This window comes from Sander lucioperca, chromosome 11, assembly GCF_008315115.2.
Source record: "Sander lucioperca isolate FBNREF2018 chromosome 11, SLUC_FBN_1.2, whole genome shotgun sequence".
Lineage (NCBI taxonomy): Eukaryota > Metazoa > Chordata > Actinopteri > Perciformes > Percidae > Sander > Sander lucioperca.
In genome coordinates, this window is record NC_050183.1 from 22,026,881 (window position 1) to 22,089,906 (window position 63,026).

Below are 63,026 nucleotides of genomic sequence, written 5' to 3' on the forward strand. Positions count from 1 at the left end.
TGTCACATTAACATCATTGGCTTTTCCTCCGTTGATTATTCCTAAAATCGAAACACATATTATAGAAGAATAAATAAATTCAAATACAGAAATTGTAGGCTCTAATGGGTTCTTGATAATTTCTGCCCTTATATTTTTCTCATAATGTATATACTAAGGAGGTATTAAATATTCACCTACTCACTCTTAGAGACAGTTTAAAGAGGTTATGAAAGAGACGTCCAGGCACTACCAGAGGTCACTTTCAGGGTGCAGTCAGTCAATGTAATTTAGATTAAAGGTGTATATGTGAAAAGGCAACATGGGAGTTTGTCAAATGCAGCTCTATGCGTCGTAGTTGTTGATTTATTTCCGTCATAGCTCGTGTGTGGTTACAGATGCAAGTTCAGCCTCCACAAAGCAGAGTCCCTAAGCCAAACTCTTATGCTCACATGCATACGAGTGCCTGCAGTAAAACTGCAGAGTGGGATCTGTCTCCGTGTGTGTGCATGGTGTTGCACGGGTGAAGCTGTAAACTCACAACACCTCGGAAGAGATTCAAGCCGCTAGGGGGCGTTAACTGACACCTCGGGCTCTTCATTAGGGATATCAAATATCAAAGAAAAATGTAGGAAGACACAACAACCTAAAAAGATAGAGGATAACCCTTCCCACGCAATCAATTCGTCTTTTGGCATTTCCAGTAATTTAGGTGAGGCAGTAGGCTATACATCTTTAGAATCAGAATTTACTTTAAGGAGGGGGAACTGAAATAGCCTAAATTAATATCTGGTCATTTTCATTGGGAATAGCCTAGTTTTTTTTGTTTTGTTTTTTAACGATGAGCGACATTAATATGGTAAATATTTTGATCCACATGCCTCAGTAATCGAAATAAATCCACTGCTTCACAGTAAATGGGGTATGGGGTCAGATAGGACTATTATTTAGGCTCTATCTTTGAGTAGGGACACTGAAGTTGTTGACGTAGTCAGGTTGTCATTTAAGGTTTAAGATGATGGGAAGACACAACGTTGAAATGAATCAGATTCCACGTGACCTCAATTAGACAAAAACCTTATCCTTAAACTGAAAGTGCTGAACATTTTACACAATCCAGGTGATATTGGTATTTTAACAGATGGAAGATAGCTACATTTAAGTGTTTGATAGACAAAAACATTTCTATTAATAATTTCCTCTTCCAGTTTACATCACTGCAATTTGTTTAAATCCATTTAGGCAGCCTGCTCTTTAATGGTTTTAATCCGTTATCGATTGTTGTACAGAAAAAACCCCGCAGTTTTTGGTGTTTCGCGTCATTTTGACGCCAACAATTTCTGATTGGACAATGTGCTCATTTAAAGAGCAGTCGAGACTAGCGCGCGCCCGCAAGCACGCAGCAACTCGATAATGACCTATGCAACTGCACGTGCGTGTGCACAGGTGTGGAGAAGTCTGGACTGGGGTTCCCACAGCTCTACCAGCCAGTCTATATTAGTCCCAAGCCACAGTCTTTCCTAAATAAAGTCCACATTGTGTGTTTAGTTGTTGACTTATTTTACCATCAAGTGAACTCAGATAGCAGGAAGAACTATAATAGATTATAATAAATTAGCCAACATTGAATGAATTGAATTAAGTTGATTCCAGTTAGTTTAGACTTTAAATAATTTTTTTTTAACATTTGGAATGATGATTTTACAAGATATAACAAAAGTTTAAGGTTTTTGTGGGAGCCTTTTGGGTGTTTTACACACCTGTGTGCAAGTTGGAGAGAGGTAACATTAATCTTGTTACTTACATTCATAGAAACTCACTAAAGGCTGCAGAATCAATGTTTCCAGGGGCACTTTGTGGGTATTTGGTACATTATCAAGTTATGATTCTTAATGCTCATCCTATCATTCCGATTAGCTTGCATTTAAAGGGCTACAGTTCATATACCTGTCTTCAAATATATCTGGACTTTGGGTAAAATGGAACAGGTTCTTGCAAAAAAAACATACTCAGTTTTTACGTGCAAAACTGTACATCCAATTAGGGAGAAAAAAATGTATAGACTGCTTAAAAGGAAAACATTTCTGTCAGAATGGTAGCCACAGTAAATATTTTGTGTTCGTTAATCATTTATTCATTGTGATGGGACAGTGTTTTACCTGACCCAACTGAAAAAAAGAGGCTGTTTGTATAGATTACAATAGATGTGGTTATATACAGCCTTAATTTGTCAATATGATTAATTTACTCAGAAATATAATGATCTCACACAAACACTTGGACTAAATTACAGCAAACCACTGGGGCTCATTTCGATTAAAACTTCAAAGTGTTTCAGCTGAAGGCCCTAATTGGATTATGTGTTCAACCCATAGACTGTTAAAACTGGTTCAACCTTAAACAATATCAAAGCATTAGTGATTTACATGCTTGAGTGTTTATGCATATCTGTGTAGTGCATATGATAAGTAGCTGCCTGAACACTGAAGTAGACAGTACAAATTGCTAAATCAAACACATGCACCATCTAGGAAGTATATTTTTGTCCATACAATAAATCATGACACTTGACTATATGTAATGCTACTGAGTTAGCCACCCGCAGTGTGGCTTGTCAGAGTGACTCCAGTGCAGCTGACTATACTGTCAAGTCTTGTAATACTGCCGGTGCATTTCGTTGACCAAAATCAACCTCACAAAGGACCACTCATTACTCAACGTCATTACATACTCATCGTTATCATATGAGTATTTTGTTTATGTAGTAGGGAATTAATTGCTTGATTTTGCAGCACATGTCAAAACTCTACATTTCAAGGGACACCATGTGAAGATAGAATAAAATAGAATACACTTTATTGTCCCCAAGGGGAAATTTGTCTTGGACATAGTGCTACAATCTGTTGCTTCACAACATAACCAACAAAAAAAAAAAAAACATTTTCAGATTAACATAGAATAAAACACAAATACAATACAAAAGGATAAAATCAACATGAAAGTGAGATCAGCATAACATCCTGAGACACAAGAGACACAAAAGAAGGACACACATGACAGCACGAACGACACAACGTCCTAAGAGTGAACTGTACGCTCTGCTGGGCTAAGATTTACTATTGGAGTTCAGCAGCTTGATGGAAGTTGGAATAAACGATAACTTTAGTCTGTTTGTTTTAAATCTTGGCACACGGAATCTCCTCCCTGATGGCAGAAGTTCATATTCAGGGAAGAGAGGGTGTTGAGAGTCTGCAGTGATTCTTTCAGCTTGTTTTCTAACAGCTTGCTCGTACAGGCTCTGTATGGGCTTGTACTCTTTCCTCCCTATTATCCTCATAGCTATCTTGTGTGTGCTGACCAGCCTGCTTCTTAGCTGCACTGTTAAGTTGCCAAACCATGCTGTGATTCCATATCTAATGATGCTCTCCAGAATCGCCTGGTAGAACATGAGCATGATCTGACTGCTTACTCCATACAGTCTCAGTCGCCTTAAAAAGTAATCTCTGCTGCAGTTTATTGCACAGATGGTCAATGTGTGTTTTCCAGCAGAGCAGATTATCTATATGGACACCTAAGTATTTGTAAGACGTTACCTGGATGATTTTCTGATTTTTTATGACGACTGGCTCATGGTCAATCACTTGCCTTGGGTCCAGGATCATCTCCTGTGTTTGTGTGACATTTAAGATAAGATGCTTATTATCACACCACTTGATAAAGGTGTCTATCTCATCATGGTACACAGAAGGATTTATATCTTTCTGGAGAAGGCTCAAAATTGCTGTATCATCTGCAAATTTTATAATATAGTTAGATGTTAGATGTCCCAGCTTTTATGCTGCAGAGGATTCCCAATTCACTTGTCCCATGCTGGATTGTAAACATCTGGGTGATAACATGAAGGAGTTAATGTGTTACATTTGACCTTTGATTTAGAGAGGTTAAGGTTAAGCGTCACTAAAAAAGACTTTTGACACCAAACGTTAACTGGAATAGGCAGTAATTTCCCATTTTTGGGATCAATAAATATCTATCTATCTATCTATCTATCTATCTATCTAATTTGGGATTTCAAACCCTCAGACAGAGCTGAAATAAAAAAATAAAAATGAAATAAATGCATATTATAAATACTGCATGATATTCCAAACAATTCACTTGTCATACAATTCACATTTAGAATTTGCATTTATATGTTAACATGTCACAAAAAAAAGCAGAAAAGCTGAAGTTTGACTTACTTTAGCAGACTTGACTGTTTATATGATGACAACAATGGCATTGGCAAGCAAGGCCCAGGCCTCCATAATAACTAGGCCATCTTCCACCACAAGCTATAGCCTTCTCCTGGGCGGAGATCACAGACAGTAAATGTAGGTACAGCAGTTACTGAATATTTAAAAAGGCATAGAGATGAAGCAATAAATGACAAAGTAAAGCTGGCGTGGCCAGGCATTAATAACTAATGGGTACCAGTGAGTTATTGGCTGCTGCTGTTGTAATGAAAGTGTCATTGCAAATCAGCAGTTGTCCGGGGTTATTATTATTTATGCATAATTGATGCCGGAACCACAAGGAACATGTCTCAGCCAACAAATCCCAACACCTTGGGAACAAAGACAATGGTGTCAACAAGTAAAGGTTACAGAGGAGAAAATGCCCCTGGGCTGAGATTTACATTGAGAGGGGAGGCTTGCATTGTACACATCAGTATACAGAAGGTTACAACAAACTATTACACATGAGACAGCTGCTACTCCACTGCTCCATCCATGTAGTGGATGTTGCTAAGTCATGGTAAGCTGCCATAAAGTTTAAAAACGAATGGCATACATGTAGTCAAAACAAGGATTTAAGTGCTCCGGATTTAAATAAACATATATTGAGCACTAGTTAAATTATTGCCTTTTTGAGTACATTACATTTAAGCTACTTTGAGTTATATATTCCATTTGTAGCAGCTTTATTTTCATTAATTGATGTCACTAAATATGTGATGTGCCAGGCAGTATACACCGTAACTGTATTTAGTTGTTCCTAATTTCCAAAAAAAAGAAAACTTTTGGATCTTTTGCTAATAGGGAAAATTCAACATTCTTATTTTAGACACCATCTTTGGGATTTAAAAGATATCTTAGATATTTATTTATATTTATAACTTATATTTTCATTTTAGAGATGTCTCAAAAATATATAGGCCTAGATATAAACGCTGCCCATTGTAGTTATAGTGATTGGTTATTGTTAGGCCTATATTTAAACTGACACACAGAAATGGGCCAGCCTTATGACCCTGATATGATATTTGAGGAATTGACTAGCAGTAATTAGATAAAATGGAAAATTCACTAATCATTTAATAATTTATACATTTTGTTCCACTTTTATTAGCCTACTTTGTTATTATATTATTGGAAATGCTCATTTACTGCTGGATAAAAGACACTTTTTAAAGTTTTACCTCTGAATTCAACATCTTTGTTAGTTATTGAGATATTATTGTACAAATAGACCTTTCATAATGCACGATATCCATCAGTTTGTCATAAATTTCGTCTCAAACCGATGTTGCATTCATAGTAGCTGGGAATTTTGATGTTTTCAAATCAACGTTGTAAGTATTAACAAAAAAAATGATTAAAATCAAAGATGATATAACCAGACCTTTAAAGTTACCAAAGGAAAGGTTATCTATTTGCTATAACTACAGTTAAAACTCGTTTGATACAAATATTCTATCCAAGCTATGCTGAGATGGCTCGATAAAAGGAAATGGTCATCTTCTAGGTGTTCCTGAACGCCTCAAGTCTCTCGGTGCCGACGTCACCGTGCAGTGCCCAATGAGAACACGCAACGAAGTCTTGACGGTGACGTAACAGGAAATGTAAACATATTCCAGAAGCAGACAGATTTTTAGCTTTTATTTCTCCTCTTTAAGCTAATTTTACCGGTCGAAGTCATGCAAACGTGGAGTCTCGTATCAATGTGTGTGTTGCTAGGTATTGTTGTGAGATGGGGCGTTTCGTTAAATTCATATTCAGGTAGGAAGAGTGTGGAGTTCAACGTTAACATGCTACAGTCTTCTTTGCTACATTGCTGCTTGTTTCAGTGTAACGTTAGTTCATTTGATTTTCTCTAAAACTATTAACAGAAAGTTGTTTTACACATATTAGAGTGTTGCTGTTAGCGGCTAGCATCCAGTCACTGGCTCATTATGTCTGTTGTATGTGTGTGTATGTGGTTAAATGCAGTCATTCATTGATGTAGTTTCCCATTCATTAGACTAACAGCTGAATGATTTTCCTCCAGGGGCGGGGAAACCTCCAATGTTTGGCGATTATGAAGCTCAAAGGCACTGGCAAGAAGTAACCTACAACCTCCCTCTCCAGGAATGGTCAGTCTGAAGTTTGTTTACTCAGTGGAGCAAGCCAAGCTCAATCAGGCACCTGAAAAGAGTATGATGAGCTCTTCTGGGCTTTAACAGTGACGGGAAATATTGTAATGATCGACTCAAAACACACTAATGTATATCTTACTGTGAGAGCAGATTATTTGAGTCACATACCCCACAATACCACATGTATGGGATAAAAAGAGTTCCAGAAGATCACCAAAGAAGTGACAAAATTAAAGCTAAAACTGCATGTTGTTGAACAAGTGTGCTTTATGCACCATAAAGCATTGAAGGGATCAATCCAGATTGTCTACTTAACACCAATGGCTGCACCCCACTTTAATGATTATTTGTCTGACGTTTTCACAGTTTCAGAATTAATATACCTGTATCTACATTTGCACTCATCTAGGTACTCTAACACCACTGAGAATGACTTGAACTACTGGGGTCTTGACTACCCTCCTCTCACTGCTTATCACAGCCTGGTCTGTGCTTACGTGTAAGTATTTTTTTATTATTTAGAGAGAGTATATTTTACAGGAAATTTCTGCTTTAGTGTATAAATGTTTATTGAAGACAAGAGTTGGAGTTTCCATGTTATGCCAGTTTTATTATAGTACACATTTCTATTCTAGTTACTTTTGTATTCTATTCTATACGCCATTGTGCATAGGTATTTCAAAAGCAGGTCCCCTTGCCTGTTTTAAGGATTATAAATACTATAATTTCTATACTATAACTATTTATATTCCTGCAGAGCCAAAACGATAAACCCTGAATGGGTGGATCTCCACAAATCCAGAGGTTATGAAAGTCCAGCGCACAAGTTATTCATGAGAGCTACAGGTGCAGTAACCACGAGAAAATAAAGTGAAAAGCTTCCTTGATCCATATATCTACCTCAACCTCAAAATAACAATCATTTACTTACTTACAAATTAGATATGATATAATATGGTTCTTTGTTCTGGTTCAGTCCTGGTGGCAGATTTGTTGATATACATCCCTGCTGTGGTTTTATACTGTTTATACCTGACTGATGGATCCACTAAAAAAAAGGTAAGACACTTGCCCAATATGTCATGACATCTAATAGTTTTTTTCAACTAAAGACCCCAAAAAACTTTTAAATCTGATTACAGCACTGGTCATCCAAATTGGGGAATTATGAAGTCATTATTGCAATATAATATGATACCATTACAATTTCCAGGATGTTACTATTTCAGGGGGTATAAATACATATACAGTACAATCAATTAAGAGGGATCTTTTGTAATATTTTTTGACTGTGTCTTAAATGATCAGTTATTACAAGATCAGTAGCTGCAACAGACACATACCAGCTTTGTCTGGCTATCCTATCATGCATTGCCTTTTGTTTAGTGCACGGTGGGACAGGCTCTTTGCACCTTATGACCCTAAGTATGATAAGCAATTACTGGAAAGCAATGAATGAATAAATAAAACCGTTTACTTTGTTCTTTCTTTGACACAACAATGTCTGCAAATGTTTATCAGGTGTCCACATCTTTTCATACATGACATAACACATAACCTTTGATGCATCATTGTAAACTAATCAACAGTGGACTGTTGTTAGATTTTGAGTTTTGTTTACCTTTTTAAAAACTAATACATGTTTTTTTTATTCTCCAGGTTTGCACTGTGTTCTGCTTCCTTCTATACCCAGGCCTAATTCTTATTGACTATGGTCATTTCCAGTATCCTTTATGAACAGGTGCATTTCTACAATCTATTCACTGTGATAGCATTATTATTTGCTTTGATGACTTCCTGCGAAATACTGACCTTTGCAGCCATTGACTTTAAAATCCCAATCCTTATAGTAGTAGAGTAGTATATTAAGTATTAAATTAAGTATATTTTCTCATAGCCTTTGTAGCTTTTTGAGTTGCATTGATTAAAATACAGTTTTGTGAGGATTTAAAATATTTTATAACAACTGAAAAACTGGAATTTCTAGATTTGCACAACTAAATTAGTATCTTCTGAATGGCAATATAAAGCTAATATTTGGAGATTTTGCCCGATAGCAGCATTATATAAGATTGTTTACAACTTCCAGATATTATATGTGCCACTTTTGCACATCATGCACCTGTGTGTGTGTGTGTGTATATGTGTGTGTGTGTGTGTGTGTGTGTGTGTGTGTATATATATATATATATATATATATATATATATATTTTAACGTAACCCAATTCCCCCCCGGGGATCAAGGAAGGAAAGGAAACAGTAGCTGAAATGGGATACAGTTATTTTATTTCATGTATGCAGTGTCCTTTCATATGATGATATAATGATAACACAATAAAAAAGAAAAGGAGTGGTTGTTATTCAGACACTAACAATGAAAGCGTTGATGTGTAAACTGAACATTTGAACTGAACTGACCCCGGATCAGCTGCTGTTTTCTAAGGTACTTGTCCCATACAGGCAGATTGAGCTGCTTATCTCCATTTGTCTTGACCTTATACATGGAGAAACTTTCAGCACAATATTGACCTTAACCCGAATCAGGTACAATGGAGTGAGTCTGGGCTTTGCCCTGTGGGGGGTTCTGGCTCTGGGTCTGGGCTGGGATGCGTTGGGCTCACTGGCCTTTTGCCTGGCTCTCAACTACAAACAGATGGAGCTGTACCATGCTCTGCCCTTCTTCTGCTACCTGCTGGGGAAGAGTGTCAAACTGGGCCTGATGGGGCGAGGGTGAGTCTGATTGTTTGTGTCTTGTGTTTTCTTTCTCTCTTTTTTTTTTTTTTTTTTTTACATTTTTAAGGAATTTTCATACATACCCACACAGCACAATCAGATGGGCTCAAGTACCCTTAAATCATACCCCTTTGATAGATGGGATGGCTTTATGTAGTTGTTGTAATAGTATTTCACCACAGACAAAACACAGTAGGCGGTGGTAGATCTGTGGCGTATATGAATCCATACAAGACGTAGTGATCCTGGAATGAAAGGAGACAGTCAAACATCCCAAGATACTTTCTTGCAATTAGACCACAACTTATCTCAGTAAAGCAACCACTGGTATAGAGGATTATTAAAAGGGATTATTTTTGTGTATGTGTAGTCATAATTATTCAACTGTGTTTGTTTTGGTTATTGTTTTGTCACTCTGCATAGAAGTGTCAGCTGAGCGCTGAAAGCAGATACGTAATGTCAGTCTATAAGCGAGCAGTGTCCTCAGGAGAGCCACAGAATGATTGAGGTAATCCGATTGGATGCTGTTACTAGTGTGTCCAGTGTCTGTTTATCTAGTAACAATGTACCAAGGGCATTTAGTAGCAAATGGAGAGCTGGATTAGAAGGGCCGGGGGGGAGATATGTCCAGATGACACTCTCGCCATGCCCAAACTCCTCAGCTATGCTGTGTGTGCAACTTAACCAGCAGCTTCACTGTTACAGCTGACAAGATATGACCTACACTGAAGACTTTCAGCTGATGCATGGCTTTCACTGCATTCCTCAACACAAGGCGTCATATGCCAAATTTAGGACTTGCAGACAGTATGTACTAATTGTTTGAGGAATGCCAGTAGACAAAGACAAATTTAACCTACTCGCTAATGTCAACAATTTTTTTTTTTTACGTTTACAAAAAATGTCCAAATTCTGTTAGGAAGTGCCTATTTTTTCATTATTGATGGTATATCTGTACCTCCTGCACTCAGACATGATGCATGTCTCTCTGTGTGACCCTCTTCATGTAGGCTTTTCCTGTTGGTGAGAATTGCTTCAACAGTGTTGGTGACTTTTGCCCTCTGCTGGCTGCCCTTCCTGTCTGACCCCGGTGACGCCATGCAGGTGGTCAGGAGGATCTTTCCCGTGGCTCGCGGCCTGTTTGAGGTACAGTAGAGTTTTTCTTGAATGAAAAGTCAGCCTGAAAAAAAAACACATCTGAAAAGCTCAAACTTGCCTTTTGAGTCTTATATACAAACAAAAAAACATTTGTACTCTTTTTATGCAGGGATCTAACAATAGCTGCTCACAATCCCAATTTGTAATTTAAAGAAACTAATAGAATGAGATAATATCTCCTGATATATCAATACAGCTCAATATATAGGCAAACAAATGATAGACCAGTATAGCCTGGAAATAAGATGATCATACAGGTCACATGCATATCTCCTGTGACAGTTCCCTTTGAAGTCTGACTTTCCCCTGAGGTGGTGCAGATGTTCAACCTCCTCAAGACCCTGGTCTGGTGGTATTCATAAGAATGTGTATCCCAGGGAACTTTCAGAAATGTTATGAATAAATGTGAGTGTAATCATAGTAATTAAATGTCCTGAAATTCCAAGTACCATCAATAGCATAAAATAATTTAATACGCTTAAGGGATTTTTGTATGGTTTCCAATATAGAATATATGTAATGCCATCTTTTGTTATGCTATGAGCCAACAGAGATGCTGTTACTGTATGTGTCTGTTTATCCTAAAGCCTGGTGCTGTGTTGGGTATCAACTATATATGTGCTTGACATTGGTTTGTGGCTGCTCTTAAGGCATAGAAGATATGTGTTAACTAAATGTAATGCTCAGAAGTCATCCTTTATACTCATCCATCAAATGTAGGGTCAAAAAAAGGGGGAGGGTCATGTGTCTTCTTTTTGCTGACTTTTCCTGGACTGCAGATAAGGGTCTTATTTTTTCTTACCACAATTTTGGTATATTTTCCATAAATATTATTTTGAGATATTGGATTTGGATCTTGCAATTTTGTAATCTTTATTTTTCTCAGTTTGTTGTAATTTCTGTTGAAACAGGATGTTGTTTTGAGACAAAACGCAGCGAGGGACCATTCTAAATTGTTATCCAGTTAAAGAGAGAAAGGCTGTTTGATATTACAGGATTATGTGGGGATGGTGATGGCTGAGAAGTTTTCTTTGTACTGTTTCCTAGGAAGAGACATTTCTCTCAGAAGTTAAAGCCCTTATTTCATTATAACAACTTTACAGCACAAGGCTGTGACCAGTGCTTTACAACTCAAATACAACTTGTGTGGCACTCCTCATGTCCTATACACTGTTCCATAGTCTCAGTATGGTGAACACCCCTCCACGCTGCACTGCTTAGCTGGTGGGAAATGGATACCCTGCAGGATCAAAGAAAACAGTGGAATAAAATGGTGAAAGGTCAGGAGATCAGTTTCACTCTATCTCTGGGAGGTGCTGGGGTTCGAGACATACAGTTGGAGGATATAGATAAATCTAACTAATTTATGGCCTGGGTGTTTTCAGCACTTCATAGCAGAGCCATGTTCTAGCCATATGGACTGATGAGTGGAGCAAACGCTACATTGAAAGGCGTATCAGAGCACATACGACAACTGTTGCCTGCTACTGACTCTATCTTCGGAAAGCATACAAGTATGATAGACTGTTTTATAGCACTCACACACACATTTGTAAGTTGTGGTCAGTCATTTGTTGCCTCTGAGAAAAGGAGGCACAGGAATATGATATTAATTAAAAGAGAAAGCGATAGCGAATAGCGAGAAGAAATCCAGTTGGCAGTGTTGAGAGCTGTAATGGAAGGGGCAGAGGTAAAGTAACTGTGTGTGTATGTGCTTGCATGTGTGAGTGACAGCTCAGATGCCAAGGTTTGCAGCTCTCATTTCTGAAACCCACGCATCCCTCTTGTCCCCGTCCCCGAGGTGGCACCCACCACAAGGTGTCACGGATGTGAGAAGTAATTAAAAATTCTACCAGGGGAGCAGATGGCAGCATTCGCTGTGGCAGTATTTGTTCAACAAAATGATGCAAACATAATACACAGGGTGTGAGAGACACTATACTCCCCTGTGATGACAGCATGAGAGGCTGCCCGGTCGAGTCGTCCTGAACTAATTGTGAAATTGTGCACGTAAGCAGAAGCTTTGGACAAGGGGACAGGGGTGAGAAAGGGTGCTGACTGGTGGTCGTGGCAGCTTCTGGGCGGGAGCAGTTGTAAGTTTACCCACTGAGCTGCATTCTGGCGTCTCACATTGCTGCCTGCTCACAAAAATGGCACCAAATGCTTCTCCCTGTGAAATTCCATGCTAGCTTATAGGTGAAGGAGCCGCACTGCTCTCGCCCCCCTTACATTTGCCGATGGGACCCCCCTCTTGTTCATGTGTTGCCTTCAGGAACATTCCCGTAGCGGTTATTTGGAGCGGGGAGGCAAAGAGGAAAGAGAGAGGGAAGGGGCCGAGACAACACTGGACGGCCCAGTGCTGCTGACTAGGCTGCCATTAAGATCCACACAGCTGTGCTGTGAGCAGCTGTAGCACAGAGCAGAGAGAGGAGGCCAGAAATAGTTTTTCTAGACAGGGCCATACACTGAAAGCACGTTGTCTCTGTGACGTCTGATATCATAGTGCACAGTCGGCTTTAATATTATCTGATCCCTGCACAACTGCTTAAGCACTTAAATCAACTGAATCTCACGGCAACGCCCCTCCTCATCTCTTATCAACCACAAGTACTTTTAGGCTGGTATTAAGGCTGTACCATATCTTCCATATTATTCAGATCAGATTTTATTTGCAAAAATAATATAAAAATGACACAGTCCAACATGAGGGGGATTACATGTCCCTGAATGACCTTGTACGACTTCATGTGGCAAATAAAAATGGATTGATTGATTGAGAGAAAAAGTTATAGCGTTTTCTTTAGAGCTGAAATGATTGATGAATGTTGAAAGACAGAAAATGATTCTGCAGCTATTTTGATAATTGATTAATGGTTTGAGTCACTTTAGTCAAAGCAACAATGGCAAATATTCTCTGTATTCAGCTTCATTTTCTGCTTTTTGTCGTTTTACATAGTTGTTTATGTAGGTTTTGGACTGTTGGTCTGACAAAACAAGTAATTTAAAGACGTCACTGTGGGCTCTGGGAAATTGTGATTTTTCACTATTTTCTGACATTTTAAAAGAAAATAATTAAGAAAACAACTGGCAGATTATTTGATTAAAACTATTATTTGATATTGCTTAAAACCTAATAAATGAAATTATACAGAGAATTGTTAAACATATTGACATTACGTAATTTTCAGCAGCCCTCTGTGGTTGGTCTGTATCTGCTGATTATGCAGAAACTACTCGGGTTTGACACTTGACCTTGTGTCCCCAAGTTTACAAATACGTCCCGTGCTTTTTCTGGCAAGGGAGCTAATTTATGACGGAGGTTTAAGTACAAATGTCCCTCTAGAATGCTCCAGGGAATTTCTATTGTACTTTCAGTGGGGAAATTATTACTTTCAGCAATGGCACCTATTTGCTTTCTCTTCAAAATTAAATTCTGAATGTATTCATTTTTGTACACAGGCATCAAGGCATGTGTTGAATTTAAAAATGTTTTTGTGTGTGACAATTTCTCATGTAAGTGTGTGTGTGCGTGTGCGTGTGTGTGTGTGTGTGTGTGTGTGTGTGTGTGTGTGCGCACGCACGCACGCGCGTGCGCAGGATAAGGTGGCCAACGCATGGTGCAGCTTGAACATCCTGATAAAGATCAGATCCATTCTGTCCAGTGACTCCCAGATCTACATCAGGTAATCCCTCTATCCATCTAACAAGGTTTCACTTTTTTTTTTCTTTTTTTTTAAACCTGATTTTCAGAAAATATATGGATTATGTGCTTTATTTCGATGATAAAGTGGATGAGAGACAAATTAATAGCGCTATCAGGGGAGACAATATTGTAAACACTGAGCACTCAGGATATATAACTTGAGTTTCTCTGTCCACTACCACACTGAGCATCCCGGGAAGTATTTGGATAAGTTATTTTGACTAAAAGCTGAGAACCTGTCCGATCACAATGAGAAAACAGTTGTGTCATGGTGGAGCCTGCTTAAATAACCTAGCACGCTAAATTTAGGAGTCGTATGTTCGCAGCATGGACACGTTTCTGCCAGACTGCTAAGTCCGGGGATCAAGTTGGACTTCTTTGACTGTAGTTGACTTTCAAACAAATGAAAAACAATCTTGTCTTTTTGGCACAGGGAGCGGATTGCTAAATGCTCTGGTGTGGGTATACTGTGTACATAGAATGAATCAGCTGTGAAAAGTGATACATGTCATTCCGGGCCGTAAAACCCTGCCCTCCACATAACACACACATAACACACTTGCGGTCATACACACTAAATACCCACTTACTGGTCCTTTACTGCTATCCATCTACCACTGCCAGTATCTCTATCTATCTACTACTAAGATTATCTCTATCTACCATTATGATTATTTCTATATATCTATCTGTGTCATAGTACAAACACATTGTTGACCTCATGCCTTGAACTAACTCGCTGCCCGACCTCTCAGCACATTCACACTGACACATAGTCACTCTCGTCCGGTGCCTCCACCCCCAGCAGGTGACAATTGAAGGGTTAAACTAATGCCTGCTAACCCGAAGAGGGGCCAGTATTTGGTAATTTACCGCATAGCAGAGGTCTTAGTTAAAAAAACAGCCAGATGAATCCACAGTTAGATTTGGGTTTGACGTAGTGATTGTTTGCCTTTGACATCAAAATCAGATCATCTAGTGCCGCGGACTGAAAACGAGTCTTGTTTTTTCTTTTATTCTGGCACCAAAAATAGTGGAGTAAATTTTTCAGTTCTGTGGTCATTATCAGTTTTAACTTGAAGCCACATCAACACGACAGAAAGATGTACAGTATGTGTAAGCCTGGAATTATGTGCAAATGCAATTATTCATATTGACTCCAAATTGATTTTATACTCTACATCTCTCACTGAGGATTTGTGTGCAGTTAAGTGTGCCGATGTGAGATAATCTGAATGCTCATTTGTATTGTTTTTCAGTTTTGCCTGCACTCTCCTGGCAGTCCTACCTTCCTGCGTCAGACTTCTGATGAAGCCCACCTTCTGGCAGTTTAAACTGGCCTTGGTGAGAGGCATCCAACTAATGTCAAAACAATAGCAAATCAAATTTACGGACCCTCCCCTTACAGAGAGACAAGGCCTGTTCTTTTAACCAATCACAGAGAGGCTCAAGTATCAGTGATGTAATCATTTTCATTTGTTTGAAAATATTCAGCATTTCACTGTCTCATCTAAAAATTGCATACAAATAATTACAATGTGAACATAATTGATGCCTCCGTTCATACATTACTTTTTACCTTCACTTCCTTTACCAAAAAGTATGCTATCCTGTATTATTGTTCAATAACAGTAGTTGTTTTACTAATAATCTCAATGTCAATTTTACTTTTTAGGTCAATTCATCTCTGGCGTTTTTCCTCTTCTCCTATCAAGTCCACGAGAAGTCTATCCTCTTGGCTGCCTTGTAAGTACAGAGGTAATATTTCACTACACGTGACAGCAGCTGCGATGGTAACAAACATTAACAGTACTTTTTCTATCTTGTAGTGATACCTCAAATATTCATGAGTATAGATTTAATTTCTGCTCACAAAGGAGCCATTTGCCCGTTTCCCCACTTCAGATCTCAGTTTATGTCCTGCAGATTGTTAATGACTTGAAGACGTGCACACTCTGTAAAAGTGACATCATCCTCCCGCTGTGCTTCTACAGTTGCAGAGGAAATATCTATGTAAGTGCAGACTTGCTAACTGAGGGCTTATTCACCTCTGTGCGACACAGACATAAAAGCAGCCCTCCCAGCTTCCATTGTCATGATATGAGAAAATGCAGTACTTGCACAAGTGAGCATAAAACGTGCATGTGTGCTATTCATCAAAGCTGTGCAGATACAGAGTGAAGTCTGGCATAGATTTGACAAGAGCAAGGGATTTGGTTTCTGGATCTGGGCTCATCTATTAATCTAGATTAGGCTAGATTGTTGCTTTATTAACTATTGAGTTATATCTCCCACCTGTCCCCCTGAATCAATCAGTAATGCATGTCCAGGGATTAGGAAAGAATGGCAGGCGGCAGCTCGGGGCGTTGTTTGCGCAGGATCAATTATTGGGCTGTAACAGGATCGCCAAAGAGCACTGGCTGTAATTATGGTGTCAGGGACCGGTGGAAAGTGCCCCCCCTCGGAGCACAGTGTACAGCTAGCACTGGCTAGCAATGACGCAGGCAACCAGGCTCAACTAACAACAGGCCTGCGCTACACAGAAACGCACACATGTGCCATGAAGTCATACAATTTACTTCTTAGCAAAACATTTTCAAGTCTTTAATGTTGTATTAAAGTAAAGTTCAAGTAAAAGTTGGATTTATATATATGCCAGGGCAGTTACAGTAAAAGAGTATATATGGATGTAAAGTGGTACAACAAACACTTGACTGCCTTGTGACGGACTGTCAATAATCGATTCATGTGGATGTCCTGTCGTGTCGGTTGCTTTAATATTGTACACGCATGATATTAGTTCTCATCCAGCTGCGACCTAACATGGCCTCACTTCCTTCCCTTACTGTAAAATGGTATTTAATGGTGCTTCCTGTAGAGTATGTTTAACAATGAATATGTCCAACTTTGATCTTCTCTAGATCTGTCTGCCTCCTGCTGAATGATCTCCCCTTGATGGTTATCTGGTTCCTGCAGGCCTCTACCTTCAGGTGAGACTGTGTGAAAGAAAGTCCACTGTCACAGCACAACACACTGTCTATAACACAGGTAGTAGATGTAAGAGAGCTGGGACTTGATTGTTTATATCAGAGGTTATTTAGTTTTTCAGTACACTACCTACATTTTATTTGTTTGGGATCCATGCTTATCAAAAGATGTTGTGCTGTTACCATGTAGGAAAAAAAATGACATGTCATTCATTCTCAGTCTCTTTTTTTAAAGGTTATTTTTTGGGCTTTTTATTTAAAGGTGCTCTAAGCGATGTGACGCGTTTTTTAGGCTACAACATTTTTTGTCACATACGGCAAACATCTCCTCACTATCCGCCAGCTGCCTGTCCCCTGAACACACTGTAAAACGCGGTCTCTGTAGACAGCCCAGACTCCACAAACGGCAACAAAAACAAACTGCGCCAACCTGCACCACTAAACATAACAAACAGTGTTCCAGCCAATAACCGACAAGAAGGATTTGGGGGTGGGGGTTGGGGGGTTAGTGCGCGGAAGGGAGGGGGAGGGGACGGGATGAGGAGGAGGGAGGGGCGAGCTAGCCTCGTTTTGTTTGACAATACAGGAAAGGGGGGAAAGAGAGAGAGAGGGGATGACACGCAGCAAAGGGCCGCAGGTTGGATTTGAACCCAGGCCGCTGACAAGTACTCAGCCCACGTGAGGCGCACACTCCACCGGGTGAGCCAGAGGTCGCCCCCTCATTCTGAGTCTTAAGCCATTACTGGTGATGTTTTATATCATTTATATGTTTTTTTATTAAGTAATAATCAATCATGAAGCCACCTCTAGCAGCTGGTTAGCACAAATACTGGAAACAGGGGTAAACAGCAAATAAGCTTATTCCTTCAATAAACAGCAGGCTTCCATGCAACCATCCACAGCAACTCTGCCACCTTTGCTGCAGTCTGAACATTATTTCAGTTATCATTCGCTATTATTGAAGATGAAAAAGTGCAGAAAGATTAAAGCAAATCACACGTACTGTATTTTCATTCAGAAAAGACAACAACTTTGGCAGGCAACTTTGTAGTTGAAGCGCAAGACTAATGTAACTGTGGAAAGAAGAAATTACACAATTTTCCTCGTAGAATCGAAAAGTTCAACAGTTCTCAGAGGTTTCACAGGTACTTATAGTAGCTAATGTTAGCAAAATTAAGCTACATATTGCTTTATAACTGACAATACTGAGTCACTTAACCGATTTGATTAATCTTTTCTACTTGTAACCAGTATGGAATAAGGGTAAATTATTAAATGTAATGTAACAGTAGCTCTTGTGGCCCCAGTGGTCAAATGTTACGCAGTCACACTTTATGAAAACAAATGGACCTATGGGATGTCTTGGTAGCTAAGTTGGCACGTACCACAGAACTGCAATGTCCAGGGTTTGAATCTGTTTATTTCTCATCACTGTCAACCATCAAATGAAAAACGCCATAGAAATAATCCTAAGAAGCTAAATGGATCTATGATGTGGGTTGAGCTGAGGACCATGAATGGAAAAGACAAGTAGTGCTGCATATGCTCTGTCTAACTTTCACCAGCTGTTGTTAAATTCTTCCGGCAGCACTAATTGTCGTGCGTGTGGTTTAGTATAAGGATATCTGGGGATTACACAGCATAGTCTGCATGCCTGCTGTCTAAGTGTGCGTTGTGTGGGGACAGGAGGTCATTCTGTAGCTGCCTCTCAGTACAGTCTGACTTGGACTTTCACATTATCTGCATCCACTACAGCCTCCATTTAAAGAAATACATCTTTTGTTAGCATAATTGCCTGAATGGATGCTCAACCATAGCAATTTTAAGGAGGACATAATGCAGCCAGTCTGCTTAAATTGACAAAGTATGTATTTCTAAATTGTTAAACGTTTATCTGCTGAATGGAGTTTTTCTGTCAGAGTAAAAATCAGAATGAGTGGTTTGTTGAGTGGATGGGTTTTTACAAGCTGGGGTGATGTGCGATTTACTATGAGTCAACTGTTGTTCTTGTCCATGCCCCTCTGCTAAACTAAGATAAGCTTGACATGAATGTCAGAGCCATCTCTCCCCAGGGGACAGACTGTTTGTGCAGGCCTGCTGAATAAAAGCTATGTGGTTTACTGTTAATTTTTTTCTCAGCAAGCATGATACTGAACTTAATGATGTACTGCTCGACGTATATAAAAATCCATAAAAAAAAAACATCATGCTATGTATATTTACACATTTCCTTGTAGAAGTGTGTATCAAAGTAGGGCTGGGCAATATATCGATATTATATCGATATCGTGATATGATAATATGGCATAAGTGTTGTCTTTTCCTGGTTTTAAAGGCTGCATTACAGTAAAGTGATGTCATTTTCTGAACTTACCAGACTATTGTAACTGTTCTATTTGCCTTTACCCACTTAGTCATTATATCCACATTACTGACAATTATTTATCAAAAATATCATTGTGTAAATATTTTGTGAAAGCACCAATATTCTACAATATTGTTGCGGTATCGACATCGAGGTATTTGGTCAAAAATATCGTGATATTTGATTTGCTCCATATCGCCCAGCCCTATATTAAAGCTCCAGCTGCACATAGCCTGCTTACTCTGTTTATACATTGCTCTGTTTGGGGTTATTGTACATTACTCCAAACATTGACATCAGCAAAAATGGCTAATTTCTAAACCGTAAATGCACTATTGTTCTTGTCCCTCTGTGTAGCATACTGCCTCTGTTTCTGAAGGACGGTCTGCTGGTGCCCTATGCTGTGACCTCACTGGCCTTCCTCTTCTTCAGCATCTATCTCCTGTCTGCACTGGAGCACTGTTCAGAGGAGGAGCTGAGACTGGGAGCCTTTCACAAGCTGTTGTTCTGCCTACCCAAACTGGACCTGGCCAGGATTGTAAGATGGAAGGTTGGTGTGGTCCAAGCCCTGAATGAGTAACACTGCATGAGCACTGATTTTGTGATTTGCAGGTCCAAAGACATCTATGCGTCCATGTTACAACCAGGCTAAATTTGGTTGTTGGGTAAATCAAGATGTTAGGTTACATGTAACCATTTCAGTAGCATTCTAATTGCTTCATTTAAACGTGTAGTTAGGATTTGCTATTTATAGTCCTAGAAATATAGTAATTGTAATGGTATCAAAGCAATGTAACCTACATATCTACAAAATGTTCACTATCATATTTTTCAAATTGACCCTGGTTTTGATCTATAGGCACCTTTTGACCTGCAAATATGTGTAGCAAAAATAAAGTTAGTTCTGCATAAAGAGACAAAGTATGTTGCACAACTGGTACCTGTGACTGACTGATTGAGAAGAAACACAATTTTCACAAAAGACGTGTGTCCCCAGTCATGCTGAAGTCAAAACAATTATTGTCCTTTCGGGGGGGCAAAGAATACAGTAACTAAGTGCAAATGTGATTCCATGGTTTATATCAGGTAAATGTTGTAGGTCAAGCTGCAGTCCCACAGATCTGAACAGGAGGCGGTAACCTCTATCATCGTAGTTGTGGCTCTAATTGGCTGCCAATAAAATAAAGGTCATGCAGATTGCTTAATACATATTAACACAGGTAGCGAAGGCAGTATTGTATGTCTTCATCTTTGCAGGTTTCGCACATAGGACTAATTTAAATCCACTATGTGTAGAATATCTATTTTATTATAGCATCTTTAACATTATTCTAATGCCATGAGTTATGTTTGTAGAGAAATTAGACAATCTCAGTATACATTAGTGTCATCTATGTGTTGGGCTTAGCCCATTTATCTCATTGTTAGCAGTATAGTTGGCAGGAGTTTCTCTCTATACCACAGTGTCTTTTTGGCACTACCACTAGGAGTCGCCAAAATCACAAATTTTCTAATCCTACACACAGGGGCTTTAAGCTTAACGCATGATTTCTTTTAGCTTCTGACAAGGCTCATGGTGCAAAGTAGAGATATTGCTGCTTGATTAAGTTAATAGTTCATGTCTGCTCTTGTATATGGGTGGAAGAGGATGCACAGCATCTGTAATGCATTGCATTGCATTTGTAATAGCAACGGGTGCTGATTTCAGAATCTCAGGTGGCCTTTACTTTGAAAGAGGCACTAGACCTAAATTTCACCCGTGTGAGAAGATATACCCAACTGTATAAATAAAGATCATGTCCCACTGTAAGTTGTGTAAGCTGTCCGGGGATGAAAGCCGCTGCCAGCCAAAGAATTATTTATCACTTATTTAAGTTTCCACAGCGTCTGAAGTGGCTGCACCGCCTGCCCCTTAGCAACACGGGCTCCGGTAGGGTGTCAGAGATTATGAGAAGGTGTCTTTTTATAGCGTGTGTCATTAACACAGGTTTGCCTAGATATATTTATTTACACAAGCAGCATAAATAGCGATCCCCGATGATGGCGATAAGGTTTCATAGGTTTGGGGTGGCGGGGCGGGTGTGGGCATGAGGTGTTTCCTCCATCTTACTCCCTGACCTCTGGTGAGTGATCTCTGGCTCATAAAGCCCGAATAGACATGCGAATGATCTCACTCTGTTCTGTTTGCAACTCTGTAACCAGGCCAAAAGTAGTTTTTTGTAGGCCTTAATTCAAATCAGCTATTCTGCAGCGTGATACTGCAGGCCTCCATCTTTTCTTTATAGCCCCTCTCAAATTACCAATTTGATGTAAGACATCCAGTGATAAATATGCAGTGTGATTTGAGTGTCAGTGTGATTTTAAATTAAATCATTCATTGGTTTGATATTATAGTTACACTTAAAATTAAGAGAAAACCTAACAGTTTGTTCTTGGCCCGAGGTGCCCGGTCCTTTCATTGTTTTTATGAGGAACAGTTTCTGGTTTGGAATATCATTTCAGTCATCACGAAAAAAGCAGTTTGGCAAAGAGTTGTCTACATTGAAGGGGTGTTTCATGGAGTTTGCTCAGTTGTCATGGAGATGGCATGCTTAAGAGATGCTTAAGTTATTTTTGTCAAGCTAATGTGTATGTTAGCATTTCATTATGAACTCATCATACTATCTATGTCCCTTTTCTCATTGAGAACCACTCTGTCCGTCTGTGTTACAGTTCTACATCAGCGTCTCAGCCATGGCTGGTCTGAGTGTTGTGACTGTAGCTCTGGTTCCTCCAACACATCTACCCGACTTGTTTCCTGTGTTGGTGTCTTCTACTGCGTTCCTGCACTTCTTAGGAACATTTATATACTTCAACATTGTCCAGTTCAGCGAGCCACCCAGCAGAAAGAGCCAGAAGAAGAACGACTGAATGGTGCCAAAGACTGTGATATGCACAGCACTTTTTTTTCTTATTTTTTTTTAAAGATTATTCTTTGGGCATTTTCAGCCTTTATTTTGATAGGACAGCAGAAGACATGAAAAGGGAGAGAGAGGGGGAATGACATGCAGCAAAGGGCCGCAGGTCGGAGCCGAACCCTGGCCCGCTGCGTTGAGGAGTAAACCTCTATATATGGGCGCCCGCTCTACCAACTGAGCCATCCAGGTGCCCAGCACTTTTTTTTTTACCTAATTTGCTTCAGGGAAGCCAGTGTCACACCATGGGGCATGTTAACGTGCATGAAGGCTTTCATTCGTGCCATCATGTCCCCAGTGCAAATAGCACAAATGTAGAACTGCAACGACAAGTCGATCGAAAGAGAATGAATTGGCAACTATTTTGATAATCAATTCATAATTTAAGTAAATTTTCAAGCAAAAAGGCCAAACATTTGATGGTTCCAGCTTCTCAAATATGAGAATTTTCTGTTTCCTCTTCCTGCATTATAGTAAATTAAGACATTTGATGACATCACCTTGGGCTTTTGGAAATTGTGACAGGCATTTTCAGTTTTCTGAACTTTTATAGACCAAAATGATTAATTGAGAAAATCTGCAGATTAATCGTTAAGGCAAATCATTGTTAGTTGCAGCCCAACATATGCTTATTAAAGAGATATTGTGGGCTGAAAAATCATTATACTACAAAATGGCAACTCAGAAGATGTGACATCAAAGGAAAGAAGAGGAAAATTCTGTCAAAATCAGTCCTCTCTGTTACTAAAACGGAATCGGAGTTACCAAACCTCTTTTCTTTAATTATTTTCATTGGCCACTCTTCAAACTACACCATTGCTGGCTAATCTCACAAGTGCATATAGACAAGCAGTGTGCAGCCTACACATTTGACCTTAGATAACTTTGTGCCTGTATGCCCAAGCTACAGACGGTGGCCACAATAACAGGGACACCTGTTGTAAAGTTTAGTTATTGTTAAGACCACGGGGAGAGGTGTTGATTTAATTTTGTGGTCACTTTTAAAGCCATAGCTGTTGGTGTTGCTAGACTTATTGATATTGTAAGGCATTCCTGTTATTTTGTCCACCCTCAGTACCTCCTCTGGGAAATGTGATGAAAACACATATGTAACTGTTAGTCATTATTCATGTGAATGTTTTTTAACGGTTTTCTACTGTATATTTTTATCCATCATTCAAGTTCTTTTGTACAAACTTAGTTTTTGTGAAAATAAATAAAATGTCTCAATGACCTAAAGTGAACATCAGTTTTGTTGCCACATTGTTAAAATGATTTAATTTTGAGCAGCTTCATATAAACTGTCTACATTTACCAAGTAGTTCGCTAAATCACCCCTAACAGTCTGGCAGAGACAGAGCCAATAATTGGACAGAAATTATATCTTTCAAAGCTTTTACTCAACATCATTAAATATTCATTACAAGTCCTAGATACTACAAGGGTCCTGCATGAAAGAACTGTCCATTTAAAACAAAACCAGTGACAGGACAGGCCTTAAAAAGAGATGATGGAAGGTGACGTATCTGAACATAATGCTATAAAGTTGAAATACCACAGAAAAAAGGTACAAGCAATTTCTTTCTCCAATCTCTGAGCGAGTTAATGACAGGCATAAAAAAATCCATTACAACTATAAATGTTATCAGGTCAGTGAGGGTGGCATCTGAGGCTCCAGGCCGGTAGCCAGTAATGAGCCACAGGAACAAATAGGAGCCCAAGATCTGAGTTAACTGTTACTACAATGGGACATGAACACAAGGGGCCAATTAGAGGTGAAGTGAAAGGCAGTGGTTTGCCCTTTTATTACACATGTTTATATAAAGTCATGCCAATACATTTAGAAAAGATGTGAGAATTTCTTTTAACTCCCACTTCTGAAATGGGAAATTAAATCAAGAATTTCCATGACAACTGGCAACTTGATTTGCTGAGAAGGATCATAGGATACGATCAAAAGGTGCAGAAATCAACCATTTTGATAATCGTTTAGGTAAATTATTGAGCAAAAGTCATTTGGTTCATTCTCAAATCTGAGGATTTTCTGCTTCTTTGAGATTTTCTATCATTGTAATGGCAATATCGTTGGGTGGACACATGGCAATTTGAAGACATCATTTTGGAATTTGTACTGGACATTTTTCACTATGATATTTTATAGACTCAAATTAAAAGAATCAAAAGATTAATTGCTAATTGAAATAAGCATTAGTTTTATTAGTATTCAAATATATTATACATCAATTTATATATATATTTTGTATGTGACAACACACTCCCACTCACAGCAGTAATAATTAAGCTACAACATATAACACTTATTGAAGCAAGCTGCCTTGCCTGGCTTCGTATGCACCGCTCTACTGTAACCGTTTTGAAACAGATATAGGTTTGCAATTGGAAACTCATAAATACATCTCACAATCAACAATTTCAACCTGATAAAGTATCCAGTTCAGGTGCCTCGGGTGTTTAAATAAAGTTAACTGGTTGCACGCCAGAGAGCGAGCCTTTTTCATTTTTAAGCCACAGTGAAAATAAGGCTCCTGTCACCACCTCGTCTCTGACTAGTTATCCCCAGTTTCTGTGGCTCTAACCCTTAGAGTAGAGACAGGCACAGGAAGTACATACTGTACCCTCATAGATCAAACTTTGTGCTAAGGGTCCCTTAGATTACTAATACACATTATTACTAGAAGTAAGAAGAAGAGCTAACAGTTATAGATCCCAACCTCTCGTGAAAACTGTTAGTATCGGTTAACATTCTTTGTAATGTATCAGTGGTGGCAAGGGGGCCATTAAAAGCAGCACCGATCCTTCTATCAATGTCCAAAGGGGCCAGTATCAAAACATTAGTTTTGTTTATGAGCGTGCTGGCTTTGTCCTTCACGTGGCCTCTAAGGGTGATAAAGTGAGAGTTACACGATCCACCTTAGGCAGAAATAGGAAATGTTGCTGTGAACACCAGCTGTTGCTTAGGTCGACTCGGGCAGTGAGAGGCCTCGGCCTTCCCAGGCACTGCCAAATAAAGAGACTACTGTGTTGTGCAAGACAGTTTGCCCCCCCCCCCCACCTACCTTTACTTTTCAAAAGGTGTTAAACTACACAGGTGAGGAGGATTGCATAGTTTTAGCCATAAAGGGGATGAGGGTTGCCATCTGAAAGAACATTATTTGCACAGCGTTGCAGCATTGTGGTTAATGTAGAATCAACATTTGTCAGCTGCCAGGCAGAGACTCTGGCGGGTAGACAGGGTCTAACATGTCAGTGGATTCGCTCGCACCGTTTCAGACACTTCTCCTGCAAATGAATGACGGCTTCCAAGACATCTCAGCCTCACAACTGACAGCGCAGATTCCACATTCATTTCCTGCCTTATCTCCACTGGATCATACGCACAAGAGGTGAAGAGCAATTCCATTAGCTGTCAACAGCCAAGATGCCTCGCTAACAAAAACCTGGGGAATATGGGAGAGGAAACATGATTGTAACCCCATTGGCACCCAGTGATATTACACACACCAGTCAAGACTGAATGTTCTTAAAGAAGGGAGTTAACAGGAGGCACATTTTCCATATCCCAAGACATATGGAAATGTCTTTAAACTAAAATGTGTTATTCATTTCAAAAATTTGAGTTGAAGGGGGTTATTGTACCTCAGCCCATAATGGACTTCAGAAACCCATAGGAGCTACCCATCTTCACAATTCCTAAAAAAAGAGAAATGAAGTAAAGGTGTTCATTTAAAAAAGGAAAATCCCTATTTTATAATTTGGGCAATGCTCAAGGCAACAGAAGTGGTAGGAAAATGCAGAAAACCAAATGCAGAGACAGATCGTCTAAATATGGGCAAGAAGTAACTAAATGTAAAGTCTACATTATTAAAATCGTATCTTTTAATAATGCTAATTAGTGTTTACATTCAACCCTCAACTATACTTGGTTTTGAATACTTATTTGCTCGCTTCATTAATATTTCAAAGAAACATGGAAGTATATTTTTTGCACCCTAAGATTAAATGCAATGACGTTCACCAAGTCAGAAATCACGCCTGGAAAGATTGCATACTCTGCAAGCCACAGTGTCGATCGAAGGCCACCAGCTTCACTTGGACCAATACTAATATACAACTCCCCCCTTTAATTGCAACCATATGTTCAATCAGAAAGCATAAAACTCCCGGTGGGTAGGTGGCATCTGTCCGTGAGGCCTGCTAGGATTGATGTGCCAGAGTCCGGGAGCCGCCTGGGCCGGCGGCCCACGACCTGCGACACAGCCCCATCACTTTTATGACATCTTAAGGAATCTTCTTTTTAATACAGCCTATTACTGCTGACATACAAATCTTCCCCAACGTGGCCCCATCTACGGCCTGATCAATTTTTACACTGCTGAGCCGTCCCCTTTCTCCTCATTTTGTCATCTCAAAATTCATATTATATAGGATTTTCTTACGGGAAAACTGCAATAAAAATATGTTACCACCCCAAAGATGTGCACAAGTCAGTACTTGGCTGTTACTAAAAAGCTTCGGAGAAAATAAAATTTGTTTCTGCAGTAAGCAGAACTGTTTAAATGTTATTTATTTTTATGTTCCTAAGAAAATATATTGTGAAGTGCAGCATTGATTTAGAACATAACCATGTCTCGATACGGGTTGGTGGGGCTGAATTTATGAATCCTTTGCACAACTTCTTTAATTGAATTTTCCAAATCTCTCACCACACACAAATAATCAATACCTACTGCTGAGGGAAACTTGCCTCAGAATTATTAGGGCCTTTCTTTTTCAATTTTGTAGTCATCAGCACATACAGGCGCTGCGGGTATTTGTAATGCCGCGACTATACCCAGAGGATTTATGCTCGCCCCAAGCCTGATTGCTCACAAAGAGCGACTTCTTTAGAATGCTTACTGAAACTTTTGTTAACCTTAAAGGACGGCCGTAAGCGCTTCTTAACACTGCACTCTCACTCTGAGGGAAGAAGTAGTTTTAACTATCACAGCGTAAGGCGGAAAAGGGGATGACAAGGCAGGAAAAACGGGGAGAGGGAGAAGAAGACATAGGAGGAGAAGCGGATTGACCTTCAAGGTTTAAATGTCCTCAAGGATTTACTCAGCTGCCTCGGCAGGGTGGAGATGCTGGGGGGCCAGGCTTGGCACCTAAGAGAGGGGAGAGTCTGGGGTACTGAGTCTGAACATGCAGAAATGTCTGTTCCTGGTGTGTTATGGCTGCCATGGAAGATTTGTTTTCACCATACTAAGTACAGACGATACACAAGGCTCCAAAATTTGATGTGTTTAAAGCAAGACTATGTAATAACAGATTTTTCCCATATCCCATATATTCCCGTATAAGTATTAAAACACAACCTCATTACCTTTAATACACACAGGGGTTTTACTGCGACAGGCTCTATGAATAGCAACTATGAATAGTCTGTATATTTGTCATGTGCTACTATTGTCTGCACCGTTGCCTCCTCAATCCAGATGTCCCAGAGGAAAGGGGACAAATAGCAACATATTTTTAACAACAAAGAGGTGCTTCCAACCAGTGCAGTCTCTACACCTTTTTAAATACTGTGGCCTAAAACCAATGCCATGGCTCAGGTGATGGGTCACTTGAAATCGTGTTGCAGCCCCTTAAACATCCTAAAATGCCTCATTGTAGCTCTGTAAAGACTTCAAGGATGATAGATAGAATTGCGTTCACAAACAAAATGCTGCTCCACCAAGATGGACGTCCTTCATCACGGATTTTTTTCTGTAAAGTGAAGTAAGGGAGAGACAACCCAATTAAAAACTTTGACTATATGGATCTATTAAATATTGAGTATATGAGTGGAAAACAGTTCATTACAATGCTCTATAAATCAATCCCTACTTAGCACCTCAAGAAAACCTCTAAGGTGGCGTAGCCAAATCCATATTCAGTATATATACCAGTGCTTCAATGTGTTATATCAATATGCCCATAAAAAAGACAATTATACCTCAATAAGTAATACACATATTGGAGATATTTTCATTCCACTTTTTCCACAATAATGTATGTGAGTGTATGATTCCCATAGATGTCAAGAGAAGAGAACAACCAGCACATAATGTCTATTCCTACGTCCTCATAAAGCACTTAGCCTTTTTCCAAAGAGCTTCTTACACTCTTTGGACCCAAAGCCTAAAGGCCATAGCAGTGAATCTAAACAAACATTTTGCACTAGAGCAGGATCATGCTTCAAGATACCATCAACATCATCTGTCTGGATTTCATGCTCCCAGCAGATATAGGCCAGAACCCTTCAGCAGTTTTGAAAAACAGTTTGTTTACTTAAAATGTGTGTCTCAATGCACATAGAGGGCCAATTCTCTCCCACATCTATCTGCCCTGACATGAAGTCTGTTGTTGTAAGGAGGCTTATTCAAAACTGATAAATTTCACGGATCCACCATGTGACAAAAATGTGACTTTCCTGGGGTGTGGATCCACAATGCACCACGTATGTCCAGTTCCCTTACTGGAACTAATTAAAATAATTTCTAACAACCATATCGGAAAACAAGCTTGCCTCCTGACAATACCCTCTATTCATTTTCCACAAGTCGCTATTGTACGATTGGATCACAAGAATTGCTCCGCTGCAGGCATAATATGTGCCTAAAATAATCAAATTAATTCTATCCCTAGGAAATCTACTCATTGACTTGTTTGTGTAACCATGACAAAGTGTTGTTTTTCTGCAAAGGTCGCAGAGCACACAATTGTCTCAACAACTGAAACAAGCATCCATTGATGCTGTTAATGTTAAATTGCAAAGAAGATGCAGGGGGGGAAGCAAATCAAATGGTGAAATAGTAGCAGATGGGTATGTCCTTGGGAATGAAACAGACTTGTGACTACATTTGTTTCCCTGATCATCTTGAAATCAACCAAACAACTGGCACTAAAATGTTTTCTTACAGCCCTTTAAAGACCTAGAGATAAGGTCTCAAACGCAACTGTCTACATGGAGCCATTTTAAGAATGTCATTGAGAATTTACAGTATGTGGACAAAAACAGTCTTCATATAAGCCAAAAGTAGCCGTATGTTCTGCACATAACTTCGGGTGGATATCCACTGTAAAATTCTTAAACTTTTAGAACATTCAAGTTGTCCAACAGACCAAAATGAATGTGGCCTTTGATAAAATAGGGGGTGAATTTCTACACAAATCTTTAAACGCGTGATTCTCTTCTTAAGATATTGATCAAACCTCCGCTCTACTTGCCATTAAGCCTCTCAGTGATCAATATGATAAAATTCCAGTAATGTAAAGTAGGTGTGTTTATCTTGATGACGTAAAAGCATAATAGCAAATGAATGTTAAACAATAAAAGATTGGTTACTCTACCAATGTGGTAGGTTTATTACCAGGTAGATTACCTCGACTGTGGTGCTTGGGGTCTTTATATTCTTTCAAAGATGACTCGACTGTGGATGCTGAAAAGACACAAATGCCATGACAACTATTTTAAAAGCGGGAACAAATAGAGAGCTTAACCCAACATGTGTGCGTTCTATTTGATGATTTAAATAACTGCAAATGGAACATAAATCATTACTTGTTTCATGTATTTTACATCCAGTAGGGTCAGCAAAAAATATACAAGATTGTAGTCACTCAGCTCACTGTGTCTCTATAGCTCAGTCTTCAGGTCAGTAATAGATCCGGTGAAGACATGTCATTGTTCACTGCTGCCCTCTGCTGACTAATTAAAAATACAGGATCAATGGCATAAAAGAGAAACCACATAAGCATTTAGCAATACACAGGAAATGGTGGAAAAAAATTAAAATCATAGCTGGAAATGAATGAACAAAGTAAAAAAAAAAACAGCTGTATTCTGAAAGGAAAAGCCATGTCAGAGAGAATATTCAGTATGTAATAAAACCCATCATCTCTCAATCTCTAGATATGATGGAGTCAGACATTTCCGCCTATTGTTAAGATTTAAGACCAAAGAAAAAGTCTTTCTCACGAGTATTTCCTCTAGCTCTTTCCTGGCCTTGATGAATGCATCCACTGATTGTTCCAGTTTAGATCCCAAGGAGTCAAAGCAAAAGAGAGTGGGGTGACACGTTCAGAGGTCTTCGTATTATAATTCTGTGATCTATCGAATAACTGATTGGCTGTAGCATTAAAACATTAAAACCTAAAATATGTCTCTTAAAGGACTACACATGGCTACAACTATTGACTAATTTAATATCTTGGATGTTATGTATTACTCAGTAGCTAAAAACTGGTGGAGCCTGAATGAGCCTCAAGAAGAGATTACAAACCACATGGAGTATCTATAAGGTACAATCCAAGACGTACATACAATTATAAAAGTAATTGATGTCCATCCTGAATTTGTGCTACTTTTATTTCAAAATGGTCTATGATCTGAACAATTGTCCATAACTAAAGCGTTGATTATCTAAAATACCCTATTGTAAACCAATTGTTTTTTAATCTCTAATTAATTAATTTAATTGTAGCTTTGTATTTCATTGGTTTGGAGGTGTATCGGTTTTTAATTCTGGCTGTTTGGGGTTCCACCTTCCTTTCCAAATACAATTAAACGTATTACAAAATGTACAATAAATTAAAACACGACTGTGTCCCAAATGACCCTAATATGACATAACCAAGTGAGTGTTATGAATGTACTGTAAATCGAGCTCATGTAATGTATTAGTGACAGCACTATAACATTAAAAACTAATGCTTGTCTTGATGGATGGGCTAGACACCAAATGTCTGCCTTGACTAAGGAAATGGTTCTTGTGTTAAGTGACTCTTATACAACTATTTTTAGTGCTATGTAAATCACTGATAATTTGGCCAGTGATGGATCTCCGTCATTCCGTGTCTCCTGTCATTAAATTCTGATACGTCACTATGACCATCAGGAAAGTGTAGCATTTGAAATATAGCAACTCGTAAAAGGGAGTTCTCTGTAACCCTTTAACTCTGTGCTCTACTTTGGCTCTCTGTGTATTGATAGTTAGCAGTGAAAAATTGTCTAAAGTATGGGAACTGTAACAGCTGTAACTTACAGCAAGTACTCACCTTTCCAACTCTGTCTCTGGGATCTCTTCTTCGTGTGTTGTGACTTTGGTCTTGCCTGTTGATGAAGCACCACGTCCTTAATAACACAATCTAGAGTACACTGGCATATAGCAAGTTACTGTTACATTGTGGACTGAGAAGGGGACAGTATTATCCACCACACAAGGATTACAATACACATAGTAAGACGTAAATTAAAAGTCATAGTCCAAATAGTCATAAAGAATGTCCTTTTCAGGAAGGACAACATCCCCAGCACTATGATCTAAAATGAGGTGGCAGAATATTCACAGACGTGTCATTTCCAAGGATGGAGCTTTTGGATTGAGCTAATTTGTCTGGCAGCTAACAGTACAGTCATTGTAATAGTGGAGGTTCATGAGAGGAAAACTAGAGGATGATCAAATCTTTTTTATTAATGTGAAGGCAGTAGTTTTTTTTTTAAATTGTCATTTATGCAGAAAAAGGTCACAACAAACACTTTTTCAGTAACTCCGTGCCTCACAGTCACATTCGTTTTCTAGTTGTGGGTCTGCAAGAGTTCATTCATTCAATCATTCACCACCAAGATTACAGCTACAAATATTAATCGATTAGTTGTCAACTATTAAATTAATCGTCAATTATTTTGATAATCGATTAATCGGTTTGAGTCATTTTTTATGAAGTAAAAATTCTGATTCCAGTTTCTTAAATGTGAATATTTTCTTGTTTCTTCACTCCTCAGTGACAGTACACTGAATGTCTATTGTGGACAAAACAAGACATCTTGGCCTTTGGAAAAAAACTGATTGACTTTCACCACTTTTCACCATTTTCTGACACGTTATAGACCAAACAACTATTGACTAATGACGTGTCAATTAATTGCGTTATTTAATACAAAGTTATCTAAGACAACTAAGCCATTCTTGGTTATTTGAATAATCATTGTACTTTAATATTATTTCAGTGACAATTAAATCAGCCCATAAATCAACTTATGATGGATCATAAAATTACAGGAGTTGTATGTGAACCTGCAGCAGTAACAACCAACATTACTCGGCCCATTTAGTGCCTCTTATATTATCATGGGAATACATGAGAGAAAGGTTAACTCTCACGTCAACATCAATTACAGCAAAAGACTGAAATTTTATGGTAATTTTGCAGCCACGGGCTTAAAAAACATAAGGGTGAGACCACAACAAACTCTAAGCAAACTAATAAGTAAAAACCACACTATTCTCTGTTAGAATATAACAGTGTTATTGAAGTCAAACACAATCTATAGTTGCTGCATATTATGTTTACAGTCAGTGGTCAACCTGTGGTTAACATTAACAGTGGTTATTATATACAGACAGTGCTGTAAGTCTTTGATAGGGAAGCCGGTGCCAAGCAGAAAGTCTTATTTAGTTTATGCCAATACAACAGACAAAAGAACAACACTTATCTACAGCATTTTAGAGTTGTCGTAGCAGAAGATTGTTTGTCACAAATGTAAGAATCCGGCGCCATTGCTACACTCGAACAGTTCGTGTAAAACATCACCTGCCTATATATAGGTCCGGATGTCGCCTCATTGTAAAAACATCTTGAACAACGCAACAAACTATCTGAATAAAAACAAAAAAATCCTTATTTGTCTTCCAAACCCTGCGATTATTTCCGTATCACCTCATAGGGTCGAATACGGTATTAAATTAGCTTTAGCTGGAACGGGAAAGTTAACGTTTGTTTCTTCCGTGTCGATTTTGGTGAGCCCCGATTACTTTTTTTTGCAGATACGGTTACCTAGCAACTGCCAGCGAGATAGCAACGGTGTTTGGCAAATGTCACTGCTAACGCGGATTTGATTCAATAAAATGCATCTCGCATGCTTTCAGATGAATTTTACGGTATGATGAAAATGTAAAAAAAATAATAGCATTTAGCCCAAATTAGCTAGCTAGCTGCCATATGTGGCTGTCGTCTGGATTCTAAGCTGGAGAGCGAGAGTGCTAAATTAGCTTTGCTAACAGTAACGTTGACGTTACCCACCGGTCCATCTGTTTATTCAAAGATGTCTTTCCAAGAGTTACTTCGTCCTGCTGATGAAGAGGAGGCTTTCTACGTGCAGTGCAGAGCCGCATACCTTGCTGTGTTCAGATCTAGTTTGACATGTATCACTTCGAAACAGCAGCTATGTCGTGGTAAGATAACGTTAACTTAGCTCGGTAGTCAACTGTTTGCATGCCACGTTTACTTGCTATACGTTTACGTTACGTTTGCCAATTTAATAGAGGTTTCATAGTCGTATTATTTCTATAGCATGGCTATTCAATTAATTTGGAATTGGGGCCAGTTCATGAAACTGAGGCAAAATAAGGGGCCGGAGAATATGAGTAATTATAGTAACAAATAAAGAAATTACAACAACATACTGAAGGAGTCAGTATATTCTATGTTGTAAATGCAGAACAACATATGCACATTGTGATGCACTAAGACACATAGGCCCAAGGCATTGTAACATTCAAATGGCAATACAGTGTTGAAAACTCAGAGACACAGACAATTCACAGAAAACATCTACTTAATTGCACATAACTACCAACTTTACAGCTCGGTATCCTCAATTTACAATGAGGAGATACAATTCAGTGTTACAAGTAAAGAGGGAAATAATGCTCAGAAACATCAAACTGTCATATGACATTAGCTCTGGTTAGTAGCTAGATATAATGTCATCTGGAAACAATTCACTCAAAGAGTGTATGATGACTCCTTGAGTCAAGAGGATGTTACTATGTCAGAAAAACTATAAGCACAGAAAAACAGTCTACAGTTACTACTTTGCTGCTTGTAGTTTCAATGCTCTTTCCCATTTATCCCATTCAGCTCTTCAGCAGGCTGGTAGAAATCCAACCAATGCAACTCTCAATAAATATTGGACCCAGAGAACATCCAAACTGAACTTTGATGACTTCTGTGAGATTCTTAAAAATGAGAAGAGAACTGAGGAAACAGAGCTGATGAGAGCCTTCAAAAAGATGGATGTGAACAGTGATGGCTACATTTCACACAGTGAACTGGAGAAGGCCCTCACCACTGTGAGTAGCCCTTTTGGTTCAATTGTTAATTTTGAGTGAATTAAGTGATGCTGTACAATTAGCCAACTGCTTCCTCAGCAACAGGAGACCCATTACAGTTGTATTACAGATGTAGACTGCCTAAACAAACAGATTAAAATCACTGATCGGCTCATGCTAAAACATAGATGAAATATGTTTTGTTCTGGTGTTTTTACTGCTAAAGAAAATGTGTTTAATCTTCTAGAAAGGAGAGAAAATGACCACTGAAGAGGTGAATGCTATTTTCTCATTGGCTGACATCAACAAAGATGGAAAACTGGACTATTCAGAAGTAAGTTTAGATTTAGAAGTATGAAGTGACTTCTGCTGTATATACCACAATTGTCAGGTTACCTTATCTTTCCAAGCCTGTTGAAAAAAGTGTATTTTAAATACATTTGTCCCATCTTTGTGTGTCAGGTATTTAAACATTTCATCTGATTGATCAGCTTGAGATAATCAATACACCAGTGTAGCCTTAGAACAAAGGCTACAACATGCCGTAGATGGGCTACAATCCCAAGCAGTCAGGAGAAAAACTTTTGCACCACAGTAAAGGATAAAAATAACTTTTCTAAAAGTAATATTCTCTAACATTTTCATTTAAATAAATGTCTGTTAAGTCACTGTCTATCGCTGAACCATGTAACACAATGGTTATGGAGTCCATGGCCCACTAATGAAAGCCTTTGCATTTACAGTATTATAAACTGGGTTCCTGGGAAAAATTCCATCACCCAGCAGTGATTGGTCTGCAAGAAAGGATAGGCGGAGTTAACACTGTGTGTGAAGCGGTGTACTGTTTTTTCCGGTCTCTGCTAGCGTTGTGAGTAAACGATTACTATGGCCGAACAAACAAAGAAAAGAGCGATGACTTCAGATGATGAGACTTCAAAAAACAAGTGAAAGTGAGATCTAAAAACACACCTGCAATCGAGATAGAAACGTATTTGTTCAAAACAGTTTTCTTTAAAGTTGAATTGAATTCACATAAAATATAGAAGAATAAGTGATGCAAAGTGGCACAGCAAATTTAATAGCGCAAAAGAAAACAACAGTTTAGCCCTCCTATGATTTGCTCCAATATTATCTTTATTTGTTGTCAGGTTTACCTCCATCCAAGATATAAGTGTCTCTGACCTTCTCCCTTGCCTCAAAACATCCTCATGTAACATGCTCTCACTGCTGGTTTCCTCTTGCTGTCAGTTCTGCAGATTGCTTGTGTCTACAGCAGAGCAGTGTCAGATGGCTGCTTTGGAGAGGCTCGAGGCTAATGCCAAGCTGAAGAGACAGAACTTTGGCAGTCAGTCATACAGCCCTCCGAAGAGCTCAGTGTCATCGGCATCATCAGCATCAGCACAAGCGGCAGCGACTCTCTCTCAGCCTCCAGAAACACCCCAGGCAGAATCAGACACCACACTCAAGAAAGGTACAACATGTGACTTCCCAGAATAATCTAACATTCAAGTGACTGCCACTGAATTTTAGCAGTCAAGTAAGAAATGTATGTTTTTGTTTGCAATTTTTATTGAAAGTTATATACATGAAGAGCAATTTCACAAGATTTTTTTTTTTTATTCTTTTCTCTCTCAGTTTGCCTTTCACTGCTATAGTCAGTGTCTCTATGTACTGCGTATTGAGAAAATATATGGAGCAGACCTTATTTTTGCACGGAATTTCTTATTGGTGTATAACTGCATAACATAATGGCAATATGTGCGGCACAGTCTACAGGTCCAAAGTGGCAGCCAATGGCGACTGCACATCATGTATACTTCAGATTCCAATTTATAGTTGCACAACCCAAACACACTGCTTGCCCCAATACGCCTCACCGATTAGTTTTGATGAATAAATAATAGCTCTGTTATTGATCAATTTTTCACTCCCCCTGTGACAAATCACCTCATTAAGACAGTCCATACATCATAATAGCCACACAATTAGGGCAGCTTGTTTGGAGGGAGAGGACTTTAAAGCGTTGTGATTTGGATAATCACTTCTGCCATTAAGAGATTGATAAAAGCTCCATCTATGCTGATGAAAAATGCTGCCTTTCAACAATGGCTTTGGAGTTGGTGCTCTTGCCAAAAATATGTTTTCATAGCTTAAACAAACAAGGACTGGCATCAAGTCCAGCTTCACCCTTCTGCAACCACAGATAATAAACAGACAGGTTTTTTTCTTCTGTAAAAGACTGCACCTTCAGCCAGTTGAAAGTGCATGTAAAAAAATCTACTTTTTGCACTTTAAAACCATCATTTTGAGGTAAGAGAAGAACAGAGAGTCTGGATGAGCGAGCCAAGGAGAGGCCCACGGTGGGAAGACAGATGGGGTTGATTTAAGTGGTCAGTCCATGTTCATGTTATTGATTCGGAGGATTCTACCACTTCTCACTGGGGAGATGATGAGGGATTAGACGGTGGACGAGAGGAGGGCCAAGTCAACCACCACTGCAAAAACAAATGAGCTCCCACATAGTTGTTGGGATTATCACATTATTGTGCCTCTCCCACGTATCGATTTATACCCACTACATTTTAACAAGGCTCTTACACGAGATGCGACGTGATCGCACATGTTGAATGGGTTATTCTTGGAGCTCAAATACACCTTTGACTGCTCATTTGCTCCTCCATCTGTCAGTATAAACCAGTAATACACTGAGAAATTTGTTATAACTGTATGGGGAGATGGGTCATTTTGGCTAATTGTTTTACAGATAATTGATGAGATACCGATTAATTATCAGGTATGACCATATCAAGTGTTATGTGTCTAACATGTTTTTGCAAACAGTCAGACTAATTGAGGAATTGTCGTGGTGTTTCTCTGATAATTGGTCTGTTTAGTTACATTCATGCAGTTTTCCAGCAGCAGGAAACCAGTAGTGCTGAAACAATACTGGCTATAAACTCACATTCAGTATAAACTTACATTGAAGCTTTTCTTAAGCCAGGTTTCAGTGCATCGATGTCCACATTTACAGAACAGCTACAAGTTGATCCTCTAGATTAAAATACTGCCATCAATACAAAATAGATGCATCACAAATACCATGACAGTGGGTCTATTTATTCAACCCGTTCTCACTCCGAACTCGTAAAATACGGGGAATTCCGCGCAGGGAGGTTGGTGGGGGTGGTGGATGGGTCAAACACAGGACTTTCACCCAGGAGACCGGGGTTCATGTCCTGCGTGTGTCTTTAACCGTCCCGTTATTGCCGCGTGTCATGGAAGTCGCTTTCTTCTTTAACTGGCCCATTATTCCCGTGTGTCGCAGAAGCGTAAGCCCACCCACGACCTTTTCCTTAACCTAACTGGGTCAAAAGGGACGCCAATAGTCCCGACCAAGCGCTTTTAGTTAAAGCGCGTTATATGACGCTAAAGGAGACTTTTAGCGTAAATAACAACGACAAAGGCACCTGACCAAACGTCCGTATTTTAAGAGATGGGAGTGAAAATGTGTTGATTTATTTCTCTGCTTCGGTAATTTGCTTGTAAGCCTATCACATAATTTCGCATCTCGATTTCCCAGGCTTGGAAACTATCAGACCCCTCATTAGTGAATGTATCTCTTCTGGCTTCTATTAGAGTTCAAGGGAAAGAGTTGTGCAAGATAATGGATTTGAGAGGGTGCTGTTATGCCACGTGTGATTTAAAAGCCCTCCATAATTAATTAAAAGGGAGTTGATCTTGAGATCACACAGAACCCAAAGGCAAAGTAGCCATCGTCACTTGAATTTAGGAACGGACGTCTGAGAAGACCGATTACAGTGTCAATTATGTTATGCATCTCATCTCTCTTTTAAAAGTGTGTTTACTGTTTGGAGACAGGAGGGCTGTACTTAATCAATTGAGCGTTATGTTCTGTTGCGGCAACTTCATTTATTTCTAATAACTTTGGATGTATTTTTAGCAAAAGGGTTGTTGTGTTTATCCATGTGAGTTTTAATGTCTGATGTGTGTTTCTCAGAGAGCCGATCATCCTCCCGTCCTTCTTCCGCTCGCAGTAGACGGTCGTCCCTGTCCAACTCGATCACAATGACAACCAGCAGCACTAAGGGCAGCAAAATACCAGAGCCTTCAGGCTTACAGGTAACCCCCTCTAGAATCATAATGACTTTAGAGCTGCAACTAATGAATATCTTCATTATCGATTAATCCGTCAATTATTTTTCCCATTAATCGATTAATCATTTAGTCTATGAAATGTCAAAAATATAGCAAAAAATGTTCTGAGAGCCCAAGTTTTTCAATCAGCACTCCACCCTATGTTTTTTTTTTATATCTAAGCTCACGTTTTTCACTCACCCATGAAAGACCAAGTTTGAGAACAACTTTCTCATACTAAACAACGTAATAACATAAACAGAGTTGTAAAATCATAACTCACTTTTTAGTCCCAGTTTAGTTCCTATTTATAATACACATGCTTGATGACAGTAAATTGAATTGAATACAGTAATTTATAGTAAAAACTCATCCATTAACTAATTCCTAGTATATGCTTATTAATTTCTAAGCAACATGCTATGTTTTGAATCTGAAAAATGAACTGTTTGAGCTGACAAAACCTGGAAATCTTAGTATGTGGGCTTCAGTAAGAGACTGCATGATAGCAAGGACCTTAGAGCCCCACTTCTCTCCCAGTGTCACTGTTACCCAGTGTTTTTGATGGGCGAATTTAGCCCAGGGTGGATAGATATACACTGTATTGATCTCACACTCTTTGTTTTCACTCTTTTTGGTTTAACCTCGGCTGGTTTGCTTTACAGCAAGAAAAATAAATAAATAAATAGAAATAACAGCCCCCTGCTTCATCTCTAAGGCCCAAGCACTAGGTTGAGATTGGAAAGGGCCAGACATCATCGAAGTAAAAGAATGTGTGTCCAGAGACTACCTCCGAGGGAAGTCCTGCTTGCTATATTGGCTGTTATATAGCCACAGGCTGATAATTGGGTGGGTGGAAGGCAGGCTGTGTTTTTGTAGCGGTGTGAATTTGTGTGTGTGTGTGTGTGTGTGTGTGTGTGTGTGTGTGTGTGTGTGTGTGTGTGTGTGTGTGTGTGTGTGTGTGTGTGTGTGTGTGTTTGTTTGTGTGTGTGTTTATGTGTATGTGTATGCCTTGTGTGATGCAAGTGTGTCGTCATGATTACAAACATTACTAATAAAGGATATTATTTATTCTCAGGATTTGTTTTTATGTATGTGTTACAATTCTAAGATAAGGTAAAGGTCATGGTTTAAATGCGTGTGTTTGTGTGTGTGTGATTGTGTTTGTGGCTGGTTTGGTGTCCTGCGACCCTCTGTGTCGCAGTAAATCAAACCCATGGCCGGAGCTGGCGACAGCGCCTGTATTAGTCTGCAGGCTGACCCTCTCTCCATGGGGGCATTAATTCTGATGTCTTTAAGCAGTTGATGGGTGCCTATGGCAATTTCCCTCATTTAATATTGTCTGGACAAACCACTGAAGTGTTATGGTTTGATCTTTTATGCCTCTCACCGCCCAAGATAAATGCTTTGAGAAAATGGCTTTTCTCTAAAAGAGTGACATGCTCCGTCTTTATGGTACTTTCTTTGTTTAACTTGGTGATTTATTTATCCACTAAAAGGATATATAGCCTATTCCAGTGTCGCTCGGCCCTCCGTGTCCTCTTACTGTGTGTCCACACCAACTGTGTTTTCATTTAATGTGTCTCCAATGAGTGGAAGGAAAACTTCTTGATGTTCCTGTTCAATTTCAAATTATTACCTCATTTCGGTTGTGCTGCCAGACGAAAGAACAAAAGGATTTCAAAATGAGAGAAATATTAGGATTCATAAATATTGCCAAAGTAGCCTCTTGGTAGCTTTGAATGACCGCTGGCTCAAGATTGAAAAGGCTGTATTTATCAAAGTTAAATGGACTCCAATTTGCCATATCAGGTCCTAGAGGGAGATTTACTTCAGCCTTAGGCAGAAACACAGTGTGACACTTCTGCCCTCCTCTGGATCAGCAGGTGTATAACCCGTGTTTACATGCTGCTGAGCTGACACCAACTGGGTAATAATGAACATGCCCTCTGAAGGTTGGAGTGGTAATTATCACAATGGCAGTTTATGTTAATCAAGTGAGCAACCTCACTGTTATGATTGACTGTTTAATTCACTTTTTCTTATGCCAAAATGTTCTTGCTGTCACAAGATCAATCCCCCTTTTAATAGAAACTGCAAATTAGTTTTGGTTTCTGTTGAATGTATAAATGCATTTTGTTGTCAAGCAGCAAAACAGTTTGTTGGGATGGTGTCAGGATCTAATCAGAGACCACACATAACAAAATATATTAGGCTACACACGCTAACATGATATACTGTACAGTATGTACGATACTTTAAAGGGCTTAAAATAGCAAACAGCTGGGTCTTGGTCTGATAAAGATTAGAAAGCATTATTTTCCTGCTTTAGTTGCCCCACTGTATCAGTTTGTATGAATGTGGTGGGACTGTCGTTAAGCAGAAATGTTATCCATTTTTCTAGGAGTGGCATCACAGTTATATGAAGGGCTGTTTCTTCCTGGAGGATGATGGGAGTATCGGCTCTCTACAGTACCAGCTCCACGTCCCCCAGACAACTAACGTCTACCTAACCATTCAACCACTCAGCTTCAGCCACGGACCCGGTACTGGCACTGTTTTATATTACACATAAACAAGAATCATAAAAATGTTTAAAAGGTGATTACCCCATTGGCCGTTGGGTTATATTTTTGCTTGTTCCCCTGATAAGGGAGGTCCAAAATTAGTGTCAGGAACTGGACAGCACCTCAGGAGCTGGTAGGAATTCTGAATTTGGTCCCTCAGGGTTCATTACTTGGAAGTCCCATTTTTCCCATATTTAAATTTTTTCCTGGACTGCTTCCTGCACAATTGCTTCACCGCTGTTTTTTGGTCGCATGCAGAGTGGTTGCACAGTTTTAATGATGCTTTTTGTGACATTGTAACATGAATAAAATTTCACCCCAGTAATTTTCAGATTATGAATTATAAACAAAAAGACCACACATTTCTTTTACGTTTTGTGGCAGTAGGTCAGATTTTGTAGGAGATGTGCTCGATAGTGTGCCAGCTCAGTGCGCTATAATTGGGGACAAACAACCACAAGAGGGTGCTATTCAGTTCATAGAATTAGAGCATGCAATTAGCAGATAGTGAATTAACGTAGGCGGTGGAGATGTGTACAACCAATCAGAAGCCTGTATATGTTAACCCTTGTGTGGTCTTCCTGTCAACCTTGAAAAAAACACTTTTTTTTCTCCGACGTTTTTGTTTTTGCTTTTTCTAACGTTAGAAATTGTTACATTTTTCTTCTACATGTTCTTCTTTCTTCTACATATTTTCAGCACTTATTTCTACGTCCCATATTTTCTGATATAAAACAAAAATTAAAAATGGGTCAATGTGACCCGAAGTCAACACTTATTTTCCAGGTTTGTATATGGTCATTTTGCATTGAATATGTGTTTTGTTTTGTTATATTGTATTCTATACAAAAGCCTGGCATCTTGTGTTATCATGTGTTATTTTTCAGACAAGCCTTCTTCATGGATGACAGTGGACACAGCTCTTTTTGTCATGTCAGCTGGTGAAATCAGAGAGGAATCAACTTTAGTGTGTTTCACTGAGTCGAAAGACAAAGAAGTATGTTTGTGTGTGTTGAGAGATGTACATGTACTAGAACATTTGCTCATGTTCACATTTCAATTTGAATCATTCCCATATATGCTTAATTTATCAGTTTGTGTGTTGATATAAAACAATTTTACATCAAATATTACCCCTGAATGAAATATTTGTAGGTCCACTGGCATTCTGCCAGGCCAAAGGTGGTAGCCATTTCTGATTCTGTGGAGCTGAAACTTGATTGTGCTACATTCCAGGATACACTCAGTGTTTTTAACTTAACTTTGCTACTTCTTTGTTCCCACAGAAGTATGTTTGGAAAGGAGAATTGCATGCTGGGACTTACTACCTGCTTCCCTTTACCAGTGGCTGCAAACTAAAGAAAAGGAGCAAAAAGAGCCTTTCTAATAAACCGTTAGAGCTCATCTACAGGACTGACACTGGAGAACTAGACCTCACCAGGGAGCTCAGGTGTGTGTGAGTGAGTGTGTGCTAATGCGTGTTTGTGTGCTATAGATAGAAAAGAAACCGCATAGCGAAGTTTTATCAAATGTCACCAGCTTTGGCTAATGTCCAACAATTGAGATTGTTTATTCATGTACAGTGAGGAAAATAAGTATTTGAACACCCTGCTATTTTGCAAGTTCTCCCACTTAGAAATCATGGAGGGGTCTGAAATTGTCATCGTAGGTGCATGTCCACTGTGAGAGACATAATCTAAAAAAAAAAATCCAGAAATCACAATATATGATTTTTTAACTATTTATTTGTATGATACAGCTGCAAATAAGTATTTGAACACCTGTCAATCAGCTAGAATTCTGACCCTCAAAGACCTGTTAGTCTGCCTTTAAAATGTCCACCTCCACTCCATTTATTATCCTAAATTCGATGCACCTGTTTGAGGACGTTAGCTGCATAAAGACACCTGTCCACCCCATACAATCAGTAAGAATCCAACTACTAACATGGCCAAGACCAAAGAGCTGTCCAAAGACACTAGAGACAAAATTGTACACCTCCACAAGGCTGGAAAGGGCTACGGGGAAATTGCCAAGCAGCTTGGTGAAAAAAGGTCCACTGTTGGAGCAATCATTAGAAAATGGAAGAAGCTAAACATGACTGTCAATCTCCCTCGGACTGGGGCTCCATGCAAGATCTCACCTCGTGGGGTCTCAATGATCCTAAGAAAGGTGAGAAATCAGCCCAGAACTACACGGGAGGAGCTGGTCAATGACCTGAAAAGAGCTGGGACCACCGTTTCCAAGGTTACTGTTAGTAATACACTAAGACGTCATGGTTTGAAATCATGCATGGCACGGAAGGTTCCCCTGCTTAAACCAGCACATGTCAAGGCCCGTCTTAAGTTTGCCAATGACCATTTGGATGATCCAGAGGAGTCATGGGAGAAAGTCATGTGGTCAGATGAGACCAAAATAGAACTTTTTGGTCATAATTCCACTAACCGTGTTTGGAGGAAGAAGAATGATGAGTACCATCCCAAGAACACCATCCCTACTGTGAAGCATGGGGGTGGTAGCATCATGCTTTGGGGGTGTTTTTCTGCACATGGGACAGGGCGACTGCACTGTATTAAGGAGAGGATGACCGGGGCCATGTATTGCGAGATTTTGGGGAACAACCTCCTTCCCTCAGTTAGAGCATTGAAGATGGGTCGAGGCTGGGTCTTCCAACATGACAATGACCCGAAGCACACAGCCAGGATAACCAAGGAGTGGCTCTGTAAGAAGCATATCAAGGTTCTGGCGTGGCCTAGCCAGTCTCCAGACCTGAACCCAATAGAGAATCTTTGAAGGGAGCTCAAACTCCGTGTTTCTCAGCGACAGCCCAGAAACCTGACTGATCTAGAGAAGATCTGTGTGGAGGAGTGGGCCAAAATCCCTCCTGCAGTGTGTGCAAACCTGGTGGAAAAACTACAGGAAACGTTTGACCTCTGTAACTGCAAACAAAGGCTACTGTACCAAATATTAACATTGATTTTCTCAGGTGTTCAAATACTTATTTGCAGCTGTATCATACAAATAAATAGTTAAAAAAATCATACATTGTGATTTCTGGATTTTTTTTTTTTTAGATTATGTCTCACAGTGGACATGCACCTACGATGACAATTTAAGACTCTGAATATATGAATATAGACAGTCTGGGTTTAAGTCCTTTATGACATGTCTCTGTGTTGCTTCTTTTGCGCCACAGGGAGGTGCTGTCTGACATCTTTGAGGTGATAGACCTGGATGGGAATGGTTTGCTCAGTCTAGAGGAGTACAATTTATTTGAGCTAAGGACCAGTGGAGAGAAATGTGACAAGGATGCCTGGGCTGTCTGCAAAGGTAATCATTTTCATTATTGCACTGATACACAGGATGTCCAGTAAAAAAATATTGTAAGGGGGAGGGGTCCATTATGGCTCTCATTATTGTTGTTTGGCTTGCAGAGAACTTTGATATGAGAAAGAACCAGCTGACACAGCAGGGTTTCATGGAGCTGAACTTGATGGAGGCCACAGAGAAAGATGGAGACCCTGCAGACCTGTGGGTCACCCTGGAAGCCATGGGCTACAACCGAATGCTGGAGCTGGTAGAGGTAAGTTTACACATCTGCTCTCGCTTAAATCAATCACATCAATCAACAATCAAGTTTTGATACAGCATGTTGTAGTCCTAACATGCCGTAATTTAGGGCTTAGATTTGACACTATAAGAAAATACATTTCAACCTTCAATAAGCCGGTAACATAACACAACTACCTACTGAATTGACTCTGAATTCCTGTTTCTCTCTCTATTTGATTTCCATGATCAAAGCCAGTACAAATGCTTAAAATCCAGAAAAAGCACTGCTTCTAATGCACACACACATACAGAGAGAAACACTCCCAGGCTTTCAAAAATCTCACTAGAATCATAAAAAATTAACTAAACTAAATTAACTAAATTAATTCCCTCCTCTACCTCCCACTCTGTCAGGCTTGTCCATTCCAGATAGATGTGCACTGTGAAGGCACTCACCCATCCATCCAGCCACTCAGTATGGACTCAGGGCCCAAACTTCTGATCCAGGCCCTCCAGAAGTCCATCACAGCCAGGACAGGGGCCAAAGCACTGAGGGGACAAGACAATGTCTTCATCTACACCTACCGAGGAGAACACAGGATCTCCTCCCTCATAGCCAACAAGGTAGACAACAAACTTTGTGTGTATCTGATTGTGCAGGTAGAGTTTACTTCTGAAGTTTAGATGTGACACAAGGACATTCAGTGTCATATATGTGAAGCTGCCTACACAGTTTTAGCAGAATTGCAAAGAGGCAAGTGAATGTTCCTGTTTCAGTGTGATTGTCTAATTGCCATACATTGTAATGGCCACCAGGGGGATTATAGTCCAACTATGAATGAGTGTGAATAAGTTATTTTATAAATTCATGAGGTGCTCTTCATCAAAAAAATGGGAAAAAAGGCGTTTGTCACTCTGTCCAGTGTATAGTTGCAGAGACCATTCACCCTGTTTGTAATTGATATGCAGCCATCGTATTGATTCTCATAGCAACAGGAGCTACTCAGAAAGAATGACCTGGTGATACAGCGGAACTACTGAACAGGAGGAATGGTTACATTTGTATGCAGTTTACCTAGTCTTCATGAGAGTGTCAATTTGTCATTTGTTTTGTTTTATATTTACTCATTGCCTTACACTTCAACTACATTGCTGCTAGCAACTTTGAGGGTACATGAGTGGGGAGTCAAACTGTCTTGTGAACACATTCAGTACCTTCATAATCTACAGTTGTGTCCAGACCATAGACTGTATATAACTAGGTCCAGACATAGCAACAGTACATGGTACATGGAGATGTATTTTTTCTTAGATAAGCATAAGGTTATCTGTTCATTTTTAATTTTATATTGATAAAGCACATACAGTACACTACTTTTTTTTATCAGTAAAAATAAAAATATGGTGTTCTTTTAGACTAGTCATGATTATGTATCTACAGTTTTGTTTAGCTGCCAACATCTGCAAATTCTGTGATTTTAAGTGAAGAAAGCTGATCAGGGGAGTGACCAATGCCCTTTGTGTTGCAGGCCAACCAGAAAGTGACTGTCCATGTAAACAATGAGCAGAGCAGGAACTGCTGCAGCAGCAGAGGCATGAGTGTGTTTGCTGTTGAGGTGCCAGCCAGGACTAAGATGGTACGAAGTCTTAATTATTATAACAAGAAAAAAATCACGACTTTGAAAATGTTCCATTATACGACATACAAATGTGCAATTCAATTGTTCATTCTGAATAAGAAAACACTTTTATTATAATTGATCTGATGGGACAATGTAAAGAAATAACTATATGATGTACTGGAAACTTATACAAAGATCCTGTCTTCTAGGTGTGCCAACACATCCTGCCCATCAATGAGAGACAAGATTGGACCTACAACTGTGTGGAGACCATACTACCCTGCTAGTGAAGCTGTACTCCCATCACTCACCTATGCTAATGATACAGATAAGCCATGGTCAGAAATAATTCATAAACCATTGGTTTTAAATAGGATACAAAACAAATAGAAACTGTTCTATATCCACTGGCAATGTGAAAACTGTGTGACTGGTCAGACCAAATGTGTTATTTTACTGTAACTAAGACCTTCTGCCTGCTTGTGGCAAGAACTGTGTTTCAGAAGCTCTGTGACTTGATGCATCAGAGGTGTTAACTATTAATGGCAGCAAGAGATGGTCACTGTAGTGACAAAGTACAGCTGATAATGGTTGTTACTGTTTTGTATGTGTGACATGTTTCCAAAAATTTCAAAATTCGTTTTACAATAATTAACATTTTAAATGTATAAAGTGCATAGATCAAGGATTATATTGCCAACATGTCACTTTTATTTTTAATTCATCCTTTAAATGATGGCTAGTGTCATGGAGAATTGACAGTAGATTTAATAATTTTCAAAAAAAGAATCTCGAAAGTCTACTCATGTGCCTGTTACTTTATGTAATGTCAATATATATTTTGTCGTAGCAATTTAATTTATATACCATATTCATATTCATTAAATACAACTTTGGTTCTCCAACAACATACAATCACGACTAAATAAATGAGATTTAGTTTTTGTTGTTGCTGCTTTTCATGTCATGGTATACAGTCATGTAATTGTAGAGGCCAAAACAAACTTTTTCATTTTCTTGTGTTTTTATATATTTTACTCTGAAAAACATTGAATCATTTTCCTCGTGTAGATGTAAATATTATAATAAATAAATAAATATTCCTATTACAGATTTTCCTTAACCGATATCTCTTTGGTTTACACTTTTAAATTCAGCCCTTCATTATGCCCCACATCAACATCTTGTTTCAACAGGAAATGCATAAAAATAAAGGCAGATGCTCTACAAATGCTGTTTCACTGTGACTTTAAAGGTCCCATATTGTATGTGTGAGATTTTCTATTCAGAATTGCCTTCCCTGGAATGTCACCACAGTAGATTTGTATCAATTAGATCAAGGGAAACCTGGATTTCTTTCAGCTCTCCTCAAAACACAGCAACATCGTATCTAGTTGGTATCATTTTCTACAATGATGGCTGAGAATCAATGTTTCCTCAGACATTTATGTGACCTATAACAGTTGTTTCAATAGTATTTTATGCAGGTGATTTGAGGAACAGCCAATAGCTGGATCTAACATGTAGTTACTGCACATTGAAATATGTAAATGCTGTAAAAAAATAATGGTTATGTAACCTGGATGTCTTAATCACCAAATCAATGCTTACTGAATATTCTTTCAGTCTGTTTCAGCCTGAATGTTACCGTGCAGCTATTGGTCACCACTCTCCATACTCTTAATACAGTATGGGGCTCTGGGGATTTTGGTTTGGCAATGAAATGCATTCCTTTGCATTGCGCTCAGGTCTAAACTTTATTTGCCCTTGGCCTTTCCAGTTGAGAGCAGTCCTGACCTCCTATTTATATCTCCCAAGCCATTATTTGCCCTTTGACTTTCTCTGCTGAAACAGTAGAGCAAGCTAACTAAATGTCACATGGCATGTGAGATGTATTTAATCTTAAACCCGTCTGCTCGTCCTTTCCCAACACAGAGGTTTAGTAACACTTGACGGTTCAGGGGTTGTGAGCCAATTTGTCATTCTGTATTAAAAATCATTAAGTAGTGGGTTTTAAGAAAATAAAACTTTCTTTTCCATGCTATAATTTTGTTTTAGAACTTTTAAGTCACTATAATTTCAGTAACATGATTTCTTCAAAGATTAAAATAATTGTGTAATAAAACGGATTTGCTAAAAACTCAACAGCCAAAAAATGGCAACAGGTATAGATATTGATAGAATTGAGCTTGAGTTTACTCTGCTTCTGGTATGTGCTTTGCATGTGTTCTGCTCTTAAGGCTATTGAGAGATACAAATACATGCATATACATACTACAGCTACATCCTAGTTGAAGAGCAACCACCACACACACATACACACACCCCACTGTCATGATGGCAGGTCTGATGTTTAACTTTGTCCTGCTTATGATGATCAAACACACTGTGATGCAATTGGCAAACAACAGTGGCCTGAAGTGCACTACATCATTTCACAATATTCTCCCTGTGAAATTCAGCCTTTCACTCAAATAGAGCATGGTATTGCAATATCTTTCCCTCTGGGTAATATCTTTTACCTCAAGGGTAGCTTTGTGATATTTAAATGGTATATGTACTTATTAGAGAATTAATTATTTTATTTACTTTCTATTCAGATTTTCTAGCTGGTGTAAAGTTTTGGACAACAAGCCATGCAGTCATTGAACATTCTGTGCATTGGCCTTTCCCTTAAGGGTCCACAAGTCTGCTCAAGCATGAATAAATGTAAAGCCTCATCTATCCTTCATTAGGAAACTGACGCTTTTCGATTTGGAAGTAAAGACTGCAATGTCAGGTACCACAGGGGATTGTAAAGATTACTGGATGCTTATGGATCATGGATGGATAGTTTGAAGTTGGGTGGTCAATTTAAAATGTTGCACCATCAGGGTCAGAGCTACCATTAAGAACATGTTAATGTCTTCTGTATTTTTCAATTTTTTTTTTTTTTTTTTTTTTTTGTGAATGAAGAGTTTTGTAACTTGGGAGGACTCTCCATTTGCTTCTGCAGTTTAAAACATATACTTGATGGTGGGCATTTTACAATCTGATTCCAGTAATTTTATGTTTGAATTTTAGCCCTTTTGACCTTAGTATTTCTAAAATCCTTGCTACAGGTCTGTGCACCATTGGTTACCATACTGCATTAAAATAAATTATTTATTTTAAATACATAAATAACTACCGGAAACTACAATTATCTTCTGTCACACATTCATCAGAATCAGAATCATTTTTAAGGGCCAAGTAAGTGTGAACACAATGAAGTGGACTCGGCTTAGTTGCTCTTATATATATACACAGACATTCGGCTTCAAACAAGGACAACAAAGCTGAACAAGGTAAACATAAACATTTGGCTACTATGTACAGATATAATTTTGTGTATAAAAAGTGTGTCTAAAAATGATATAGGATACTACACATATCCATACAGATATAAACAGCTCTATGAGGGTTGTAATCAGTAAATAGGGCAATGCAAAAGTGCAAACGGTGCTGGAATGAATACAGAATTAATTATATAACATGTTGCTTATGTCTCAGGTATATACAGTATGACAGTTTACAGTAGAGACTACGTTGTTGAGTGTGAGGAAAACCTCCATGGTCTCTACTTGCCCTTTAAACCGAGAAGGCGGGTCTACGATGGGGGAGTTGTCCGCTGTGTACGTGTGGCTGCTCTGCCACTGCAGTCGCCTCCTCATTGGGACAGATTGCGGATCACACGGGGCGACCTTAGGTGCTTACTGGGGGTTAAAAAATGGTGAAAGTAACGACAGTGAAGACCAAGCCGTACACGGACCAGAAGCCCGGGACGAGCGGTCTGAGGAAGAGGGTGACGGTGTTTCAACAGAACCAGCACTATGCGGAAAACTTCATCCAGAGCATCATCTCTGTCATCGAGCCTGCCGAGCGCCAGGCTGCCACTGTGGTGGTGGGAGGAGATGGGAGGTTTTTCATGAAAGACGCGATTCAGTTGATCGTTCAGATTGCTGCTGGCAACGGGGTCAGTAGGAGAAGAAAATATTGTTCACCTTTGCTTTGCTAACCCATGTCCCATAACCTAGAGAACACCAAGTGCCATACAGACTGAATAAGTTAGCCAGCATTTCAGCTAGCACGTTAACGTCAAGCTAACAGACAGGTTTGTCATCAGTTGTCTGCATTATAGCTTTTAACGTTACTTTACTTAGCTAACTCAACTGTATTTAGTGGGCTAGTGTAACGTTAGCTACTTAGTAAGCTACCAGGAGAGGCCGATTGATTCATGCTAACGGTAACGATAGCTATGTTATTTGTAACGAAAGTAACGTAACGCAAATAAGTCACTAATAATAACATGTCATGTAGCTAAGTTTTTGCCAGCTTAAAATGCTGTTATCCGTTCACAGGTGTGGTTAAAGTTAGCCTAATTCAAGACCTTGCTAAGGGTTCAAACCATTGACTGTAAATACTTTCTAGATCTCTAAACAGTCTATGGTTCAAACGTATGCAGTCAACTTTCGATAGCCTAATTTAAGTGTAAATGAAACCTTGAGTTAGCTAACTAATGTTACATGCTCTTGCAAGCTTCAACCCATTCCCTTGGCAAGAGTTGGAGCAATGGTGGCTCTACGTTACTTGCCATTCTTTTGATATTAACTAGCGATAACGTTATTCTCCAAAGGTCTATACGGTTCAGAGCAGGACCCTTCACGTTATGTTAGTGTGCCATGTTATGTAGGTGCCATCAACCCGTCTGGGTTTTACTGCACTGGCTGGCTCTGATGCCAGCTTGACCGCGGTGATCTTTTGGAGAAAATGCATGAATGAGGCCACTTGGATAACGATTTACCTTTGACATTTAACGGTACATGCAGACTCTAAACGGCAACTTCTTTGCTGTAGCATAAGATATTAAACAGTGCGATTAAAATTACTTAGTTTTAGTCTTGCACAATTATACTAATGGGGGAAAACAGGGTTGAGTGTTGTTAAAGGAAGCATTATAGCCAGACGTTGTGTTATTTCATAATGAGCTGTGCAGAGATGCCACTGGCTGCCTTCACTCTGATGTTACTGAAACGGTTGGGGGGCGTGACATGCAACGTGCCAGCCAGTCACGTTGCCCTGCATTGGTCTGTAGCATAGATGGGAAAATAGTACATATGTACAGTGCGTTTTATTTGGCATTTTAAGCATTTTACCATCCTATGCCCTTATCCCAATTATAGTACATACAACTGCAAGCATAAGGGAGCCTCATTATATTTGTACAGGATATCATGTCTGCTGTCTAGACTGTATCTGTGACCTTCTCTCTTATGAGATGGCCACTCTGTCTCTTATACAGCTACTGCAAAGTAAGAATTGGAAAATTCAGTGTTTGTCTGTGATGCCAGTAGGTTGAAGTTGCACAAAGATGTGTGATATTTTTCAGTTTCTCCATAAGTGGTTGATGTTAGGAAATGAAGCCGTGGAGAAACTGTTATTGCCAAAGGTACACGAACAGGGGCACTTCTGTTCATATGTTTAAACAAAGCAAACCATTGCATATTTAAATAGGAATTCCTGGAACGAGATAGTGACACAATTTTAAAAATAGTAATCTACAAGATACACTTTTTCTACTATTGTGTTATCTATTTTGGCATTTCCACCTTGTGCCTTAACTTTTATTTTATTTTTTCTGATTGTTAAGCAGTTTAACACTTCAGAAAAGATTTTGTGCTGTCATCAATGTTAAAACCATAGCCAATGATAAGGAACGGAACCCATGCATACCCAAAATGCTGAAATCAAGGAATGGGATAAGAAAAAGGCTCAGTTTACTAACGCTTAATCTTTTTATACTGTTCCCGAACATTTAGCCAGCATTTTCCTGTACTACACCTTGCTCTTTTTGCCTGTGTATGTGTGTATGCATGTGTGCATTAATCTGTGTCCCTGTGTATTTATGTTCCCTTCTGCAGATTGGCCATCTGGTGATTGGTCAGAATGGCATCATGTCCACTCCAGCAGTCTCCTGTGTGATCCGCAAGATAAAAGCCGTGGGTGGCATTATCCTCACAGCCAGCCACAACCCCGGAGGCCCCACTGGAGACTTTGGCATTAAGTACAACATCTCCAGTGGAGGTGAGTAGAGACTGCATTATGCAGTGTAATAAACTTCAGTTTCAATGGATTTACAGACCCAAAGGACCTCTACCTACTATGTTGCATTGCAAGCAATGAGAAGAAATGTGCATTGATTGACTCATTTTAGGAACGTTTTGGCCATATTATCATCTGTATTTGACACAGTATATCTGTCAGTTCATTCTTTCTAACCACCCTTTTATTTTTTTCCCCAGGACCTGCTCCAGAGGGCATCACAAACAAAATATTTGAGATCAGCAAAACCCTGCAGGAGTATCACATCTGCCCAGAGCTGAAAGTGGATCTGTCCAAGATCGGCAAACAGACCTTTGAAGTGGACACTTTCAAACCTTTCACAGGTATAGTGTCATAGAGAGCAGAGTCCTGATCTCACCTGAAAGAGAATTAGTTCATTCAGTCATTCATTTCTTTGCTGTCAGGGTTAAAAATGAATACGAACGACCTGCAACGTGGTAGCAAATCTTGGTTTGTCTTGTTGACAGACAGCTTCTCTGCTTTTTTTAAACATGATCTGGTCATCTGAAATTAGAATGAATGCAGTTGTTCACTTGTGTAATCCATCAAACACCCATAGGACTAGTGTGATCAGCTTGTGATGATAGTTAGTTAGCCTCTCAAAGTCTTTATCTTGACATATACTGCTGTCTTAATTAGGGCTGCCACCTCTTAGTCGATTAGTCGACTAATTGGTCGTTTTGGTCTTAGTCGACTAAGATTTCTTTAGTTGATGAGTCATTTTTTATGGTTATTCATGCTTAATTACTCATTTCCAAGAAACTTATGAGCACATTTCTGGTAAACACAAGATTTAAAGTGGTGATTTTGCAGGATTAATTGTGGAGAAGGTCAGTTTTACAGATGGTTAATTAACTACATTTATATTGTGCTTTTCTAGTCTTAATCACCTCTCAAAGAGCACAGCTCTGTCGATTACATCAACTAATCGATTAATTGACAAAATCATATAAGTGTTAGTCGACTAAGAATTTCTTTAGTCGAGGACAGCCCTAGTCTTAATAGTGCTCTGTTTCCTCTTTATTTGTCTCAGTGGAGATTGTGGACTCTGTGGAGGCCTATGCTGAGATGCTAAGGGGCATCTTTGACTTTGCTGCACTGAAGGATCTTCTCTCTGGAGCCAATCACATTAACGTCCGCCTGGATGCTATGCACGGAGGTAGGAAACAGCACAGCACAATTTCTGACTTTTGTGACAGGCAAAAATAGATTGCAAAGAGTGGTTTAAGAACTAAAATTCAGACGGCGGACACTGGGTGCCTAAATTAAAATAAATTAGATAGTCGCAGGAGATACTTTTTTTTTGATCACAGATTAAGGAGTTGCATGGTTTATCCTTTAGTACTAAGATATTTTGTAGAGGAGTGTGTACTCCCTGTACACTTTTAGCAAAGTGGATTGGTCCCTTTTTACAGACTCTCTCTGTCCTTCCAGTGGTTGGTCCTTATGTGAAGAAGATAGTCTGTGAAGAGCTGGGTTCTCCTGCCAACTCAGCAGTCAACTGTGTCCCCAAGGAGGACTTCGGGGGCCACCACCCTGACCCCAACTTGACCTATGCTGCCGACCTGGTCAACACCATGAAAGGAGGAGAATATGATTTGGGCGCAGCCTTTGATGGTGATGGTGTAAGTCAACTTTTTTTTCTAGGGTAATTATTTTGCAGACAATATTTTGGGGAGAGGAGAGAGCAGAGTTATGCAGTTTTTTGGGTCTATGATGTCAGCTCACATAAAAAATAATTTAATAAACTTAAACTTTTCTTTTTAATAGACCAAAATAATAGGCCTGCGTCCTGGAGTGAGTGACTGACTGAATTAAACTATTTTTGACCCTGGCAGAGCCTTTGATGAGGATGTTTTTGTTTAACTGTTTTTCCTCTAGCTTTTCCCCCTTTTATCATTTATCGTGAGAGGAACAGACTAACTTTTAATATATAACAGCATTGCTAATAATGGATTATTTGCTGAAATCATTAAACCATACTTCAATACGTCAATCTGTCAATTTGTTCTGCAACCTTCAAAACTCATAATGAGACGTAAGATACCATACTATTTTGAGGAAGGTTTCACATTTACCTCTACATGTCAGGTGTAAAACATCATCCGTAGGGATTCAGTATCTTCCCTAAACTATCCTGTTGCCAACCATTTACTATAGCTCAGGAAACTACTTCATAAATGTCACAAATCATGTCTGCTATGCTATTTGGGACCGTTGACCCCTGTTTGTGTCCCTATTTCAGGACCGTAACATGGTGCTGGGTAAAAATGGCTTTTTCGTGAACCCCTCAGACTCAGTGGCTGTCATTGCTGCCAACATTACCAGCATCCCTTACTTCCAGAAGACTGGTGTCAAAGGACTGGCCCGCAGTATGCCCACAAGTGGAGCCCTTGACAAGTAAAAACCACACAACATAACAGCTAACTCAAGTTTTCCTCCTTTGGTAAACTAAAAAAGTGCTGTTCCAGATCAGTTACAGATCAACCTTTTCTTATGTGGTTTATTGTGTGCGCCAATCTGTTTCAGTGTGGCGAAAGCTCTGCAGATGCAGCTGTACGAGACTCCCACTGGCTGGAAGTTCTTTGGAAATCTGATGGATGCTGGAAAACTTTCACTGTGTGGAGAGGAGAGCTTCGGCACAGGTGATTGAATGTTGTCATATTTATGTAGCCAGAACTCCAGTTAATGAAAGCAGTGCCCCTCAATCACTCATCCCCTCTTTTCTCCCTCTGCTAACCGACCAGGCTCAGATCATATTCGTGAGAAGGATGGTTTGTGGGCGGTGCTTGCATGGTTGTCAATCTTAGCTACCAGGAAACAGAGCGTGGAAGAGATCATGAAGGATCACTGGCAGAAGTTTGGCAGGAACTTCTTCACCAGGTCAGGAATGCTCCCTGTAGATTTGTAGTTTATGAAATGTGAGCTTGAGTCCCAAAAGAGGAGTATTTCAGGTTGCCAGTGGTGTTTTTTGTTGGTTCCAGGACTTTGTTTAGTCCAGTTTGAAACGTTGAAAGAACACCTACTGGAATGATGCAGGGATGTCAGTTGCTCAAATAATACTCTGGCACCCTCAAGTGGTCAATAAGTGAACTGTAGCACACAAAAGCCCACTCTCATTTTAAAAGTTTCAGTGTTTTCTGATTATTGTGACTACCGGTAATCATATTTTCTTTTTTTTTTTACAAATTGGGAAAATCTTAAAAAGTAATACATTGCAGAGACTCACTCCAATCCATTCAAAACAAAGTCAAAGTGATTATCTTTATAAAATCACCAGTTGTCTGATGCCAATTGGACACCAGATTATGTTTTTGGCATCAACATAGTCCAACTTTATATTATTATCATTAGATTTTTAATTTGACGTGGACATCCCAATTACATTGGACGAACCAGATGCATACTGCTTGATTGTTTTAGCATAGATGCTAATTTTCAACACCTGGTTGACTACCACCACCACATATCCAGGTACGACTATGAGGAGGTCGATTCAGACGCGGCCAACAAGATGATCAAGGATCTGGAGACAGCAATGTTCGACCCATCCTTCGTAGGGAAGAAGTTCTCATCAGGTGATAAGACTTATGAGGTAGCTGTCTCTGACAACTTTGCCTACACAGACCCTGTGGACGGAAGTGTGTCCAAAAACCAGGTAAGAGGCTAAACATTAAAAATGTTTTCTGTGTTCTCTCCGTTTTCCCATCTATCAGCTGATATAGTCCATTACTTAGAAGTCTATAAGTGGGGTTTTTTTTGTGTTTTTTTTTTTTTACAATGTTGTGCTCAAGCACATATTTAAGGGATGTTTGTTCAGTCCACTTTCAATTCAACTAATGGAGGGAATCAAACTATGAATCTGCAAAATTTAAATTGAAAGAGCAAAATAGTTTTTCTAAAAACATGAATGTATCCACCTTGTAGAATGTATAATCCAATCAATGAATGTGTTTACTAATTATGTGTATCAATCCTTAATATTTATATAAGTATATTTATTGTACCAATCTAATTCAAAATTCACTGAATACATAATGAAGTCATGTAGAAGGGATTGTGGCCAATGAATAACTACCAGCATGCAGCAGTGTTACTGCACCTCATCTATTCTACCTCCACATGTTTTCCAGTTACTGTGCGTTTTCATTTATCTTAATCTCTTCCCCATCTTTGTCTTTTTCTCTCTCACTCTCTCAGGGCCTCAGGATCATCTTCTCTGATGGTTCGAGGATCATTTTCCGTCTCAGCGGTACAGGCAGCGCGGGAGCAACCATCAGGCTCTACATAGACAGCTATGAGAAGGACCCCCAGAAGATTTACCAGGACCCACAGGTCAGGACAATCATTGCAGCCAGCTAGATCCAGTGAGAGAAAGACTAGACAATGAAGTCATCAGATGGGGAAAATAAACCAGCACCAGATTTCTTCTCTCTCTTGAATATTTTTGGATATGGAAAATCACAGAAAAAGAATAGAGGTAATAAGGATGTTAATATAGTTTGACACCCCACCCAGTTTAAAGCGGTCAGAGGTAAACTCACATGGGCCCCAGAACTTGTCAGGCCGGCTGTAATGACCTGTAACCTGCAGGACAGCCAGCTTGCATTGGGTGGAGCTTTACAAGATCCAGATCTTGTATTCAACATGGGAGATGTTTTGTTTTTGAAGTCTTGAGTTATGGCAGCTTATCAGGGCCAGAATGAAGAGAGAGAAACATAGCACGAGGGGAAAATAAAGTGTGCGAGTTCCATCTAGACACCTCATAAAGTCGTTTTGATTGGTGAGGACAGGGAGGTGATGTAGAACAAGAAAGCAAGACAAGACCAAAAAAAGTGAATGAAAGTCGGGCCCTTTATCCTCTTTAGTGCTTACACACCATGAACGGACAGATAAGCAGAAACATATTGCTTCAGAATCTTAACTTGACAGATAAATGGCTAGTGGGTTAATGGTTCAGTTGTCCGACTTTGGGTAGGTTTGATTTACAAACTAAGACCATTAACTTAAGATATACAAGCAGGTACTGGACGAAAGACGAAGCAAACATTTCACATTTCTTGTGTGTATCCAGAATATTCTGCTCTTTCCTGGTTTGATTTGTTGTGTGAAATATGGTCCTTATATTGTGTGAAGACTGTAAACCTTCTTAAAATGAGCCTATCAGCACCTCCAAAGCTCACTAATGAAGTTTTTGATTGTTTTTTTTTATCTAATTGTAATGTTTAACTGTAAAATAAGTCATGATTTTGTTTAATGAAGATTAATTTGCTGGACTATCTCTTGGCCCGAGTGCAGTAACTTTGCAGTCTCTGCGTCCATTTTTTTGAAATGACTATGCCCGGCCAAGAGTTTTACACTTTGCTTCTTCGTACAGATGAAACAAACAAGATACAACGTGTTAATTACTGAGCTTAAGATGTGTTGATAGATGGATTTTGTAATCTTAGACAGAGCTAGAATAGTTATTTCCCCAGGTTTCTATTCTAGTCTTTGTGCTAAGCTAAGCTAATTTGCCGCTGATTCTAGCATACTGTATTTAGTGTACTGACATGAGAGTGGTATCAATCCTCTCATCTAACTCTCAGTAAGAATGTGAATAAGTTTATTCCACAAAATGTCAAACTACTTATTTAAGTGTAATATTGTACTAAAAAAAGGGCCACATTTTAACACTTGCAGGCAATACAAGGCTATAGGATAATGCATGTATTGGAGGATGTGTGAGAACAGCATGACCTGTACAGGAAGTAATATGTTGCGTGTGTTTGTGCAGGTGATGCTGGCTCCCCTGGTGGACATCGCCTTGAAGGTCTCTCAGCTCCAAGAGAAGACTGGACGCACTGGCCCCACTGTGATCACATGAGTCCTCTGCCACACTGCCTCCACTCACCCTCAGCAACAGGATACCTCCGCTCTCTCGGGGGTGAAGCTGCCCTTGAATGCTGTCTTGGCTTCCTATCCTGGCCCTCTTAGAAAAACAGAGCTGGACAAAAAAGTGAAACTCAACATGCAGGTTGAATACAAGAAAATACATGAGGAGCTCTTGATTTATCTTACACTGAAAGTGATCCACTGCCATTGTCTAGTGTTGGACTAAAATGAGTGTTAATATGCTGTTTTCTTAAAATAAGGGAGAAAATCTGCCTTAGGTGTCAGATCATTTATCTTGACACTTCTCGAGAGAAAAACTTAAACGGAGTGTGCCTCATGTACTTTCTGGAATCATGCTTAATCGTGTTATTGTCCAGATCTGTTCCTGAACCATATCATTAAGTGGAGAAACTGACCATAAATCAGCAATATGGGGCAACCTCACCCCATGTTTCCCCGACTGAGCTGGTGCCTTCTCCTCCCTGTGTTCTCCAAAATCACCAAAATAGTCTCTTAACCTTAACCATGACCCACAGCTACAGCGTGTGAGAACTAAACATATCCACCATAAATAAAATAATCTCGCATAAAAGAAGCACTGTGGTCATGTTTTATATAATTTTTTTGTATTTTTTTTAAATTTCTGGTTGCTCAATATTTAATACATTTAATTCATATGTGAATGTCTTGTCTTATAGATACTGTACCTTACCTTCAAGAAACCAGCTGGTCCTTGACTAATTGATCGGGCCAGCTGTAATTGCCTTAGCAGACCTGGGTTTAGAAAAGTGAATGTCGAGGTGTGTGTGTGTGTGTGTGTGTGTGTGTGTGTGTGTGTGTGTGTGTGTGTGTGTGTGTAAACCCAAAGATCCTGTCCTGCAGCAGCTGAGCCAAGTTGTAGGACAAGCCTTCAGGAGAATAAAGTGCTTCTAAAAAGACAATGCCTTTGCAAAGACATTCCCAAGGCAAGCAGAGAAATATTAACTGATGAATTATTTTTCTCCCTCGCAAGTATTCTTGTGTAATAAGTCACTGTAATACTGATAAACGATTAGTTATAAAGTGTCAGGAGTTTTGGGGGATCCCACAGGCTATGTTATATCTAAAGAAATCGTCAAGAGCTGAAACACTTTTATTTTTTTTATTTTTTTTAATCTAGTTTTTCACAAGTGAAATGAGTGATTGATGTTTGGGACTCTACAGGTACTGCATCGGTGTCAACTTTTTTTCCTGGAACAACTGGACATAAATTGGCTACAATTTAGTTAATAGTAGTGAGGGTGGAAAATCAGGTGCACCCACGCACAGCACAGGGTACGCTCGGTGTTTCTCTCTGAACAAGAAAGGGAAAATTGGCCTCAATCACAGCTGACACATTTTTCTGCCAACTTCTGCCATGCATGTCAGTGTCATTCACACTGACCAACACAATCAGCTCTACCTGTATGCACTAATCCACACAAAACATATGGTAAATAGTAGAAGTTCCTGAGCTGGAACTAATTGACCATTCAAGTTGTATTTTCAAAAGAATAATTGATGTATGACGTTACTGCTATTTTACCTTTCCTGTAATTTCACTGACACAAGCTTTGAGACAGATTTCAAATAGTATTGTAGGCCATCAAGAGCTAAATCCTAATAAATGTTTCCAATCTTTTATCTGTGTTTACATTAAGATTGGGAATAGGACTTTTAAGGCCTATTGACAGCCTTCAAAGGCACAATCTGTGGCATTTGGGATGTATAACTGCTCTAAACAGTTCCTCTCTAGTCCCTTAGGAGTCACATTAACAGGGTGGAAACTTTTTCATGCTGCGTTGTTCAGACTGTCGGGCTGACATAGTGCAATACATAATGTGGTCCTCTTGTTCAGCTCGTAATGGCTTACAGGCTGTATTTGGATTGGCTGTCATTACATCAGGTAATCACAATAAGGCTTACATTAAGCTGGCCTGGTCCGCAGCTATTAGATGTCCAAATGGCTTTCTCTGGAGCTGGCATGAAGCCTTGTGTTTTTAGAGTGGCCTGTTCATTGCTGTCCTGCAAGAAGAGGGCAACATGGCGGACAAAGACATTATCAAATAAGGACTCAGGAAAGCATAGGCTGTGGCTCGGCACTGTGCAATCAGGTTTTACTCCTGTGGTTCTTTCTGTAATCCCTTTCCTTCGCATAAGCACCATTTTCAGTGTCCAGTCTGTCTCTTCCAAAACTAATAATTAAATTCCCATTTAATGTAATCGCTGGAGAACTTTAATGGCCGTCAGGATGAGGCCAATGAGCAACGTACATTATTTAAGCAGGATTACAAAATTGCTCTCCAGGAAGTTATAATGGTCTTGGTCGAAAATAACCTTGTAGGCCCAGGGGCTAAAATGAGCTGCTGGGGCAATCGGTCCTCCCACTCTGCATTGTGTACAGTATTCCTGAGATCGATAGTTACGTTATTGTAACTCCAGATTCTATGAGTATAGGCATAGCCCTTTCGCGCCCTTGTGCCCTGCACGGGCCTCTATTACGTCCGCAGTTACTGTATATTACAGTGGCGAGACCATAGATCTGCTCCCAACATCAGCATTTTTCTTCAGCCAATGTTGGTGAACCAGGTGGCCTGAATCTTAGAGGGCTATGCCTATACTCATAGAATCTGGAGTTGCAATACGTAACTATCGTTCTATTTCGTATAGGCTTTGCTCTCTAAGACCTGTTGCTATTTGGTCAAGGGCGAAGCTGATGTAGTCAATGCTACCTGCGACACAAGGTCCACAAGCAGAACATAGACTAATTCCTCTTCCTATTCACACTGAACAAGTTTATTTATTTTGATAAAAAACCTGACATGATTATGAATTGGCCTATTACTGATAGTAAGGCCCAGATAAAAACAGATGAACAGGGCTCGACATTAACGGTTGCCCTTGGCTACCAAATTGTGACAAGTGGTAACCTAATCATCACCCCTGGTTGCCCCTGTGGCAACCACATTATTGTAGCCCACATTTTTCTTGTACTTTATTTTCATTACAATAAATAAATCATTGATGGCATTCGAGCATATGCGTTGCGGATGTTTACATTTGCCTTCTGATTTGTTTAATACGTCCCCGCTGTCAGACATAGGCTAATTGTTATATTTCCCACATGCGCAGGGTTTTGATACAGAAATGCATTTTTCATTCGCAATGGCAAGATTAGCCTAATAGCCTATCACAAAACATGTTCAATTATTTCGATTTGGCATTAGAACTGATCAGACTTCATCTGATTTCCACCTCCCTCTCCTCTTCACCTCTCTGTTCCACATACTCTTCCACCTCATCTTCACCTCTCTGTTCCACATTTTCTTCCACCTCATCTTCACCTCTCGTTTCCACATTCTCTTCCAATTCTTCCTCAGTGGTGAGTGGCTTTCCATCTCTGTCTGCACTATGTTTTCCCCAAAAAGGATACAGTGAATAGGTTGGTCAACAGAACTTCAAACCATACTGGACATTTAGTTTTGTGTGGTCTAACTAATAGAACTCCTACCTGATGTCAACACTGGTCTCATCTCTACTTGATGCCATCGCCGACCTCATGTCTGTTTCATTCACTCCTTGCCTGTGCCTGTTGTCAAACAAACATTATGTAATAGATTTTCCAAATTAGTTTTTCCATATTAATAATATTAAGAAATGAATCTGTTGGTATCAAGTGGCTCCCCCTACACTTCCACCTAATGTTAGACCTACCTGTTGCCTTACCCTGTCTTTCCTGATCCACCATCCTCACACCTGAATGAAATCAGAATCAGAAAGTACGTCTTTTAACACATACAAGGAATTTGTTTTGGTGTTGTTGGTGCATGTCACACATTCTCACTGTTAAATATAGAAGCCTAAATTTAATTCTTTAATCAGCCTAGTGATGGCATCAGATAAGACAACTATTATGCTCAGCCTAGCTGTTCTTCTGGTTGCCCTGGTAACTGCACTAGCCCGCCCAAATCTGAATTTTTTTTTTTCACTGGTGGCTAACCATGGATATATTAGGAGAACGTGGCTAACATTATCTAGCCAACTAAGAAGACATGTAAATAATGCTACGTTTACACGTGGCCGGCTATTTTCATAAACGGACATTTCAACCTCTCCGTTTTCAAAAATAACATCGTGCACAGCTGTCAGTTTTCAGAAGTGTTTGTTTACACATACCGTGTATATATGCTGTCAATGCCATCAAGAGCATGCCAAACCTGTAGGTGGCAGTGTAACGAGAAGCTCAAGCCCAGCTGTCAGCAACGAGTCACTTCCTCTCTCGTCTCTTCCTCACTTCCTCGGCTGCCTAAACCTCCGTTTGTCTCAGTTGCAGTTATATGCAAACGTGCAAACAAATTCTTTCAAAATCTCCACTCTGGCCGGAGTTTTTAGAAAGAATGGTTTTCAGAGGCAAATTCTCCGTTTGCGTGAATAGTTTCAAAATAGCCATGTAGCCGTATGGTTATTTTGAAAAACGGAGACATTTCCCTTCGTTTACACGCAAACGGAGAATTCGCCTCTGAAAACGATTTTTGAAATCTTCGTTTCCACTTTTGCATGTAAACTGAGACAAACTGAGGTTTAGGCAGCCGAGAGAGAAGAGGAAGTGATTCGTTACTGTTTTTGCTATTTTCGGGTTTACCGGAAGCAAATTCTTTTTTTT

At 39.4% G+C, this 63,026-nt stretch overlaps 3 protein-coding genes and 1 long non-coding RNA gene across 4 annotated transcripts; 3 read left to right on the plus strand and 1 right to left on the minus strand.

The window, feature by feature from the left end:
- Positions 1-5,833: 5,833 nt before the first annotated feature.
- On the plus strand, positions 5,834-23,520 carry alg6 (ALG6 alpha-1,3-glucosyltransferase). The gene is made up of 15 exons (XM_036007463.1): positions 5,834-6,020; positions 6,289-6,373; positions 6,786-6,875; positions 7,134-7,222; positions 7,353-7,435; positions 8,036-8,100; positions 8,921-9,106; positions 10,120-10,255; positions 13,865-13,950; positions 15,230-15,314; positions 15,646-15,716; positions 16,892-16,960; positions 19,680-19,872; positions 22,035-22,263; positions 22,477-23,520. The coding sequence occupies exons 1-14, from the start codon at positions 5,939-5,941 to the stop codon at positions 22,230-22,232; spliced, it is 1,518 nt and encodes a 505-aa protein (XP_035863356.1). The 5' UTR covers positions 5,834-5,938; the 3' UTR covers positions 22,233-22,263; positions 22,477-23,520.
- On the minus strand, positions 9,106-31,442 carry LOC116039194. The gene is made up of 5 exons (XR_004898840.1): positions 31,379-31,442; positions 29,942-30,029; positions 29,704-29,760; positions 10,068-10,289; positions 9,106-9,354 (listed from the first exon to the last, which is right to left on the minus strand). It is a non-coding gene; the product is annotated as an uncharacterized LOC116039194 (long non-coding RNA).
- A 1,598-nt stretch (positions 31,443-33,040) lies between these two features.
- Positions 33,041-47,563, plus strand: efcab7 (EF-hand calcium binding domain 7). The gene is made up of 13 exons (XM_031283971.2): positions 33,041-33,555; positions 34,244-34,455; positions 34,682-34,768; positions 35,683-35,905; positions 38,453-38,574; positions 40,994-41,135; positions 42,044-42,153; positions 42,443-42,606; positions 44,353-44,486; positions 44,591-44,739; positions 45,123-45,332; positions 46,238-46,345; positions 46,540-47,563. Exons 1-13 carry the CDS (start codon positions 33,426-33,428, stop codon positions 46,615-46,617), a joined length of 1,869 nt encoding a protein of 622 aa, XP_031139831.1. The 5' UTR covers positions 33,041-33,425; the 3' UTR covers positions 46,618-47,563.
- Positions 47,564-49,973: 2,410 nt separating this feature from the next.
- On the plus strand, positions 49,974-58,941 carry pgm1 (phosphoglucomutase 1). Its single transcript, XM_031283941.2, has 11 exons — positions 49,974-50,324; positions 52,270-52,432; positions 52,651-52,794; positions 53,505-53,630; positions 53,906-54,096; positions 54,717-54,871; positions 55,001-55,116; positions 55,219-55,354; positions 55,946-56,129; positions 56,672-56,806; positions 58,248-58,941. The coding sequence occupies exons 1-11, from the start codon at positions 50,079-50,081 to the stop codon at positions 58,335-58,337; spliced, it is 1,686 nt and encodes a 561-aa protein (XP_031139801.1). The 5' UTR covers positions 49,974-50,078; the 3' UTR covers positions 58,338-58,941.
- The last annotated feature ends 4,085 nt before the right edge of the window (positions 58,942-63,026 follow it).

What these genes read in the sequence shown, in the direction of transcription:
- alg6 (XM_036007463.1), top strand. Translation starts at nt 5,939, where the DNA reads ATGCAAACGTGGAGTCTCGTATCAATGTGTGTGTTGCTAGGTATTGTT. An exon ending in ATTGACTATGGTCATTTCCA is followed by an intron (nt 8,101 to 8,920) that starts GTATCCTTTATG and finishes AACCCGAATCAG; the next exon opens with GTACAATGGAGTGAGTCTGG. An exon ending in GGCAGTTTAAACTGGCCTTG is followed by an intron (nt 15,315 to 15,645) that starts GTGAGAGGCATC and finishes TTTACTTTTTAG; the next exon opens with GTCAATTCATCTCTGGCGTT.
- efcab7 (XM_031283971.2), top strand. Translation starts at nt 33,426, where the DNA reads ATGTCTTTCCAAGAGTTACTTCGTCCTGCTGATGAAGAGGAGGCTTTC. An exon ending in CTGAGTCGAAAGACAAAGAA is followed by an intron (nt 42,154 to 42,442) that starts GTATGTTTGTGT and finishes TTGTTCCCACAG; the next exon opens with AAGTATGTTTGGAAAGGAGA. An exon ending in GACCTCACCAGGGAGCTCAG is followed by an intron (nt 42,607 to 44,352) that starts GTGTGTGTGAGT and finishes TTTGCGCCACAG; the next exon opens with GGAGGTGCTGTCTGACATCT.
- pgm1 (XM_031283941.2), top strand. Translation starts at nt 50,079, where the DNA reads ATGGTGAAAGTAACGACAGTGAAGACCAAGCCGTACACGGACCAGAAG. An exon ending in CACTTTCAAACCTTTCACAG is followed by an intron (nt 52,795 to 53,504) that starts GTATAGTGTCAT and finishes TATTTGTCTCAG; the next exon opens with TGGAGATTGTGGACTCTGTG. An exon ending in CCTGGATGCTATGCACGGAG is followed by an intron (nt 53,631 to 53,905) that starts GTAGGAAACAGC and finishes CTGTCCTTCCAG; the next exon opens with TGGTTGGTCCTTATGTGAAG.